Source organism: Cupressus sempervirens, chromosome 7, assembly GCF_028749045.1.
Source record: "Cupressus sempervirens isolate cs-2001-9-10 chromosome 7, ASM2874904v1, whole genome shotgun sequence".
NCBI lineage: Eukaryota > Viridiplantae > Streptophyta > Pinopsida > Cupressales > Cupressaceae > Cupressus > Cupressus sempervirens.
Window position 1 is genome coordinate 39,031,586 of NC_143124.1, and position 62,041 is coordinate 39,093,626.

The window sequence follows — 62,041 nt, forward strand, 5'->3', positions numbered from 1 at the left end:
TTTTACCTTTTCTATCTCAAACTCAAATGGGTCGATGTTATTTTGAAAATATGTACGTCTAATCAATAGGCATGCATGCATTAGATCTTGGAAAAGGAATTGAAAAAGTATAGCTTGAGAATAGTTTGTGTGAAGGGAATTAGAATTTCTTTTTAAATGATTCACAGAGGCTCGGTCTGGATGACAACGTGGCAAAGAGTGTCAGGCGTAGGATTAACTAGGTCATCACCATTACCTCCAATGGAACTTTGTAAAAATAATATTGTGATATTGTGAAAATAATAGTAAATTATGAGAATTAAAAAATTCTCTTGTGTATTAATTAAATTATTTTTGAAGGGTTAGTTGTGTCAAATTGTAGCATGCACACCCAATTTAATAGTAAAGAGAGTCAAAAGTGAATGGCTATTTATCCACATGATCTATAATGGCAACTTTTGTATAAATTTCAAATTATCTTGAATTTACTTATCTAATGAAGTTTTGAATAATAAATAATTTTGTAACACTTACCATTGTACTTAATGAGATGAAGCCATTAATTATATTAAAAATTCTATTCTTTATGTAAAATGAATTTTGTATAAATATCATCTACAAAAGTTCAAATATGAAAATTTGATAAGATTTATAAGCCATTATTATTTAAATATATACAAACCCTCATTTTATTAAATTATTAACTTGCAAAACTATATTTAATGATGCATAATTAAGACAACTTCCATGAAAAATATAAGAATATATAATGAAAATAGATTTCAACATAATGTATAGGTACACGATCCTTACAGAATAATAAAAAGAAAGTAAAATATTTCCTTTACCTGATATCACATAATTAGATAATTAAATAATGATATGTAGCTTATAATATTATTTATAGGAACTCTCAAGATTTATTTTCCTCAAGTACATTACATATAAGAACATTTTTTATATTTCTTTCACAAACAACCATAACAAATTAGCCATCTTTTATAATTTTAATTTTTTATATTTTTCTTATATGCAAATATAAATTTTCAATTAAATGTTTTATAGTAGTATTGGAAGAATGTTTCTTGTTTGACTTATTCTATAAAATGAGGTAAACCAAAACCACCCTCTCTGTGAATGAAAACACATCAAAATCAAATTAAACCTAGGTTTAAAGATTAAAAAATGTCTCTAAAATTGAGCTTACAATTCCTTTGATAGTTGTGGGTTATAATGATGGTTGTATAGATAATAAGGAAGTACAGTATTTGAAAAAGTGAAATTCTGCCCCAAACAATTCTTAAGAGAAGTACATTTATGCCAAATCGATAGTCTAAAAGATTTTGAAGCAAGTTTATAGTGATTAAATGATGTGTTACACATAGATTCTACCCTATCTACTTCATTTCCATTCCATGTGAGAATAGTAAGCACTATCGAGATTTTATGTTAGTGTAAATATCATAAAAGATAAATCAATATATTAATCTTGCTTCACATTTCATGTGGAGATCATCTCTCAATTAGATTTATGAGATATTTAAGTGTGAACTAACTCTCCACATTATTTATAAGTTTAATATATTACTTTTAATTAAAATTTATTGTAAATACTTACATCACCTTCTAATACTTAAGGTACTATAATAGGTTTTCTTATCGATATTTTATATTCTTATCTTAACCCTCATCCATAATATTAGATTTTTATATAAATGAAAAGTCAAAATAAAAAAATTTAATGAGCATATGTGATATTTTTTCCAATATTATATGTACTATAATTGAAGATTTCGGTACTAGTTTTGCTAGTAAATTATTTGTGCAATAATATATTAATCATAATCCAAAAACATCTTACAATGTATACAGAAATATACTACTGATCTTAAATTAAATAAAATCTAACTTTGGTGTTTTAAGTTACAAATATTCTTTTTGATGAGTATAATTTTCTTCTTATTGTTTTTGGATTATACCTATCAACTTTGATAACTTGAGTTTGGGAAGTTATCATGAGATTTGAAAAACTAAGTAGCATGGTGATGTTAGATTATGTTGTTGACTCTTGATTAATTATGAAATTCTTCCCTTGGTTCTTATAAATGTATTATATTAAAATCGATATTATTATATCACAAGTGGTATAAAATTTAGCTTCACAAATATCCTAAACCTTGCAATTTTAGGTAGCATGTTGCATAATATCAATCTATATTGGTAAAAGTTTTTGGAAAAAAATACTATTTTGGAATTTATTGTGATTAGCATATTGAAGTTCCAATCTATAACTTGTTAAAGCTATTAGTAAATTCTATCTACTAGTGAGTTATAAAATATGTTATATTCATATATAATAAAAATTATGATGAAATTTAGAAGAAGAAGAAAATATTGTCCTGTAATAAACTATGAATTGTAAGATTTTTCAAAAAGCATCTCCTAGAGCTCTTGTTTCAATGCTTTCCTAATAACTTAATGTAATTTACTACATCTTTTGTATAGATTAGTTTTCTACATACATAGATACAATCTTAATATGGGGTTTTTGATTTGTTTTCAAACTATCAATTTTTGCATGAATTGTGTATCTAGCGTTTAGTTGTCTATTTTGATAAAAAAAATATATATATAATGATACTATTGTGATACTATCATTTGATTTATATAATTTCTTTTTTATGGATTAAAAGTAGTATTATATCAATAAATATGTGAATAGTACATTAGAAAATACTAGAAAATGTGTGTTTGCATGTTCATGTATGATAAAGACTCAAAATTGAAAAAAATATGTTCGAATGGTTATTTTATAAAGGCGATCAATGAAACAAACTATTGTCTACAAGTAAAAAATTATCATCAATAAGTAAACAAACTATTGTCGACATCTAATTGTAAACTAATTGTCGACATCTAATTGTAAACTGCAATATTCCCTAATAAAGAATTTTGGATATGATTTTTCATACACTTAGTTCACCAATATGTTGAACTCGCATGGGAACAAATGTGCGTGGAGAGAATTTCTCAAAATCTCATGGAGAAGCATGAATGAATTTCAGTAGTTGTTTCATAGTGCAATCTCTAATCTTGTCTAGTTTTCCATCGTGTCTCATGATTCATAGTACTGCAAGTGTTTAGAATCTCAACAAGTGTAAGAATTTGACAATGGCACAAGAAAACATATCAGTTAGGTTTCTGCAACTGATCTCATCAATTAATTAGAATTTTATCAGTTTTTGGTTTCATATTATAAGGGCACAGTAAAAAATTTAATGATCACAAGGGCATGACAACATTTATAGCTCTCTATGCCCTCATTTGAACAATGGAAAGAGTTGGTAAAAACATTCATTAGTGTTACATATTCACCACAATCCCTACAACTATCTGAGAATTCAAAGTTTCAACATTGACCAGAGTTTCTAAAAATATTCAATGGTGGTACAACTCACTGAAGAAGAGCAACATTTCATAGTCCTAGAGAAAGGGGAATTTGTAATCAACCTAGGTGATAAAAAAATAGACCAGTTTAACTTGATTATGGCTTGTTTCTTTCTAAAAATATATTCTATGATATATTTTTGTAAAATTTCCTATGAACTCTACCCACTTTTTGTGGTTTGGATTATTTATATGCAAGATCTTGGGGTATGTCACTTAGCAGGGTTGAGTGAGTTTTATTGATTTAATATCTAGATTTTGGAATGTTTACCTAATTTGATGAGAGTTCTACATGAATTTGTAATCAACAACTACACAAATTTAACTGGGTTTTGGTTTGTTTCTCTCTAGAAACATCTGCTATTATATATTTTTATAAAATTTCTTGTGAACTCTACCCATTTTTCATGGTTTACAATATTTTTGTTTAGGATCTTGAGATAATTCACTTATCACAGGTTGAGTGACTTTCATTGTTTTATTATTTGGATTGTGGAATATGTATGTAGTTGGCCCTTTTTTTCTATTGTGAGATAATATGTAATAACCACCTTAAAAGAGATCCCTCTAACTATATAAACAAATACATGTTTAGAAGGAAATATAAAGACATACACGTTTACAAGGAAAAGAGAAAAAACATTTTGCATATGTACCTCTTCTCACCCCTTGAAGAAAATCACAGAGCAAGGGCATGTAGATCGCAAGGGCATGACATGACAATGAAACTGCAGAGAAAGGGCACGACACGAAAATGAAATTGCAGAGAAAGGGCAAATAATGACAATGAAATCGCAAAGAAAGGGCATGGTAATGAAATGTAAAGATCACAAGGACACAACAACAAAATGCACCAATCACAAGGGCATGACAACATTCACAACTATGCACCCTCATTTGGAGCTCTCCACCTCTTCCGCGTGCATCTCTCCATAACCAAAACAAATGGAAAATTATTTATGTCATGATTTTTTTTTTGCTTATGCTCGTAGGGGTGTCGCAAGTGCGATGCCAATATTGGTATTGCAATGTCATCGAGGAGAATTGCAAAAAAAAAGAGACATGAAAAACAACACAGATTACACCGCCATCACAAATTGTCATCGCAATTTGTCCCCAAATGTTGTAGTGATGTAGGAACTCATATCAAATGTGGGAGGCCTATCTCTCAAAGGAATGATCTAGTATAAACAATCCAGTGTTTCAAATGAGGTGGGCATGTAGAAACTCTTCTATTCTAAGGAAGCACCAATGCATATTCATGATGTTAGGTCTAAATCCATGAGGACGGAGGCTAAACCTACAAGCAAGAGGAAAATGGAAATGACACGCACTACCTATGGCTCTAAGAATAAGGGTAACCCTAGCCCTTCCCATGTTTCTAATACCTTTTAAGGGATGCCTTCCCCAGAAATGAGCTTGGGTGGTGATATCACTTACCCTATAAGGAATGCAAAGAGGGGTGGGGGGAAGGTAGAGTGTCCCCCACGTGAAAGAGATGAAATTAATGATAGGATGAATAGGCTATAGAAGTCCCTTTAGAGATTTTTGATAACCAAGAGACCCTACACAGGAAATTCAAGGCCATTTCTGAGTATACCACTAAGATGATCTATTCGATGGCCAAGAAATTGTATCTTCTATGAGTTGAAAATGAGGATAAGGACAAGAGAAAGGAAAATGATGTCACTCGCTCTCTCTATAGCTTCCTAGAGAATGGTTGGTTTAAAATCCTACTGGACTATGATCATTTTTTGTGAAGACGGATTGTTTTTATGATAATAAAAGGTATAGGATGAACTATTGGAGAAGGACTACTAGCTTGTCTCCAACCTATTGTAACCTGGGGTCAGCCGCCTTTACCTTGTCTACTTTTTAATGCACAAAAAACAATCACAAAAGTCACTCGGTGAACATGAAAGAAAATCATATAAACCAAGTGAACCTCGTGAATGAAGACACGAACACTTCACCAACCCAACTATTCAAATCACTAGTAAGAAGAACCACAAGGATTGCTGAGAAAATCTATAGAGCATTATTTTGACCAAGCCAAGATGCTCTTTCTTCAATCTTTAAACATTTACGATTCAAAATAGTTTCACCAATGATAGTCTTATTTTTGACATGGTTCACAATTTTTTCTTTAAAAACAAAAAATTCATATCAATGCAACTAGCAAAGAAAAATAATTTCCAGATATGTAGAGCAATAACCATACCCTAATAGCTCCTATTTATTTAGAAGAAGAAATAAATATTTAACAACAAATAATTATTCAATCATTTGAGAGAACTTTTCAAAAAGATGATTGTCAAACTCATGATGTCCTACTTTTAATTCAAGTGACACCCAACAAAAGAAAAATGAAGAGTTTGTTCGTAGCATTGTGTGGGAATTTTTTTTTTTAATCAAATATAGCCTGTACTTATTTTTTGTTGACACCTTTTATATCATAGAGTGCAACATACCAATCTTGGTATAAATAGATTGTCTTATTTGGAAGAAATTTAGCAATGAGATTTATTTGTAGGATCATTTTCACTCTATTCCATTTTTACCAAGCATAATATTTGAGGCCCTAGATGTTATGTGAATAAAACTAAATCAATTTTCTATAATAAATGATTTTTTTTAAGAATACAGAGAAACTATTGATACTTCTTTGAGTAATATTTGGTGTGAATAAATAGCATGTCAAAATCAATCTATATGAACCTCAATCTAATCTGTGAACACAAATTGAGCTAATCTCAATCTTTATATTGCACTTCTTATAAGGCATACTCAAGAAATACATTGAAATTCAGTGACAATCAAGATAATATAAATATAAATGTTATTGGCTTGACGTTCCACGACAATTCTTCAATTTTGAGAATAACATTACTGATATATTCAAATTTATTAAAAGATGACTCGAGACTCTCCAAAAACAAAACTAAAATAACTAACATGCCTCGCTCCGTCCTCTCATGCTTGGCAAGCTATAGAATTAAGGGATTCCTAACAATTTGTCTATAATGCATATGTTTTGGTCTAACAGCTCGAGCCCTTTCTACAGTTGAGAACACCTGAAGCTGCAGTGATTGAGCCCACAACAGATGACGGTCTTGCTGCCATACTCGAAGCCTTTGCATAGCTTGAAGATGCTCTAGCTCCTGATGCTGTAAAGAATGCCCCATTCAACATCAGATCTCCCAGTGATCTCCAATTCCCTTCTGTTGAATCTTGGTGCTTTGTCACCTGCACATTTCCCATTACCATACTTATTCTACATCCATTGAACACCAAAGAACATATATGAGACATCAGTTGCAAATGGACTTTTACCTCCTTGTGGAATCAATTGTCAGGGGCTAGGAATCTGTTTCCTTCACTGTTAATGGTGGGGTTCGCACTTCCGCCAATGGCGTACATTTCCCAGTGAGTGTAATCATTGTTCACCACATGGAAATTTCCATGTCGACACCTGCATCACAACGTATACATCTTATAGTGAAATGAAAATTAAAGAAATAAACTTGAGTGAGCTAATGTCTTGTGTTCCTCATGCAAGGATTGATACGGAATTCTATACCTGGGCATACGCTGAACAAGTCCTTCTCCAAAATGGTTGAATGCAACTGTTACTTGCATTTTGACGTCTTCGGTATGCGCGTCGCTATGTCCAAGGAGCATCACCTACAGAAAACGAATATGCCCATAAATACCAATACTCTTTATGTGTCTCCTAATAGGCTTCTAGTAACTTTTTAAAGCATGCCCATCAATATAATCATGAAACCTTTTTAAAAGCAAAGCTAAATTAATGGCAGACTAAATAAACCGGCAGTTTTGAGCACCTTGTCATGGTGAGTGAAAAAGTTGTTTGAAATTGTGATAGCAGTGGAGCCCATGATGGCATCGATCAGTCCATCTGTACATCTTGACAATGAACAGTGGTCGACCCAAATTGCGGTTGATCCAAAGATGTTAATCCCATCTCCATCACTCATAGTTCTATACCCGTAATGTGTGGGCGAGCTCCTCACATTTGTATTTCCCGTAGGTTTGCAGTCATGGATATGAATTCCATGAATAATGATGTTATTCACGTACTGTATTGTAATGCAAGCTCCATTTGCTATATGAACATTCGCTCCTCTGCCGTCAATAGTCTTGTAGCTGTTCATGATCAGCTCCTCCTTTAGCTGAATCAGCATGTCTCTTTGAAAAATAATCCAGAGAGGCTCGGTTTGGATGACAGCGTGGCGCAGAGTGCCAGGCTTAGTATTGACGGGGTCATCGTCACTGGGATCGGTAACGACATAAAACCTCCCGTTCTTACCTCCAATGGCGTTTTTGCCAAATCCAATTGCGCAGTCAGCCAGTCTCTTTCTGTTGTTAACCCAATCGGAATCACAGCGCCAACAGTCGTCAATTGGGTTCCCTGTTTCGCACGAGCTCAGCTTTCTTCTCGAACTATTTAAACTCTTAGAATTAATGTATCTGAACAAAGACAATCGTTAACAGCTAATGATATGGGGAATAGAATTTTCATCTATAGCTATTGACAGCTGCGTACCAACTACTGTCACAAGAATGGTATTATAGAAATTACGGTAAGGCAAGCACCAAGCAAGAGCATAAGAATAAGTAGAGAATGATTGACACACACAGTCATATGCATTGCATATTAATGTATTGAATGTGATGAGCTATTTAATTAAATTCTCTAAACTTTCTAGACCCTCTCAAAGACAACATGCTTATTACCTTTGCACCATTTGAACAACAAGCTCCGGCTTCTCAACATGATATTTAACGCTATTGTCAGCCTTGGTCGTGTTGAAAGGAGTTCTTATTGATTCCGTCATTGCTAACATGAATAGAAAGGAAGCAAACAAAAGAAGCAATGGCTTTAAGGCTTCACTGGAGGCCATTTTCGATAAGAAGATGAAACTCGCAATGGTTGTATGAAATGCTATGGCATTGGGCTCTCTTATATAGACAACGAGCGTCTGTGAAGTCTGTTTCTGTTTCTGTTTGCGAACCGTTGAAAATGTTGTTGTATGCACGTTAATACAGTGCGATTATTACGGTCGTAATGCACATGACTAGCAACTATTGATTTTCTTAACTAATGTGATAAAGCACTTGTTGAGTGTGTCTTCGCATGTTTATTCCAACTTTTTCCTGAGTAGATATAATTCTCAAAATCTCTTTGAAAAACACAGATATAAGAAGTGAAAGTTTCAAGGATGTACTTGAGCTGTCACCATATTTCATGATTTTCTCACACGCTCGTATTCACCACATCAATAGGTGAATGTTTGTAAAGATTTCCGACCAAACGTTTGAAAATGTTTGTCGTTTCCGTCAATTTCAGTTTCACATTCAAAAGTCACATATTTGTGTTCCGTAATTTGCACGGGGATTGAAGAATAAATATCGACTCCTGTTGTTACCAAGCTTCCCACGCTCTCACGGTTCTTTTTCTCTCGGGACAAAATAAGATACGCTGTCAACTAAGGATGCGAGGATGTCATATAGACGTCACATGCAAAGATAACTAATAAGATGTTCTAAATTGGGAACTTCATGCATGCAATGATAACTAATAAGATGTTCTATATTCGGAACTTCATATGATGTGGAAGGCGATGGCAACTTCATATGATTGATGTGGAAGGCGATGGCAATGGCTGTAATATAGGGAAAATATATGGGTAGATGATTTATTAAAATCAAACTTTATGCATGATTAGAATCATAGAATTTTCGTTGAAGTGAAATTAATTAAGAGTTTTGTTATATAAACTAGTTTATGTATATAAGTAGAGAGTTATCTATTGTAGTTAGATTATCAAAACAGGCGCTTCAAGAAGGATAACTCTCCCTTTATATATATAAGCTAGTAGCAGCACACAATTAATAACTTTATTTGTTTAAATATATACTCTCTCTTTTTTCACTTTAATTAATTATTAGAATAAATCATTTTAATTATTAATAAATATTAAAATAAAATTTTGCATAATGCATTTGGATAATTAATTTTGAACGACTTAATTAAAAAGTCAATTTTTTAAAGGGTCAGTATCAAATTTTATATTTATTGGTATAAAATTTGATGATTATGCATACAAATAGCTCAATTTTATACATTTTATTATTAGTTTTGATGATTGTGCATAGATAATATAGCATGTAACATATCAATCAATGAGAGCATAAATTTGATACATAATATTGTTGTTCACAAAGCTCAAATAGATGAAAATGAAAAATATGTGTCCATGACTTGAACAGTGAAAATAACTTATTCATGTTGTTGTTCATAAAACTTACATAGATGAAATAGGAAATATAAGCCCAAGTAGAAGTATTTAGATGGAGTATAGGAAATATGAGAAGAAACTAAAGAAAGAACATTTCTCCATGATGATGCAGCTGCATCACATATTCCTCAATGATAAGGATGGTGTTGCGACCTTTATTAGAGCAATGATCACGGTAGAGTTCTTTCATCATTTCTAGAAATGCATCCGTTTTTGCAAATGTGTCATAAATAACTTTTGCAACATCCACCATTTCCGTTATTTCTAGTTCATCAACACTATCAATTAACAATGAACCATTCTCCAAGGCTTTGATTAGGTGTGAGCACGATTTCTGGATTATTCTTTTACATTTATCTAAATCGATCTCACAGAAATTATTTGAGGTCACAGAAGCAGCACGACTCATAACAATGATATTTGATGCTCCAATAGAAAATCCATAGCTCAAATGATATGCTACAAACTTTTAAACAATTATCAACATAAATATATATAAAACCGTTATAAGATACAATCAAATATGGAACACACAAATCAAATTTAGGACTTATACTTAAATATAGACCAAATAAAGTCAATAGAAATATATTTTATTTTTAATAATATTATTATTTTATTGTACCATATTTGAAAAATTTAAGTTCACTAATTTTAAAAATATGAAACAAAAGAAAATTAATATTGGAGGATAATTAGAATAAGTAAATTATATTCATTGGTTTTTTCTTTGAAATTTTGTAATGAATATTTTAATTTAATAGTTTAAATTAAAAAAAAGTTGTCCATAATATTATCATCGAACATTAAGAAACATTGTAGCAAAAGTAAATATAAATTGTAAACATAAACTGATATTACTCAATGAATCAATCTACAATTATTACTTAAAAAATCACTACAATTAGTTAAGATATAATTATTACTTAATACATCACTACAATTAATTAAGATCTATAAAAATTAAATATCACAAAAAGAGATTGGGTTTCTCAAAATAGAATAAATTAAAATCAAGAAAGTTATTTATATCATTTTTCATTGTATAATAGAGACTTTTTTAAAACAATGAATATAGTAGGGAGTGTTACAAACAAAATACTAATGTGTCCAAAAAGACTTTTATGGACATAACATTTAAGAATAACATATCACGTCAACTATCTTCAAGGCACTTAAGTCTATTTTCTTCATCTTTGCGCTTGAAATTTTTCTACCCTTTTTCATTTTCTCATAATGATCATACGTAAAAGGAGGCATCATTCTCAAACACTAGAGATATTTTACATGTGAAACTACCACAAATGTCAATCCCTGCTCTTTCTCTTGATCCTACATCAATTGTCGCTTTGGGAAGAGTCAATCCCTGAGATTTGTGAATGGTCAATGCCCATGCCAACCTCAATGGAAATTGAACTGTTGTACCATTTTGTATTCGTGGTATTGGAATTATCTTTGGATTATGATCTTCGAATGGTAGTCCTGAATAACCATCAAACTCAACCATCACATATGCTGGAGGCTTAAGCAGAGCATTTCCTTTCTTGTAGATATTTTTTTGAATGTATCCAAGAGCCCCATTTATAGGACCTACCTCTATCCATAGATTTGAAGTTAGCATGACCCTTCAATCGTTACAGATTAACAACTCCAAATCAAGCTCATCATTTTAACAGTAATCTATTGGATTGATAGAAGCTACTTTCGATGCAACACAAGGTGCAATCCGATGCTTCAATGAATGTAGCATTTTTTTTATTACGAGCATGAACATTTTCATTTTTTGAGAACAAATGAAAAACATTATCAAATTAAACAATTGTTGCGACATCTATGTTGATAGGGACCCTTGACACCAGCAACCTCAAATCATCAATTTGTGAGTTTCCATCTCTTAGATTCATCAAAAGTTGTCAAAATCTTTGTCGCTCAATATCTTCCCCATCTTGTCTGAATATCTTATCTAGTGTGACCACAGTCTTGAATTCCTGACCTAGAAACTTTTCCTGTTTATTACTGTCATATGCTGCTCTATCATTGATAGGAGGTAGCTGGCCAAAATCTCCCACCGATATTATAGATGCACCTGAAATACAATTGAGGAAAAAATATATTTTAAAAACTATGTATTTATTCATGTATTTGATTCAAATAATGTATATTTCACATGAGTAAGATATTCATGATGTAGAAATGGAATATTTACCTCCAAAGCTTATGTGTGCAGATTGTGGGAATGCTTGTCGCAGTCATAAATCTATATTTTCCAACATTTTTTGACCAATGAATCTCATTTCATCAATCAAAATATATTTTAAATGTGGAATTTCTTCTCAAAAACTTGTGAGCCTTGCTCCTTCTAGTTGAGAACAATCTCTTACTGTTACCTTCTATTTTGAATCAATTGTAGAAGCTCTTGTATTGAATGTTGCAACTCCTATTAGGATAAGTAATAGAAGGGGAGAATGGGAGGGCATTGCCGCATTTTGAAGAGATTGACTAATGGAACCAATTAAATATGACTTTCCTGTTCTTGATGTGCCTTGAATTATCATAAACAATAGTTCTTCATTTTGATTACTGTGGTAGTGTGTCATGTCATGTTGACTGCCTTTTTTGTTTCTCACCAAAGGTCATGTAGTTTATGCATCGAGGAATTTCATCATAGACAAGGCACCCATGATTCTTCATGTTACTTATGAAATTGATTGCTCTGGTAGTGTACTCTTCTTCTTGATAATCAACAGACCAATTTGTTTGTCTATCAATGTCTCTTCTCCCGAACATGTCTATTTCTGAGCATCGTATATTTTGACCCTGGTGCAACCTAGATATAATCTCCCATTCATATTCTGTAGTATTTCTCTAAACATGTTCATTGTCTTCAATTTCAACACCAACTTGGTAGGGTCGAAGGACATGTCATTCTTCACCACCCCGTAACTGAGATCCACTGCTCCACATGATACATTATTGAGTCAACTGGAGCTATATATCTTGTGTGCAATTACATGAATTTCAAATTTTAACTCTATATCAGTAACACAACTAATCTTCATACCCCTTCCATCCCACTTGGCAAGGGTTTTCTTTTACAGTTCCACCCGATTCAGGGCATTGGTGGTTCTTGCCTTGGCCAACATCGGAAGCCCTGTGATCCGATGAATCATTTTCTTCATTATCAAGACAACTTTCTCCAGTGTAAGAAATTTTATATTTAGCCCCATCATTTTGTAGTAATTATATATATATTTTAAATATTCATTGGGATGAAATAATTACTTGCAAACCATCTTTCCCTTTCATTCGTAGGCATCCACCCTCCTTAGAAATTGTGTATCACTCCGCACAATTTAACATTTCTTCATAGTCACGGTCCAAATCCACCTTTGCAAGTTGTCTTGTGTTTTTAAGGCATATATGTTGTTGAAAATTGACGAATGCCTACAACTCAAGGTAAGAAAAAAATAAGTACATTAATTAATGTCACATTACATGAATATATATAAATATTTATTAATGTGCATGTATATTTTGTTGATGAGGATAATTTCTAGGGTTCCATACATGAACAATGGAATGAAAAATATCTTTTACGGCTTCTTCTTTCCTCCTCATTTGACCAGTCAATTTTATCCACATCAGGTGCTCCTTCGATCCATATGAATCCATGCACATGCAGGGACCCTATATTTCCGTTCATATCTACATAAAAAGTGCTTGACATTCATTCCCTTTTCTAGAACCTCTTTTCTAAACATTGAGCATCTTAAGTGCATATAGTGTACGACTATGTGAGGATAGTTCTAAGTTTTCAAAATACATTTAACCAATACGTGAAATTAGTAAAGAGTGCCAACACAATGGGGTTTTATAAAGAAAACAAAAATGATCATAAGAATTTCACTACATTTATTTTGTGTTGTTGTAGTGGACTACAATATTTTAAAAAAATTATAAATAATGCTCATTTGTATACACATAATTCGAAATGTTTTTATGTAAGAGCTTGTAAATCTTGTTCTCATGGAATGAGGGTTGTTTAAGGTCCTTTTACCTTTTCTATCTCAAACTCAAATGGGTCGATGTTATTTTGAAAATATGTACGTCTAATCAATAGGCATGCATGCATTAGATCTTGGAAAAGGAATTGAAAAAGTATAGCTTGAGAATAGTTTGTGTGAAGGGAATTAGAATTTCTTTTTAAATGATTCACAGAGGCTCGGTCTGGATGACAACGTGGCAAAGAGTGTCAGGCGTAGGATTAACTAGGTCATCACCATTACCTCCAATGGAACTTTGTAAAAATAATATTGTGATATTGTGAAAATAATAGTAAATTATGAGAATTAAAAAATTCTCTTGTGTATTAATTAAATTATTTTTGAAGGGTAAGTTGTGTCAAATTGTAGCATGCACACCCAATTTAATAGTAAAGAGAGTCAAAAGTGAATGGCTATTTATCCACATGATCTATAATGGCAACTTTTGTATAAATTTCAAATTATCTTGAATTTACTTATCTAATGAAGTTTTGAATAATAAATAATTTTGTAACACTTACCATTGTACTTAATGAGATGAAGCCATTAATTATATTAAAAATTCTATTCTTTATGTAAAATGAATTTTGTATAAATATCATCTACAAAAGTTCAAATATGAAAATTTGATAAGATTTATAAGCCATTATTATTTAAATATATACAAACCCTCATTTTATTAAATTATTAACTTGCAAAACTATATTTAATGATGCATAATTAAGACAACTTCCATGAAAAATATAAGAATATATAATGAAAATAGATTTCAACATAATGTATAGGTACACGGTCCTTACAGAATAATAAAAAGAAAGTAAAATATTTCCTTTACCTGATATCACATAATTAGATAATTATATAATGATATGTAGCTTATAATATTATTTATAGGAACTCTCAAGATTTATTTTCCTCAAGTACATTACATATAAGAACATTTTTTATATTTCTTTCACAAACAACCATAACAAATTAGGCATCTTTTATAATTTTAATTTTTTATATTTTTCTTATATGCAAATATAAATTTTCAATTAAATGTTTTATAGTAGTATTGGAAGAATGTTTCTTGTTTGACTTATTCTATAAAATGAGGTAAACCAAAACCACCCTCTCTGTGAATGAAAACACATCAAAATCAAATTAAACCTAGGTTTAAAGATTAAAAAATGTCTCTAAAATTGAGCTTACAATTCCTTTGATAGTTGTGGGTTATAATGATGGTTGTATAGATAATAAGGAAGTACAGTATTTGAAAAAGTGAAATTCTGCCCCAAACAATTCTTAAGAGAAGTACATTTATGCCAAATCGATAGTCTAAAAGATTTTGAAGCAAGTTTATAGTGATTAAATGATGTGTTACACATAGATTCTACCCTATCTACTTCATTTCCATTCCATGTGAGAATAGTAAGCACTATGGAGATTTTATGTTAGTGTAAATATCATAAAAGATAAATCAATATATTAATCTTGCTTCACATTTCATGTGGAGATCATCTCTCAATTAGATTTATGAGATATTTAAGTGTGAACTAACTCTCCACAATATTTGTAAGTATAATATATTACTTTTAATTAAAATTTATTGTAAATACTTAAATCACCTTCTAATACGTAAGGTACTATAATAGGTTTTCTTATCGATATTTTATATTCTTATCTTAACCCTCATCCATAATATTAGATTTTTATATAAATGAAAAGTCAAAATAAAAAAATTTAATGAGCATATGTGATATTTTTTCCAATATTATATGTACTATAATTGAAGATGTCGGTACTAGTTTTGCTAGTAAATTATTTGTGCAATAATATATTAATCATAATCCAAAAACATCTTACAATGTATATAGAAATATACTACTGATCTTAAATTAAATAAAATCTAACTTTGGTGTTTTAAGTTACAAATATTCTTTTTGATGAGTATAATTTTCTTCTTATTGTTTTTGGATTATACCTATCAACTTTGATAACTTGAGTTTGGGAAGTTATCATGAGATTTGAAAAACTAAGTAGCATGGTGATGTTAGATTATGTTGTTGACTCTTGATTAATTATGAAATTCTTCCCTTGGTTCTTATAAATGTATTATATTAAAATCGATATTATTATATCACAAGTGGTATAAAATTTAGCTTCACAAATATCCTAAACCTTGCAATTTTAGGTAGCATGTTGCATAATATCAATCTATATTGGTAAAAGTTTTTGGAAAAAAATACTATTTTGGAATTTATTGTGATTAGCATATTGAAGTTCCAATCTATAACTTGTTAAAGCTATTAGTAAATTCTATCTACTAGTGAGTTATAAAATATGTTATATTCATATATAATAAAAATTATGATGAAATTTAGAAGAAGAAGAAAATATTGTCCTGTAATAAACTATGAATTGTAAGATTTTTCAAAAAGCATCTCCTAGAGCTCTTGTTTCAATGCTTTCCTAATAACTTAATGTAATTTACTACATCTTTTGTATAGATTAGTTTTCTACATACATAGATACAATCTTAATATGGGGTTTTTGATTTGTTTTCAAACTATCAATTTTTGCATGAATTGTGTATCTAGCGTTTAGTTGTCTATTTTGATAAAAAAATATATATATATAATGATACTATTGTGATACTATCATTTGATTTATATAATTTCTTTTTTATGGATTAAAAGTAGTATTATATCAATAAATATGTGAATAGTACATTAGAAAATACTAGAAAATGTGTGTTTGCATGTTCATGTATGATAAAGACTCAAAATTGAAAAAAATATGTTCGAATGGTTATTTTATAAAGGCGATCAATGAAACAAACTATTGTCTACAAGTAAAAAATTATCATCAATAAGTAAATTTTTTTCTTTCATAGTTAGGAGTTCAAATTATTCATAAGCTCATTTGTAGGGTTGGTGATTTTCGATGGAGCGATAGGTGATTATCAAGTGCACATAGCACCTAATTGAATCCAATGACAGATTTTGGTGTATTAAACTATTTTTTGTTTATATTTAAAAGTTACCACAATTTATATGGCATGTTACCAACATGTAATTTGTTTGAAAAATCTTACAATTCATAGTTTATTAGAGGACAATATTTTTTTCTTCTTCTAAATTTCATCATAATTTTTATTATATATGAATATGACATATTTTATAACTCACTAGTAGATAGAATTTACTAATAGCTTTAACAATTTATAGATTGGAACTTCAATATGCTAATCACAATAAATTCCAAAATAGTGTTTTTCCCAAAAACTTTTACCAATATAGATTGATATTATGCAACATGCTACCTAAAATTGCAAGGTTTAGGATATTTGTGAAGCTAAATTTTATACCACTTGTGATATAATAATATTGATTTTAATATAATACATTTATAAGAACCAAGGGAAGAATTTCATAATTAATCAAGAGTCAACAACATAATCTAACATCACCATGCTACTTAGTTTTTCAAATCTCATGATAACTTCCCAAACTCAAGTTATCTCATGTTGTCACCTATTAGAGTGAAGATAGGCACATGCAGATACATTGAATGACACATCTATTATTTTTTCAACTTCCACTGCCATGTTTGTATTTTTCATGCTTATTTTTTCTTAAATTTTGCGCACAAAAAATGGAAAAGATTGCTGGGAAAAAAAATCATAAGCAATAAAAATTTAGAAACAAAAAAATAAAATTTAGTTAAATAGAAAAAATGCTTCAAAATATAGGATAAATGATTTTTTTTTAAGCTTGCACATTTTTCAAGATTCAACAAATAGGGAGAAAACTAATTAAAATCTATAGTCTCCTATCCTCAAGGTAGGGACTAAGAAATATATATTATGAAGATTGATGAATGTGCTCAAAAAGGGACAATTACATTGAGAGCTACCACTAAAAGAAAGATGCCCAAAAAGCATCGATATCTTGACTTGTGCCTGCTAGTTGCTCAAAAAGATTTAATGGCTTTTCATAATTATTAAATGATTTTCAACTCACATGGTTGTTGAAAATGATAAACGGTCAAACCCACAGCTCCCAAGAACCATCTACATGCAAACACCTCTTACTGGAGAGAGAGAAAAAAGGCTATGGAGGCTTGAATAGCTAGATCCGTAGATGAGACATTCTTGATGAGGAAAAAAGTAGATTGCTATAAAAAATGAATTATCTCAAGTTCATGTTTACAATGAGAGATCATCCTTATAAAGGAGATCAAAACCCAAAAAGGTAAGGTAAAACTCTTTAGGGTATTTAATAATTATTAAATACAGTAAGAGTATTTAATCTATGTATTTATTAACTTGAAAAAAGGGGAGTATTATTAATTTTCCTTTTTTCAAGATTTTAACTTAGGAAAGCAATAAATTTGTTTGACATGAAACACATGGTGCTAACAAAGTTTTCACTAAAATAGTATTTTAAATAAAAATAATATAATATTACATGTTGTGCGTGAGATGATATGTTAGGAATTTCAATGATATGTTAGGAATTTCAAATATAAGAAGTGTATCTTTTGTTCTCTCATTTTAACCCCTAATGTACATCATTGAAAAAAAAAAATTAGGAATTTCAAAGTAGATTTGAAGCCATGTATTGAATAACTTTATCATAACTATATTTAATTTCTCATCTAAGATAACTCTTTTTTAATTATTCAAAATGAAAAGAGCCCAGCTCATGTCCCCATTTGTTTCAATATTTCCATGTTCTAATGATATACTATGACATTCTATTATTTATTAGACTACATTCACATACATTCGTCCATGCTTCTTATATTCTATGTCATTTATTTTGGATCATCTCTATAATATTCAGGACAAATTTTGCATTCCTTAAATCTAACTCCAGATTCTAATTTTTACATTCAAAAGATAATTGCTTATTAATTTAAAAACTAGAGGAGTATTATTAATTTTTCATATTTTTTTAATATTTATTCATTGAAATGATATATGACATATTAAAAAAAAAAAAATATTATAGGTTGTACATTAGATGATGATATGTTATAAATGTTAAACAAACAATGAGTATTTTTTTGATGCTCATTTAAACCCTTAATATACATCGTTTGAAAAGGTAATAGTTCTTTGAAAGTAGATTTGAAGCACTATAATCTTTTCTATTGTCATGTCTTGAGTAAATTTTATCACAACACTATATATAATTTCTCATCAAAGATTATTCTCTGTTAATTATTGAAAAGGAAAAGAGCCCAGGGAAGGTCCACTTTTAGCTCCATATTTTCTTGTAATTATGATATACTGTGGCATTCCGATTATTTACTAGGCTAGGTTCACATACATTCATCCGTGATTCCTATATTCTCCATCTTTTAATTTGGATCGTGGTTATAGTATCCAAGACCAATATTTGCATTCCTTGAATCTAATTCAAAAATCAAATTTTACATTTAAAATCTAACTCCTACCTTTTTTTATTACCATTGGTAGGTTACTTTGCAATATTTATGTAATGATCTATCTAGTTGTGGTATTCTAAGACAGTAAGGTTTCAATTAATGAAAATTTAAAGAAATCATTGAATAATGCTTTACATTTATGATGAACATACAAATATTTTGATTTCACACATTATACAGAATTCAAGTATTACATTACAATCAATACTCATGCATCTTTATAACGATTAGAATACTCTTCTATTTAAAAGAGTTGGCACGATATGGTTAAAAAAATAAAAAAGAAAATGCAATTTACAATATGATAAATAAGTTATAAGGTTATCTATTAAGAGTGTATGCTATTATAAGTGAAATCTCTACATTTTATCAAAGATTATCTTAGTCATCGTCTTAAGAATTATACGATTTTATATTTGTACATTTTACATTTTTAAACAAAACTCATTTAGGCACTGCATTATTCCCAACCTTCAATTTTTTTAAATGTAAATGAATTTTTGCAGCATTAATCAAGTTTATTGATGTATTTCAGATATGAGAGGTGTATTATTCACACATTTTTTGAAGTCATGAGAAATGGGTGGAGCATCTTGACGTCAAAAGAAACTAAAATATGTGATAAGCTTTGATTCATTGTGTTGATCGTGCTTAGCAAGTTAGAGAGTTAGAACACCCACGTTAACAATGATGGAAGGCATAGAGGGATGCCCCACGCTTGAAGCTTTGGCATACTTTGACAACCCCATGCCACCTGATTCCTTGAAGACTGCCCCAATTAACATCATAACTCCGCATTGAATTATATTGTGTAGTACAAATTGTGATAGAATTATATCGACTAACACACAATAAAAACTCACGGGATCGACATCTAATTGTAAACTGCAATATTCCCTAATAAAGAATTTTGGATATGATTTTTCATACACTTAGTTCACCAATATGTTGAACTCACATGGGAACAAATGTGCGTGGAGAGAATTTCTCAAAATCTCATGGAGAAGCATGAATGAATTTTAGTAGTTGTTTCATAGTGCAATCTCTAATCTTGTCTAGTTTTCCATCGTGTCTCATGATTCATAGTACTGCAAGTGTTTAGAATCTCAACAAGTGTAAGAATTTGACAATGGCACAAGAAAACATATCAGTTAGGTTTCTGCAACTGATCTCATCAATTAATTAGAATTTTATCAGTTTTTGGTTTCATATTATAAGGGCACAGTAAAAAATTTAATGATCACAAGGGCATGACAACATTTATAGCTCTCTATGCCCTCATTTGAACAATGGAAAGAGTTGGTAAAAACATTCATTAGTGTTACATATTCACCACAATCCCTACAACTATCTGAGAATTCAAAGTTTCAACATTGACCAGAGTTTCTAAAAATATTCAATGGTGGTACAACTCACTGAAGAAGAGCAACATTTCATAGTCCTAGAGAAAGGGGAATTTGTAATCAACCTAGGTGATAAAAAAATAGACCAGTTTAACTTGATTATGGCTTGTTTCTTTCTAAAAATATATTCTATGATATATTTTTGTAAAATTTCCTATCAACTCTACCCACTTTTTGTGGTTTGGATTATTTATATGCAAGATATTGGGGTATGTCACTTAGCAGGGTTGAGTGAGTTTTATTGATTTAATATCTAGATTTTGGAATGTTTACCTAATCTGATGAGAGTTCTACATGAATTTGTAATCAACAACTACACAAATTTAACTGGGTTTTGGCTTGTTTCTCTCTAGAAACATCTGCTATTATATATTTTTATAAAATTTCTTGTGAACTCTACCCATTTTTCATGGTTTACAATATTTTTGTTTAGGATCTTGAGATAATTCACTTAGCACAGGTTGAGTGACTTTCATTGTTTTATTATTTGGATTGTGGAATATGTATGTAGTTGGCCCTTTTTTTCTATTGTGAGATAATATGTAATAACCACCTTAAAAGAGATCCCTCTAACTATATAAACAAATACATGTTTAGAAGGAAATATAAAGACATACACGTTTACAAGGAAAAGAGAAAAAACATTTTGCATATGTACCTCTTCTCACCCCTTGAAGAAAATCACAGAGCAAGGGCATGTAGATCGCAAGGGCATGACATGACAATGAAACTGCAGAGAAAGGGCATGACACGAAAATGAAATTGCAGAGAAAGGGCAAATAATGACAATGAAATCGCAAAGAAAGGGCATGGTAATGAAATGTAAAGATCACAAGGACACAACAACAAAATGCACCAATCACAAGGGCATGACAACATTCACAACTATGCACCCTCATTTGGAGCTCTCCACCTCTTTCGCGTGCATCTCTCCATAACCAAAACAAATGGAAAATTATTTATGTCATGATTTTTTTTTTGCTTATGCTCGTACGGGTGTCGCAAGTTCGATGCCAATATTGGTATTGCAATGTCATCGAGGAGAATTGCAAAAAAAAAGAGACATGAAAAACAACACAGATTACACCGCCATCACAAATTGTCATCGCAATTTGTCCCCAAATGTTGTAGTGATGTAGGAACTCATATCAAATGTGGGAGGCCTATCTCTCAAAGGAATGATCTAGTATAAACAATCCAGTGTTTCAAATGAGGTGGGCATGTAGAAACTCTTCTATTCTAAGGAAGCACCAATGCATATTCATGATGTTAGGTCTAAATCCATGAGGACGGAGGCTAAACCTACAAGCAAGAGGAAAATGGAAATGACACGCACTACCTATGGCTCTAAGAATAAGGGTAACCCTAGCCCTTCCCATGTTTCTAATACCTTTTAAGGGATGCCTTCCCCAGAAATGAGCTTGGGTGGTGATATCACTTACCCTATAAGGAATGCAAAGAGGGGTGGGGGGAAGGTAGAGCGGCCCCCACGTGAAAGAGATGAAATTAATGATAGGATGAATAGGCTATAGAAGTCCCTTTAGAGATTTTTGATAACCAAGAGACCCTACACAGGAAATTCAAGGCCATTTCTGAGTATACCACTAAGATGATCTATTCGATGGCCACAAAATTGTATCTTCTATGAGTTGAAAATGAGGATAAGGACAAGAGAAAGGAAAATGATGTCACTCGCTCTCTCTATAGCTTCCTAGAGAATGGTTGGTTTAAAACCCTACTGGACTATGATCATTTTTTGTGAAGATGGATTGTTTTTATGATAATAAAAGGTATAGGATGAACTATTGGAGAAGGACTACTAGCTTGTCTCCAACCTATTGTAACCTGGGGTCAGCCGCCTTTACCTTGTCTACTTTTTAATGCACAAAAAACAATCACAAAAGTCACTCGGTGAACATAAAAGAAAATCATATAAACCAAGTGAACCTCGTGAATGAAGACACGAACACTTCACCAACCCAACTATTCAAATCAATACTAAGAAGAACCACAAGGATTGCTGAGAAAATCTATAGAGCATTATTTTGACCAAGCCAAGATGCTCTTTCATCAATCTTTAAACATTTACGATTCAAAATAGTTTCACCAATGATAGTCTTATTTTTGAGATGGTTCACAATTTTTTCTTTAAAAACAAAAAATTCATATCAATGCAACTAGCAAAGCAAAATAATTTCCAGATATGTAGAGCAATAACCATACCCTAATAGCTCCTATTTATTTAGAAGAAGAAATAAATATTTAACAACAAATAATTATTCAATCATTTGAGTGAACTTTTCAAAAAGATGATTGTCAAACTCATGATGTCCTACTTTTAATTCAAGTGACACCCAACAAAAGAAAAATGAAGAGTTTGTTCGTAGCATTGTGTGGGAATTTTTTTTTTAATCAAATATAGCCTGTACTTATTTTTTGTTGACACCTTTTATATCATAGAGTGCAACATACCAATCTTTGTATAAATAGATTGTCTTATTTGGAAGAAATTTAGCAATGAGATTTATTTGTAGGATCATTTTCACTCTATTCCATTTTTACCAAGCATAATATTTGAGGCCCTAGATGTTATGTGAATAAAACTAAATCAATTTTCTATAATAAATGATTTTTTTTAAGAATACAGAGAAACTATTGATACTTCTTTGAGTAATATTTGGTGTGAATAAATAGCATGTCAAAATCAATCTATATGAACCTCAATCTAATCTGTGAACACAAATTGAGCTAATCTCAATCTTTATATTGCACTTCTTATAAGGCATACTCAAGAAATACATTGAAATTCAGTGACAATCAAGATAATATAAATATAAATGTTATTGGCTTGACGTTCCACGACAATTCTTCAATTTTGAGAATAACATTACTGATATATTCAAATTTATTAAAAGATGACTCGAGACTCTCCAAAAACAAAACTAAAATAACTAACATGCCTCGCTCCGTCCTCTCATGCTTGGCAAGCTATAGAATTAAGGGATTCCTAACAATTTGTCTATAATGCATATGTTTTGGTCTAACAGCTCGATCCCTTTCTACAGTTGAGAACACCTGAAGCTGCAGTGATTGAGCCCACAACAGATGACGGTCTTGCCGCCATACTCGAAGCCTTTGCATAGCTTGAAGATGCTCTAGCTCCTGATGCTGTAAAGAATGCCCCATTCAACATCAGATCTCCCAGTGATCTCCAATTCCCTTCTGTTGAATCTTGGTGCTTTGTCACCTGCACATTTCCCATTACCATACTTATTCTACATCCATTGAACACCAAAGAACATATATGAGACATCAGTTGCAAATGGACTTTTACCTCCTTGTGGAATCGATTGTCAGGGGCTAGGAATCTGTTTCCTTCACTGTTAATGGTGGGGTTCGCACTTCCGCCAATGGCGTACATTTCCCAGTGAGTGTAATCATTGTTCACCACATGGAAATTTCCATGTCGACACCTGCATCACAACGTATACATCTTATAGTGAAATGAAAATTAAAGAAATAAACTTGAGTGAGCTAATGTCTTGTGTTCCTCATGCAAGGATTGATACGGAATTCTATACCTGGGCATACGCTGAACAAGTCCTTCTCCAAAATGGTTGAATGCAACTGTTACTTGCATTTTGACGTCTTCGGTATGCGCGTCGCTATGTCCAAGGAGCATCACCTACAGAAAACGAATATGCCCATAAATACCAATACTCTTTATGTGTCTCCTAATAGGCTTCTAGTAACTTTTTAAAGCATGCCCATAAATATAATCATGAAACCTTTTTAAAAGAAAAGCTAAATTAATGGCAGACTAAATAAACCGGCAGTTTTGAGCACCTTGTCATGGTGAGTGAAAAAGTTGTTTGAAATTGTGATAGCAGTGGAGCCCATGATGGCATCGATCAGTCCATCTGTACATCTTGACAATGAACAGTGGTCGACCCAAATTGCGGTTGATCCAAAGATGTTAATCCCATCTCCATCACTCATAGTTCTATACCCATAATGTGTGGGCGAGCTCCTCACATTTGTATTTCCCGTAGGTTTGCAGTCATGGATATGAATTCCATGAATAATGATGTTATTCACGTACTGTATTGTAATGCAAGCTCCATTTGCTATATGAACATTCGCTCCTCTGCCGTCAATAGTCTTGTAGCTGTTCATGATCAGCTCCTCCTTTAGCTGAATCAGCATGTCTCTTTGAAAAATAATCCAGAGAGGCTCGGTTTGGATGACAGCGTGGCGCAGAGTGCCAGGCTTAGGATTGACGGGGTCATCGTCACTGGGATCGGTAACGACATAAAACCGCCCGTTCTTACCTCCAATGGCGTTTTTGCCAAATCCAATTGCGCAGTCAGCCAGTCTCTTTCTGTTGTTAACCCAATCGGAATCACAGCGCCAACAGTCGTCAATTGGGTTCCCTGTTCCGCACGAGCTCAGCTTTCTTCTCGAACTATTTAAACTCCTGCGCAGCAGTTCTTTAAATTGTTAAATAATCTCAACTCAACTGTATGCAACTGTCGATATATGCTGGCAATAAAACAACGCTAGAACGTCGAAGCCTTCTTAATTGAACTGATTTAGATAACCTTTCTGCAGTATCATGTTCATCTTAGAATTAATGTATCTGAACAAAGACAATCGTTAACAGCTAATGATATGGGGAATAGAATTTTCATCTATAGCTATTGACAGCTGCGTACCAACTACTGTCACAAGAATGGTATTATAGGTATTACAGTAAGGCAAGCACCAAGCAAGAGCATAAGAATAAGTAGAGAATGATTGACACACACAGTCATATGCATTGCATATCAATGTATTGAATGTGATGAGCTATTTAATTAAATTCTCTAAACTTTCTAGACCCTCTCAAAGACAACATGCTTATTACCTTTGCACCATTTGAACAACAAGCTCCGGCTTCTCAACATGATATTTAACGCTATTGTCAGCCTTGGTCGTGTTGAAAGGAGTTCTTATTGATTCCGTCATTGCTAACATGAATAGAAAGGAAGCAAACAAAAGAAGCAATGGCTTTAAGGCTTCACTGGAGGCCATTTTCGATAAGAAGATGAAACTCGCAATGGTTGTATGAAATGCTATGGCATTGGGCTCTCTTATATAGACAACGAGCGTCTGTGAAGTCTGTTTCTGTTTCTGTTTGCGAACCGTTGAAAATGTTGTTGTATGCACGTTAATACAGTGCGATTATTACGGTCGTAATGCACATGACTAGCAACTATTGATTTTCTTAACTAATGTGATAAAGCACTTGTTGAATGTGTCTTCGCATGTTTATTCCAACTTTTTCCTGAGTAGATATAATTCTCAAAATCTCTTTGAAAAACACAGATATAAGAAGTGAAAGTTTCAAGGATGTACTTGAGCTGTCACCATATTTCATGATTTTCTCACACGCTCGTATTCACCACATCAATAGGTGAATGTTTGTAAAGATTTCCGACCAAACGTTTGAAAATGTTTGTCGTTTCGGTCAATTTCAGTTTCACATTCAAAAGTCACATATTTGTGTTCCGTAATTTGCACGGGGATTGAAGAATAAATATCGACTCCTGTTGTTACCAAGCTTCCCACGCTCTCACGGTTCTTTTTCTCTCGGGACAAAATAAGATACGCTGTCAACTAAGGATGCGAGGATGTCATATAGACGTCACATGCAAAGATAACTAATAAGATGTTCTAAATTGGGAACTTCATGCATGCAATGATAACTAATAAGATGTTCTATATTCGGAACTTCATATGATGTGGAAGGCGATGGCAACTTCATATGATTGATGTGGAAGGCGATGGCAATGGCTGTAATATAGGGAAAATATATGGGTAGATGATTTATTAAAATCAAACTTTATGCATGATTAGAATCATAGAATTTTCGTTGAAGTGAAATTAATTAAGAGTTTTGTTATATAAACTAGTTTATGTATATAAGTAGAGAGTTATCTATTGTAGTTAGATTATCAAAACAGGCGCTTCAAGAAGGATAACTCTCCCTTTATATATATAAGCTAGTAGCAGCACACAATTAATAACTTTATTTGTTTAAATATATACTCTCTCTTTTTTCACTTTAATTAATTATTAGAATAAATCATTTTAATTATTAATAAATATTAAAATAAAATTTTGCATGGATAATTAATTTTGAACGACTTAATTAAAAAGTCAATTTTTTAAAGGGTCAGTATCAAATTTTATATTTATTGGTATAAAATTTGATGATTATGCATACAAATAGCTCAATTTTATACATTTTATTATTAGTTTTGATGATTGTGCATAGATAATATAGCATGTAACATATCAATCAATGAGAGCATAAATTTGATACATAATATTGTTGTTCACAAAGCTCAAATAGATGAAAATGAAAAATATGTGTCCATGACTTGAACAGTGAAAATAACTTATTCATGTTGTTGTTCATAAAACTTACATAGATGAAATAGGAAATATAAGCCCAAGTAGAAGTATTTAGATGGAGTATAGGAAATATGAGAAGAAACTAAAGAAAGAACATTTCTCCATGATGATGCAGCTGCATCACATATTCCTCAATGATAAGGATGGTGTTGCGACCTTTATTAGAGCAATGATCACGGTAGAGTTCTTTCATCATTTCTAGAAATGCATCCGTTTTTGCAAATGTGTCATAAATAACTTTTGCAACATCCACCATTTCCGTTATTTCTAGTTCATCAACACTATCAATTAACAATGAACCATTCTCCAAGGCTTTGATTAGGTGTGAGCACGATTTCTGGATTATTCTTTTACATTTATCTAAATCGATCTCACAGAAATTATTTGAGGTCACAGAAGCAGCACGACTCGTAACAATGATATTTGATGCTCCAATAGAAAATCCATAGCTCAAATGATATGCTACAAACTTTTAAACAATTATCAACATAAATATATATAAAACCGTTATAAGATACAATCAAATATGGAACACACAAATCAAATTTAGCACTTATACTTAAATATAGACCAAATAAAGTCAATAGAAATATATTTTATTTTTAATAATATTATTATTTTATTGTACCATATTTGAAAAATTTAAGTTCACTAATTTTAAAAATATGAAACAAAAGAAAATTAATATTGGAGGATAATTAGAATAAGTAAATTATATTCATTGGTTTTTTCTTTGAAATTTTGTAATGAATATTTTAATTTAATAGTTTAAATTAAAAAAAAGTTGTCCATAATATTATCATCGAACATTAAGAAACATTGTAGCAAAAGTAAATATAAATTGTAAACATAAACTGATATAACTCAATGAATCAATCTACAATTATTACTTAAAAAATCACTACAATTAGTTAAGATATAATTATTACTTAATACATCACTACAATTAATTAAGATCTATAAAAATTAAATATCACAAAAAGAGGTTGGGTTTCTCAAAATAGAATAAATTAAAATCAAGAAAGTTATTTATATCATTTTTCATTGTATAATAGAGACTTTTTTAAAACATGGAATATAGTAGGGAGTGTTACAAACAAAATACTAATGTGTCCAAAAAGACTTTTATGGACATAACATTTAAGAATAACATATCACGTCAACTATCTTCAAGGCACTTAAGTCTATTTTCTTCATCTTTGCGCTTGAAATTTGTCTACCCTTTTTCATTTTCTCATAATGATCATACGTAAAAGGAGGCATCATTCTCAAACACTAGAGATATTTTACATGTGAAACTACCACAAATGTCAATCCCTGCTCTTTCTCTTGATCCTACATCAATTGTCGCTTTGGGAAGAGTCAATCCCTGAGATTTGTGAATGGTCAATGCCCATGCCAACCTCAATGGAAATTGAACTGTTGTACCATTTTGTATTCGTGGTATTGGAATTATCTTTGGATTATGATCTTCGAATGGTAGTCCTGAATAACCATCAAACTCAACCATCACATATGCTGGAGGCTTAAGCAGAGCATTTCCTTTCTTGTAGATATTTTTTTGAATGTATCCAAGAGCCCCATTTATAGGACCTACCTCTATCCATAGATTTGAAGTTAGCATGACCCTTCAATCGTTACAGATTAACAACTCCAAATCAAGCTCATCATTTTAACAGTAATCTATTGGATTGATAGAAGCTACTTTCGATGCAACACAAGGTGCAATCGGATGCTTCAATGAATGTAGCATTTTTTTTATTACGAGCATGAACATTTTCATTTTTTGAGAACAAATGAAAAACATTATCAAATTAAACAATTGTTGCGACATCTATGTTGATAGGGACCCTTGACACCAGCAACCTCAAATCATCAATTTGTGAGTTTCCATCTCTTAGATTCATCAAAAGTTGTCAAAATCTTTGTCGCTCAATATCTTCCCCATCTTGTCTGAATATCTTATCTAGTGTGACCAGGGTCTTGAATTCCTGACCTAGAAACTTTTCCTGTTTATTACTGTCATATGCTGCTCTATCATTGATAGGAGGTAGCTGGCCAAAATCTCCCACCGATATTATAGATGCACCTGAAATACAATTGAGGAAAAAATATATTTTAAAAACTATGTATTTATTCATGTATTTGATTCAAATAATGTATATTTCACATGAGTAAGATATTCATGATGTAGAAATGGAATATTTACCTCCAAAGCTTATGTGTGCAGATTGTGGGAATGCTTGTCGCAGTCATAAATCTATATTTTCCAACATTTTTTGACCAATGAATCTCATTTCATCAATCAAAATATATTTTAAATGTGGAATTTCTTCTCAAAAACTTGTGAGCCTTGCTCCTTCTAGTTGAGAACAATCTCTTACTGTTACCTTCTATTTTGAATCAATTGTAGAAGCTCTTGTATTGAATGTTGCAACTCCTATTAGGAAAAGTAATAGAAGGGGAGAATGGGAGGGCATTGCCCCATTTTGAAGAGATTGACTAATGGAACCAATTAAATATGACTTTCCTGTTCTTGATGTGCCTTGAATTATCATAAACAATAGTTCTTCATTTTGATTACTGTGGTAGTGTGTCAGGTCATGTTGACTGCCTTTTTTGTTTCTCACCAAAGGTCATGTAGTTTATGCATCGAGGAATTTCATCATAGACAAGACACCCATGATTCTTCATGTTACTTATGAAATTGATTGCTCTGGTAGTGTACTCTTCTTCTTGATAATCAACAGACCAATTTGTTTGTCTATCAATGTCTCTTCTCCCGAACATGTCTATTTCTGAGCATCGTATATTTTGACCCTGGTGCAACCTAGATATAATCTCCCATTCATATTCTGTAGTATTTCTCTAAACATGTTCATTGTCTTCAATTTCAACACCAACTTGGTAGGGTCGAAGGACATGTCATTCTTCACCACCCCGTAACTGAGATCCACGGCTCCACATGATACATTATTGAGTCAACTGGAGCTATATATCTTGTGTGCAATTACATGAATTTCAAATTTTAACTCTATATCAGTAACACAACTAATCTTCATACCCCTTCCATCCCACTTAGCAAGGGTTTTCTTTTACAGTTCCACCCGATTCAGGGCATTGGTGGTTCTTGCCTTGGCCAACATCGGAAGCCCTGTGATCCGATGAATCATTTTCTTCATTATCAAGACAACTTTCTCCAGTGTAAGAAATTTTATATTTAGCCCCATCATTTTGTAGTAATTATATATATTTTTTAAATATTCATTGGGATGAAATAATTACTTGCAAACCATCTTTCCCTTTTATTCGTAGGCATCCACCCTCCTTAGAAATTGTGTATCACTCCGCACAATTTAACATTTCTTCATAGTCACGGTCCAAATCCACCTTTGCAAGTTGTCTTGTGTTTTTAAGGCATGTATGTTGTTGAAAATTGACGAATGCCTACAACTCAAGGTAAGAAAAAAATAAGTACATTAATTAATGTCACATTACATGAATATATATAAATATTTATTAATGTGCATGTATATTTTGTTGATGAGGATAATTTCTAGGGTTCCATACATGAACAATGGAATGAAAAATATCTTTTATGGCTTCTTCTTTCCTCCTCATTTGACCAGTCAATTTTATCCACATCAGGTGCTCCTTCGATCCATATGAATCCATGCACATGCAGGGACCCCCTATATTTCCGTTCATATCTACATGAAAAGTGCTTGACATTCATTCCCTTTTCTAGAACCTCTTTTCTAAACATTGAGCATCTTAAGTGCATATAGTGTACGACTATGTGAGGATAGTTCTAAGTTTTCAAAATACATTTAACCAATACGTGAAATTAGTAAAGAGTGCCAACACAATGGGGTTTTATAAAGAAAACAAAAATGATCATAAGAATTTCACTACATTTATTTTGTGTTGTTGTAGTGGACTACAATATTTTAAAAAATATATAAATAATGCTCATTTGTATACACATAATTCGAAATTTTTTTATGTAAGAGCTTGCAAATCTTGTTCTCATGGAATGAGGGTTGTTTAAGGTCCTTTTACCTTTTCTATCTCAAACTCAAATGGGTCGATGTTATTTTGAAAATATGTACATCTAATCAATAGGCATGCATGCATTAGATCTTGGAAAAGGAATTGAAAAAGTATAGCTTGAGAATAGTTTGTGTGAAGGGAATTAGAATTTCTTTTTAAATGATTCACAGAGGCTCGGTCTGGATGACAACGTGGCAAAGAGTGTCAGGCGTAGGATTAACTAGGTCATCACCATTACCTCCAATGGAACTTTGTAAAAATAATATTGTGATATTGTGAAAATAATAGTAAATTATGAGAATTAAAAAATTCTCTTGTGTATTAATTAAATTATTTTTGAAGGGTTAGTTGTGTCAAATTGTAGCATGCACACCCAATTTAATAGTAAAGAGAGTCAAAAGTGAATGGCTATTTATCCACATGATCTGTAATGGCAACTTTTGTATAAATTTCAAATTATCTTGAATTTACTTATCTAATGAAGTTTTGAATAATAAATAATTTTGTAACACTTACCATTGTACTTAATGAGATGAAGCCATTAATTATATTAAAAATTCTATTCTTTATGTAAAATGAATTTTGTATAAATATCATCTACAAAAGTTCAAATATGAAAATTTGATAAGATTTATAAGCCATTATTATTTAAATATATACAAACCCTCATTTTATTAAATTATTAACTTGCAAAACTATATTTAATCATGCATAATTAAGACAACTTCCATGAAAAATATAAGAATATATAATGAAAATAGATTTCAACATAATGCATAGGTACACGATCCTTACAGAATAATAAAAAGAAAGTAAAATATTTCCTTTACCTGATATCACATAATTAGATAATTATATAATGATATGTAGCTTATAATATTATTTATAGGAACTCTCAAGATTTATTTTCCTCAAGTACATTACATATAAGAACATTTTTTATATTTCTTTCACAAACAACCATAACAAATTAGGCATCTTTTATAATTTTAATTTTTTATATTTTTCTTATATGCAAATATAAATTTTCAATTAAATGTTTTATAGTAGTATTGGAAGAATGTTTCTTGTTTGACTTATTCTATAAAATGAGGTAAACCAAAACCACCCTCTCTGTGAATGAAAACACATCAAAATCAAATTAAACCTAGGTTTAAAGATTAAAAAATGTCTCTAAAATTGAGCTTACAATTCCTTTGATAGTTGTGGGTTATAATGATGGTTGTATAGATAATAAGGAAGTACAGTATTTGAAAAAGTGAAATTCTGCCCCAAACAATTCTTAAGAGAAGTACATTTATGCCAAATCGATAGTCTAAAAGATTTTGAAGCAAGTTTATAGTGATTAAATGATGTGTTACACATAGATTCTACCCTATCTACTTCATTTCCATTCCATGTGAGAATAGTAAGCACTATGGAGATTTTATGTTAGTGTAAATATCATAAAAGATAAATCAATATATTAATCTTGCTTCACATTTCATGTGGAGATCATCTCTCAATTAGATTTATGAGATATTTAAGTGTGAACTAACTCTCCACAATATTTATAAGTTTAATATATTACTTTTAATTAAAATTTATTGTAAATACTTACATCACCTTCTAATACGTAAGGTACTATAATAGGTTTTCTTATCGATATTTTATATTCTTATCTTAACCCTCATCCATAATATTAGATTTTTATATAAATGAAAAGTCAAAATAAAAAAATTTAATGAGCATATGTGATATTTTTTCCAATATTATATGTACTATAATTGAAGATGTCGGTACTAGTTTTGCTAGTAAATTATTTGTGCAATAATATATTAATCATAATCCAAAAACATCTTACAATGTATATAGAAATATACTACTGATCTTAAATTAAATAAAATCTAACTTTGGTGTTTTAAGTTACAAATATTCTTTTTGATGAGTATAATTTTCTTCTTATTGTTTTTGGATTATACCTATCAACTTTGATAACTTGAGTTTGGGAAGTTATCATGAGATTTGAAAAACTAAGTAGCATGGTGATGTTAGATTATGTTGTTGACTCTTGATTAATTATGAAATTCTTCCCTTGGTTCTTATAAATGTATTATATTAAAATCGATATTATTATATCACAAGTGGTATAAAATTTAGCTTCACAAATATCCTAAACCTTGCAATTTTAGGTAGCATGTTGCATAATATCAATCTATATTGGTAAAAGTTTTTGGAAAAAAATACTATTTTGGAATTTATTGTGATTAGCATATTGAAGTTCCAATCTATAACTTGTTAAAGCTATTAGTAAATTCTATCTACTAGTGAGTTATAAAATATGTTATATTCATATATAATAAAAATTATGATGAAATTTAGAAGAAGAAGAAAATATTGTCCTGTAATAAACTATGAATTGTAAGATTTTTCAAAAAGCATCTCCTAGAGCTCTTGTTTCAATGCTTTCCTAATAACTTAATGTAATTTACTACATCTTTTGTATAGATTAGTTTTCTACATACATAGATACAATCTTAATATGGGGTTTTTGATTTGTTTTCAAACTATCAATTTTTGCATGAATTGTGTATCTAGCGTTTAGTTGTCTATTTTGATAAAAAAAAAAAATATAATGATACTATTGTGATACTATCATTTGATTTATATAATTTCTTTTTTATGGATTAAAAGTAGTATTATATCAATAAATATGTGAATAGTACATTAGAAAATACTAGAAAATGTGTGTTTGCATGTTCATGTATGATAAAGACTCAAAATTGAAAAAAATATGTTCGAATGGTTATTTTATAAAGGCGATCAATGAAACAAACTATTGTCTACAAGTAAAAAATTATCATCAATAAGTAAATTTTTTTCTTTCATAGTTAGGAGTTCAAATTATTCATAAGCTCATTTGTAGGGTTGGTGATTTTCGATGGAGCGATAGGTGATTATCAAGTGCACATAGCACCTAATTGAATCCAATGACAGATTTTGGTGTATTAAACTATTTTTTGTTTATATTTAAAAGTTACCACAATTTATATGGCATGTTACCAACATGTAATTTGTTTGAAAAATCTTACAATTCATAGTTTATTACAGGACAATATTTTTTTCTTCTTCTAAATTTCATCATAATTTTTATTATATATGAATATGACATATTTTATAACTCACTAGTAGATAGAATTTACTAATAGCTTTAACAATTTATAGATTGGAACTTCAATATGCTAATCACAATAAATTCCAAAATAGTGTTTTTCCCAAAAACTTTTACCAATATAGATTGATATTATGCAACATGCTACCTAAAATTGCAAGGTTTAGGATATTTGTGAAGCTAAATTTTATACCACTTGTGATATAATAATATCGATTTTAATATAATACATTTATAAGAACCAAGGGAAGAATTTCATAATTAATCAAGAGTCAACAACATAATCTAACATCACCATGCTACTTAGTTTTTCAAATCTCATGATAACTTCCCAAACTCAAGTTATCTCATGTTGTCACCTATTAGAGTGAAGATAGGCACATGCAGATACATTGAATGACACATCTATTATTTTTTCAACTTCCACTGCCATGTTTGTATTTTTCATGCTTATTTTTTCTTAAATTTTGCGCACAAAAAATGGAAAAGATTGCTGGGAAAAAAAATCATAAGCAATAAAAATTTAGAAACAAAAAAATAAAATTTAGTTAAATAGAAAAAATGCTTCAAAATATAGGATAAATGATTTTTTTTTAAGCTTGCACATTTTTCAAGATTCAACAAATAGGGAGAAAACTAATTAAAATCTATAGTCTCCTATCCTCAAGGTAGGGACTAAGAAATATATATTATGAAGATTGATGAATGTGCTCAAAAAGGGACAATTACATTGAGAGCTACCACTAAAAGAAAGATGCCCAAAAAGCATCGATATCTTGACTTGTGCCTGCTAGTTGCTCAAAAAGATTTAATGGCTTTTCATAATTATTAAATGATTTTCAACTCACATGGTTGTTGAAAATGATAAACGGTCAAACCCACAGCTCCCAAGAACCATCTACATGCAAACACCTCTTACTGGAGAGAGAGAAAAAAGGCTATGGAGGCTTGAATAGCTAGATCCGTAGATGAGACATTCTTGATGAGGAAAAAAGTAGATTGCTATAAAAAATGAATTATCTCAAGTTCATGTTTACAATGAGAGATCATCCTTATAAAGGAGATCAAAACCCAAAAAGGTAAGGTAAAACTCTTTAGGGTATTTAATAATTATTAAATACAGTAAGAGTATTTAATCTATGTATTTATTAACTTGAAAAAAGGGGAGTATTATTAATTTTCCTTTTTTCAAGATTTTAACTTAGGAAAGCAATAAATTTGTTTGACATGAAACACATGGTGCTAACAAAGTTTTCACTAAAATAGTATTTTAAATAAAAATAATATAATATTACATGTTGTGCGTGAGATGATATGTTAGGAATTTCAATGATATGTTAGGAATTTCAAATATAAGAAGTGTATCTTTTGTTCTCTCATTTTAACCCCTAATGTACATCATTGAAAAAAAAAAATTAGGAATTTCAAAGTAGATTTGAAGCCATGTATTGAATAACTTTATCATAACTATATTTAATTTCTCATCTAAGATAACTCTTTTTTAATTATTCAAAATGAAAAGAGCCCAGCTCATGTCCCCATTTGTTTCAATATTTCCATGTTCTAATGATATACTATGACATTCTATTATTTATTAGACTACATTCACATACATTCGTCCATGCTTCTTATATTCTATGTCATTTATTTTGGATCATCTCTATAATATTCAGGACAAATTTTGCATTCCTTAAATCTAACTCCAGATTCTAATTTTTACATTCAAAAGATAATTGCTTATTAATTTAAAAACTAGAGGAGTATTATTAATTTTCCATATTTTTTTAATATTTATTCACTGAAATGATATATGACATATTAAAAAAAAAAAAAAATTATAGGTTGTACATTAGATGATGATATGTTATAAATGTTAAACAAACAATGAGTATTTTTTTGATGCTCATTTAAACCCTTAATATACATCGTTTGAAAAGGTAATAGTTCTTTGAAAGTAGATTTGAAGCACTATAATCTTTTCTATTGTCATGTCTTGAGTAAATTTTATCACAACACTATATATAATTTCTCATCAAAGATTATTCTCTGTTAATTATTGAAAAGGAAAAGAGCCCAGGGAAGGTCCCCTTTTAGCTCCATATTTTCTTGTAATTATGATATACTGTGGCATTCCGATTATTTACTAGGCTAGGTTCACATACATTCATCCGTGATTCCTATATTCTCCATCTTTTAATTTGGATCGTGGTTATAGTATCCAAGACCAATTTTTGCATTCCTTGAATCTAATTCAAAAATCAAATTTTACATTTAAAATCTAACTCCTACCTTTTTTTATTACCATTGGTAGGTTACTTTGCAATATTTATGTAATGATCTATCTAGTTGTGGTATTCTAAGACAGTAAGGTTTCAATTAATGAAAATTTAAAGAAATCATTGAATAATGCTTTACATTTATGATGAACATACAAATATTTTGATTTCACACATTATACAGAATTCAAGTATTACATTACAATCAATACTCATGCATCTTTATAACGATTAGAATACTCTTCTATTTAAAAGAGTTGGCACGATATGGTTAAAAAAAGAAAAAAGAAAATGCAATTTACAATATGATAAATAAGTTATAAGGTTATCTATTAAGAGTGTATGCTATTATAAGTGAAATCTCTACATTTTATCAAAGATTATCTTAGTCATCGTCTTAAGAATTATACGATTTTATATTTGTACATTTTACATTTTTAAACAAAACTCATTTAGGCACTGCATTATTCCCAACCTTCAATTTTTTTAAATGTAAATGAATTTTTGCAGCATTAATCAAGTTTATTGATGTATTTCAGATATGAGAGGTGTATTATTCACACATTTTTTGAAGTCACGAGAAATGGGTGGAGCATCTTGACGTCAAAAGAAACTAAAATATGTGATAAGCTTTGATTCATTGTGTTGATCGTGCTTAGCAAGTTAGAGAGTTAGAACACCCACGTTAACAATGATGGAAGGCATAGAGGGATGCCCCACGCTTGAAGCTTTGGCATACTTTGACAACCCCATGCCACCTGATTCCTTGAAGACTGCCCCAATTAACATCATAACTCCGCATTGAATTATATTGTGTAGTACAAATTGTGATAGAATTATATCGACTAACACACAATAAAAACTCACGGGATCGACATCTAATTGTAAACTGCAATATTCCCTAATAAAGAATTTTGGATATGATTTTTCATACACTTAGTTCACCAATATGTTGAACTCACATGGGAACAAATGTGCGTGGAGAGAATTTCTCAAAATCTCATGGAGAAGCATGAATGAATTTCAGTAGTTGTTTCATAGTGCAATCTCTAATCTTGTCTAGTTTTCCATCGTGTCTCATGATTCATAGTACTGCAAGTGTTTAGAATCTCAACAAGTGTAAGAATTTGACAATGGCACAAGAAAACATATCAGTTAGGTTTCTGCAACTGATCTCATCAATTAATTAGAATTTTATCAGTTTTTGGTTTCATATTATAAGGGCACAGTAAAAAATTTAATGATCACAAGGGCATGACAACATTTATAGCTCTCTATGCCCTCATTTGAACAAAGGAAAGAGTTGGTAAAAACATTCATTAGTGTTACATATTCACCACAATCCCTACAACTATCTGAGAATTCAAAGTTTCAACATTGACCAGAGTTTCTAAAAATATTCAATGGTGGTACAACTCACTGAAGAAGAGCAACATTTCATAGTCCTAGAGAAAGGGGAATTTGTAATCAACCTAGGTGATAAAAAAATAGACCAATTTAACTTGATTATGGCTTGTTTCTTTCTAAAAATATATTCTATGATATATTTTTGTAAAATTTCCTATCAACTCTACCCACTTTTTGTGGTTTGGATTATTTATATGCAAGATATTGGGGTATGTCACTTAGCAGGGTTGAGTGAGTTTTATTGATTTAATATCTAGATTTTGGAATGTTTACCTAATCTGATGAGAGTTCTACATGAATTTGTAATCAACAACTACACAAATTTAACTGGGTTTTGGCTTGTTTCTCTCTAGAAACATCTGCTATTATATATTTTTATAAAATTTCTTGTGAACTCTACCCATTTTTCATGGTTTACAATATTTTTGTTTAGGATCTTGAGATAATTCACTTAGCACAGGTTGAGTGACTTTCATTGTTTTATTATTTGGATTGTGGAATATGTATGTAGTTGGCCCTTTTTTTCTATTGTGAGATAATATGTAATAACCACCTTAAAAGAGATCCCTCTAACTATATAAACAAATACATGTTTAGAAGGAAATATAAAGACATACACGTTTACAAGGAAAAGAGAAAAAACATTTTGCATATGTACCTCTTCTCACCCCTTGAAGAAAATCACAGAGCAAGGGCATGTAGATCGCAAGGGCATGACATGACAATGAAACTGCAGAGAAAGGGCATGACACGAAAATGAAATTGCAGAGAAAGGGCAAATAATGACAATGAAATCGCAAAGAAAGGGCATGGTAATGAAATGTAAAGATCACAAGGACACAACAACAAAATGCACCAATCACAAGGGCATGACAACATTCACAACTATGCACCCTCATTTGGAGCTCTCCACCTCTTTCGCGTGCATCTCTCCATAACCAAAACAAATGGAAAATTATTTATGTCATGATTTTTTTTTTGCTTATGCTCGTACGGGTGTCGCAAGTTCGATGCCAATATTGGTATTGCAATGTCATCGAGGAGAATTGCAAAAAAAAAGAGACATGAAAAACAACACAGATTACACCGCCATCACAAATTGTCATCGCAATTTGTCCCCAAATGTTGTAGTGATGTAGGAACTCATATCAAATGTGGGAGGCCTATCTCTCAAAGGAATGATCTAGTATAAACAATCCAGTGTTTCAAATGAGGTGGGCATGTAGAAACTCTTCTATTCTAAGGAAGCACCAATGCATATTCATGATGTTAGGTCTAAATCCATGAGGACGGAGGCTAAACCTACAAGCAAGAGGAAAATGGAAATGACACGCACTACCTATGGCTCTAAGAATAAGGGTAACCCTAGCCCTTCCCATGTTTCTAATACCTTTTAAGGGATGCCTTCCCCAGAAATGAGCTTGGGTGGTGATATCACTTACCCTATAAGGAATGCAAAGAGGGGTGGGGGGAAGGTAGAGCGGCCCCCACGTGAAAGAGATGAAATTAATGATAGGATGAATAGGCTATAGAAGTCCCTTTAGAGATTTTTGATAACCAAGAGACCCTACACAGGAAATTCAAGGCCATTTCTGAGTATACCACTAAGATGATCTATTCGATGGCCACAAAATTGTATCTTCTATGAGTTGAAAATGAGGATAAGGACAAGAGAAAGGAAAATGATGTCACTCGCTCTCTCTATAGCTTCCTAGAGAATGGTTGGTTTAAAACCCTACTGGACTATGATCATTTTTTGTGAAGATGGATTGTTTTTATGATAATAAAAGGTATAGGATGAACTATTGGAGAAGGACTACTAGCTTGTCTCCAACCTATTGTAACCTGGGGTCAGCCGCCTTTACCTTGTCTACTTTTTAATGCACAAAAAACAATCACAAAAGTCACTCGGTGAACATAAAAGAAAATCATATAAACCAAGTGAACCTCGTGAATGAAGACACGAACACTTCACCAACCCAACTATTCAAATCAATACTAAGAAGAACCACAAGGATTGCTGAGAAAATCTATAGAGCATTATTTTGACCAAGCCAAGATGCTCTTTCATCAATCTTTAAACATTTACGATTCAAAATAGTTTCACCAATGATAGTCTTATTTTTGAGATGGTTCACAATTTTTTCTTTAAAAACAAAAAATTCATATCAATGCAACTAGCAAAGCAAAATAATTTCCAGATATGTAGAGCAATAACCATACCCTAATAGCTCCTATTTATTTAGAAGAAGAAATAAATATTTAACAACAAATAATTATTCAATCATTTGAGAGAACTTTTCAAAAAGATGATTGTCAAACTCATGATGTCCTACTTTTAATTCAAGTGACACCCAACAAAAGAAAAATGAAGAGTTTGTTCGTAGCATTGTGTGGGAATTTTTTTTTTTAGTCAAATATAGCCTGTACTTATTTTTTGTTGACACCTTTTATATCATAGAGTGCAACATACCAATCTTTGTATAAATAGATTGTCTTATTTGGAAGAAATTTAGCAATGAGATTTATTTGTAGGATCATTTTCACTCTATTCCATTTTTACCAAGCATAATATTTGAGGCCCTAGATGTTATGTGAATAAAACTAAATCAATTTTCTATAATAAATGATTTTTTTTAAGAATACAGAGAAACTATTGATACTTCTTTGAGTAATATTTGGTGTGAATAAATAGCATGTCAAAATCAATCTATATGAACCTCAATCTAATCTGTGAACACAAATTGAGCTAATCTCAATCTTTATATTGCACTTCTTATAAGGCATACTCAAGAAATACATTGAAATTCAGTGACAATCAAGATAATATAAATATAAATGTTATTGGCTTGACGTTCCACGACAATTCTTCAATTTTGAGAATAACATTACTGATATATTCAAATTTATTAAAAGATGACTCGAGACTCTCCAAAAACAAAACTAAAATAACTAACATGCCTCGCTCCGTCCTCTCATGCTTGGCAAGCTATAGAATTAAGGGATTCCTAACAATTTGTCTATAATGCATATGTTTTGGTCTAACAGCTCGAGCCCTTTCTACAGTTGAGAACACCTGAAGCTGCAGTGATTGAGCCCACAACAGATGACGGTCTTGCCGCCATACTCGAAGCCTTTGCATAGCTTGAAGATGCTCTAGCTCCTGATGCTGTAAAGAATGCCCCATTCAACATCAGATCTCCCAGTGATCTCCAATTCCCTTCTGTTGAATCTTGGTGCTTTGTCACCTGCACATTTCCCATTACCATACTTATTCTACATCCATTGAACACCAAAGAACATATATGAGACATCAGTTGCAAATGGACTTTTACCTCCTTGTGGAATCGATTGTCAGGGGCTAGGAATCTGTTTCCTTCACTGTTAATGGTGGGGTTCGCACTTCCGCCAATGGCGTACATTTCCCAGTGAGTGTAATCATTGTTCACCACATGGAAATTTCCATGTCGACACCTGCATCACAACGTATACATCTTATAGTGAAATGAAAATTAAAGAAATAAACTTGAGTGAGCTAATGTCTTGTGTTCCTCATGCAAGGATTGATACGGAATTCTATACCTGGGCATACGCTGAACAAGTCCTTCTCCAAAATGGTTGAATGCAACTGTTACTTGCATTTTGACGTCTTCGGTATGCGCGTCGCTATGTCCAAGGAGCATCACCTACAGAAAACGAATATGCCCATAAATACCAATACTCTTTATGTGTCTCCTAATAGGCTTCTAGTAACTTTTTAAAGCATGCCCATAAATATAATCATGAAACCTTTTTAAAAGAAAAGCTAAATTAATGGCAGACTAAATAAACCGGCAGTTTTGAGCACCTTGTCATGGTGAGTGAAAAAGTTGTTTGAAATTGTGATAGCAGTGGAGCCCATGATGGCATCGATCAGTCCATCTGTACATCTTGACAATGAACAGTGGTCGACCCAAATTGCGGTTGATCCAAAGATGTTAATCCCATCTCCATCACTCATAGTTCTATACCCGTAATGTGTGGGCGAGCTCCTCACATTTGTATTTCCCGTAGGTTTGCAGTCATGGATATGAATTCCATGAATAATGATGTTATTCACGTACTGTATTGTAATGCAAGCTCCATTTGCTATATGAACATTCGCTCCTCTGCCGTCAATAGTCTTGTAGCTGTTCATGATCAGCTCCTCCTTTAGCTGAATCAGCATGTCTCTTTGAAAAATAATCCAGAGAGGCTCGGTTTGGATGACAGCGTGGCGCAGAGTGCCAGGCTTAGGATTGACGGGGTCATCGTCACTGGGATCGGTAACGACATAAAACCGCCCGTTCTTACCTCCAATGGCGTTTTTGCCAAATCCAATTGCGCAGTCAGCCAGTCTCTTTCTGTTGTTAACCCAATCGGAATCACAGCGCCAACAGTCGTCAATTGGGTTCCCTGTTCCGCACGAGCTCAGCTTTCTTCTCGAACTATTTAAACTCCTGCGCAGCAGTTCTTTAAATTGTTAAATAATCTCAACTCAACTGTATGCAACTGTCGATATATGCTGGCAATAAAACAACGCTAGAACGTCGAAGCCTTCTTAATTGAACTGATTTAGATAACCTTTCTGCAGTATCATGTTCATCTTAGAATTAATGTATCTGAACAAAGACAATCGTTAACAGCTAATGATATGGGGAATAGAATTTTCATCTATAGCTATTGACAGCTGCGTACCAACTACTGTCACAAGAATGGTATTATAGGTATTACAGTAAGGCAAGCACCAAGCAAGAGCATAAGAATAAGTAGAGAATGATTGACACACACAGTCATATGCATTGCATATCAATGTATTGAATGTGATGAGCTATTTAATTAAATTCTCTAAACTTTCTAGACCCTCTCAAAGACAACATGCTTATTACCTTTGCACCATTTGAACAACAAGCTCCGGCTTCTCAACATGATATTTAACGCTATTGTCAGCCTTGGTCGTGTTGAAAGGAGTTCTTATTGATTCCGTCATTGCTAACATGAATAGAAAGGAAGCAAACAAAAGAAGCAATGGCTTTAAGGCTTCACTGGAGGCCATTTTCGATAAGAAGATGAAACTCGCAATGGTTGTATGAAATGCTATGGCATTGGGCTCTCTTATATAGACAACGAGCGTCTGTGAAGTCTGTTTCTGTTTCTGTTTGCGAACCGTTGAAAATGTTGTTGTATGCACGTTAATACAGTGCGATTATTACGGTCGTAATGCACATGACTAGCAACTATTGATTTTCTTAACTAATGTGATAAAGCACTTGTTGAATGTGTCTTCGCATGTTTATTCCAACTTTTTCCTGAGTAGATATAATTCTCAAAATCTCTTTGAAAAACACAGATATAAGAAGTGAAAGTTTCAAGGATGTACTTGAGCTGTCACCATATTTCATGATTTTCTCACACGCTCGTATTCACCACATCAATAGGTGAATGTTTGTAAAGATTTCCGACCAAACGTTTGAAAATGTTTGTCGTTTCGGTCAATTTCAGTTTCACATTCAAAAGTCACATATTTGTGTTCCGTAATTTGCACGGGGATTGAAGAATAAATATCGACTCCTGTTGTTACCAAGCTTCCCACGCTCTCACGGTTCTTTTTCTCTCGGGACAAAATAAGATACGCTGTCAACTAAGGATGCGAGGATGTCATATAGACGTCACATGCAAAGATAACTAATAAGATGTTCTAAATTGGGAACTTCATGCATGCAATGATAACTAATAAGATGTTCTATATTCGGAACTTCATATGATGTGGAAGGCGATGGCAACTTCATATGATTGATGTGGAAGGCGATGGCAATGGCTGTAATATAGGGAAAATATATGGGTAGATGATTTATTAAAATCAAACTTTATGCATGATTAGAATCATAGAATTTTCGTTGAAGTGAAATTAATTAAGAGTTTTGTTATATAAACTAGTTTATGTATATAAGTAGAGAGTTATCTATTGTAGTTAGATTATCAAAACAGGCGCTTCAAGAAGGATAACTCTCCCTTTATATATATAAGCTAGTAGCAGCACACAATTAATAACTTTATTTGTTTAAATATATACTCTCTCTTTTTTCACTTTAATTAATTATTAGAATAAATCATTTTAATTATTAATAAATATTAAAATAAAATTTTGCATGGATAATTAATTTTGAACGACTTAATTAAAAAGTCAATTTTTTAAAGGGTCAGTATCAAATTTTATATTTATTGGTATAAAATTTGATGATTATGCATACAAATAGCTCAATTTTATACATTTTATTATTAGTTTTGATGATTGTGCATAGATAATATAGCATGTAACATATCAATCAATGAGAGCATAAATTTGATACATAATATTGTTGTTCACAAAGCTCAAATAGATGAAAATGAAAAATATGTGTCCATGACTTGAACAGTGAAAATAACTTATTCATGTTGTTGTTCATAAAACTTACATAGATGAAATAGGAAATATAAGCCCAAGTAGAAGTATTTAGATGGAGTATAGGAAATATGAGAAGAAACTAAAGAAAGAACATTTCTCCATGATGATGCAGCTGCATCACATATTCCTCAATGATAAGGATGGTGTTGCGACCTTTATTAGAGCAATGATCACGGTAGAGTTCTTTCATCATTTCTAGAAATGCATCCGTTTTTGCAAATGTGTCATAAATAACTTTTGCAACATCCACCATTTCCGTTATTTCTAGTTCATCAACACTATCAATTAACAATGAACCATTCTCCAAGGCTTTGATTAGGTGTGAGCACGATTTCTGGATTATTCTTTTACATTTATCTAAATCGATCTCACAGAAATTATTTGAGGTCACAGAAGCAGCACGACTCGTAACAATGATATTTGATGCTCCAATAGAAAATCCATAGCTCAAATGATATGCTACAAACTTTTAAACAATTATCAACATAAATATATATAAAACCGTTATAAGATACAATCAAATATGGAACACACAAATCAAATTTAGCACTTATACTTAAATATAGACCAAATAAAGTCAATAGAAATATATTTTATTTTTAATAATATTATTATTTTATTGTACCATATTTGAAAAATTTAAGTTCACTAATTTTAAAAATATGAAACAAAAGAAAATTAATATTGGAGGATAATTAGAATAAGTAAATTATATTCATTGGTTTTTTCTTTGAAATTTTGTAATGAATATTTTAATTTAATAGTTTAAATTAAAAAAAAGTTGTCCATAATATTATCATCGAACATTAAGAAACATTGTAGCAAAAGTAAATATAAATTGTAAACATAAACTGATATAACTCAATGAATCAATCTACAATTATTACTTAAAAAATCACTACAATTAGTTAAGATATAATTATTACTTAATACATCACTACAATTAATTAAGATCTATAAAAATTAAATATCACAAAAAGAGGTTGGGTTTCTCAAAATAGAATAAATTAAAATCAAGAAAGTTATTTATATCATTTTTCATTGTATAATAGAGACTTTTTTAAAACATGGAATATAGTAGGGAGTGTTACAAACAAAATACTAATGTGTCCAAAAAGACTTTTATGGACATAACATTTAAGAATAACATATCACGTCAACTATCTTCAAGGCACTTAAGTCTATTTTCTTCATCTTTGCGCTTGAAATTTGTCTACCCTTTTTCATTTTCTCATAATGATCATACGTAAAAGGAGGCATCATTCTCAAACACTAGAGATATTTTACATGTGAAACTACCACAAATGTCAATCCCTGCTCTTTCTCTTGATCCTACATCAATTGTCGCTTTGGGAAGAGTCAATCCCTGAGATTTGTGAATGGTCAATGCCCATGCCAACCTCAATGGAAATTGAACTGTTGTACCATTTTGTATTCGTGGTATTGGAATTATCTTTGGATTATGATCTTCGAATGGTAGTCCTGAATAACCATCAAACTCAACCATCACATATGCTGGAGGCTTAAGCAGAGCATTTCCTTTCTTGTAGATATTTTTTTGAATGTATCCAAGAGCCCCATTTATAGGACCTACCTCTATCCATAGATTTGAAGTTAGCATGACCCTTCAATCGTTACAGATTAACAACTCCAAATCAAGCTCATCATTTTAACAGTAATCTATTGGATTGATAGAAGCTACTTTCGATGCAACACAAGGTGCAATCGGATGCTTCAATGAATGTAGCATTTTTTTTATTACGAGCATGAACATTTTCATTTTTTGAGAACAAATGAAAAACATTATCAAATTAAACAATTGTTGCGACATCTATGTTGATAGGGACCCTTGACACCAGCAACCTCAAATCATCAATTTGTGAGTTTCCATCTCTTAGATTCATCAAAAGTTGTCAAAATCTTTGTCGCTCAATATCTTCCCCATCTTGTCTGAATATCTTATCTAGTGTGACCAGGGTCTTGAATTCCTGACCTAGAAACTTTTCCTGTTTATTACTGTCATATGCTGCTCTATCATTGATAGGAGGTAGCTGGCCAAAATCTCCCACCGATATTATAGATGCACCTGAAATACAATTGAGGAAAAAATATATTTTAAAAACTATGTATTTATTCATGTATTTGATTCAAATAATGTATATTTCACATGAGTAAGATATTCATGATGTAGAAATGGAATATTTACCTCCAAAGCTTATGTGTGCAGATTGTGGGAATGCTTGTCGCAGTCATAAATCTATATTTTCCAACATTTTTTGACCAATGAATCTCATTTCATCAATCAAAATATATTTTAAATGTGGAATTTCTTCTCAAAAACTTGTGAGCCTTGCTCCTTCTAGTTGAGAACAATCTCTTACTGTTACCTTCTATTTTGAATCAATTGTAGAAGCTCTTGTATTGAATGTTGCAACTCCTATTAGGAAAAGTAATAGAAGGGGAGAATGGGAGGGCATTGCCGCATTTTGAAGAGATTGACTAATAGAACCAATTAAATATGACTTTCCTGTTCTTGATGTGCCTTGAATTATCATAAACAATAGTTCTTCATTTTGATTACTGTGGTAGTGTGTCATGTCATGTTGACTGCCTTTTTTGTTTCTCACCAAAGGTCATGTAGTTTATGCATCGAGGAATTTCATCATAGACAAGACACCCATGATTCTTCATGTTACTTATGAAATTGATTGCTCTGGTAGTGTACTCTTCTTCTTGATAATCAACAGACCAATTTGTTTGTCTATCAATGTCTCTTCTCCCGAACATGTCTATTTCTGAGCATCGTATATTTTGACCCTAGTGCAACCTAGATATAATCTCCCATTCATATTCTGTAGTATTTCTCTAAACATGTTCATTTTCTTCAATTTCAACACCAACTTGGTAGGGTCGAAGGACATGTCATTCTTCACCACCCCGTAACTGAGATCCACTGCTCCACATGATACATTATTGAGTCAACTGGAGCTATATATCTTGTGTGCAATTACATGAATTTCAAATTTTAACTCTATATCAGTAACACAACTAATCTTCATACCCCTTCCATCCCACTTAGCAAGGGTTTTCTTTTACAGTTCCACCCGATTCAGGGCATTGGTGGTTCTTGCCTTGGCCAACATCGGAAGCCCTGTGATCCGATGAATCATTTTCTTCATTATCAAGACAACTTTCTCCAGTGTAAGAAATTTTATATTTAGCCCCATCATTTTGTAGTAATTATATATATTTTTTAAATATTCATTGGGATGAAATAATTACTTGCAAACCATCTTTCCCTTTTATTCGTAGGCATCCACCCTCCTTAGAAATTGTGTATCACTCCGCACAATTTAACATTTCTTCATAGTCACGGTCCAAATCCACCTTTGCAAGTTGTCTTGTGTTTTTAAGGCATATATGTTGTTGAAAATTGACGAATGCCTACAACTCAAGGTAAGAAAAAAATAAGTACATTAATTAATGTCACATTACATGAATATATATAAATATTTATTAATGTGCATGTATATTTTGTTGATGAGGATAATTTCTAGGGTTCCATACATGAACAATGGAATGAAAAATATCTTTTACGGCTTCTTCTTTCCTCCTCATTTGACCAGTCAATTTTATCCACATCAGGTGCTCCTTCGATCCATATGAATCCATGCACATGCAGGGACCCCCTATATTTCCGTTCATATCTACATAAAAAGTGCTTGACATTCATTCCCTTTTCTAGAACCTCTTTTCTAAACATTGAGCATCTTAAGTGCATATAGTGTACGACTATGTGAGGATAGATCTAAGTTTTCAAAATACATTTAACCAATACGTGAAATTAGTAAAGAGTGCCAACACAATGGGGTTTTATAAAGAAAACAAAAATGATCATAAGAATTTCACTACATTTATTTTGTGTTGTTGTAGTGGACTACAATATTTTAAAAAAATTATAAATAATGCTCATTTGTATACACATAATTCGAAATTTTTTTATGTAAGAGCTTGCAAATCTTGTTCTCATGGAATGAGGGTTGTTTAAGGTCCTTTTACCTTTTCTATCTCAAACTCAAATGGGTCGATGTTATTTTGAAAATATGTACATCTAATCAATAGGCATGCATGCATTAGATCTTGGAAAAGGAATTGAAAAAGTATAGCTTGAGAATAGTTTGTGTGAAGGGAATTAGAATTTCTTTTTAAATGATTCACAGAGGCTCGGTCTGGATGACAACGTGGCAAAGAGTGTCAGGCGTAGGATTAACTAGGTCATCACCATTACCTCCAATGGAACTTTGTAAAAATAATATTGTGATATTGTGAAAATAATAGTAAATTATGAGAATTAAAAAATTCTCTTGTGTATTAATTAAATTATTTTTGAAGGGTTAGTTGTGTCAAATTGTAGCATGCACACCCAATTTAAGAGTAAAGAGAGTCAAAAGTGAATGGCTATTTATCCACATGATCTATAATGGCAACTTTTGTATAAATTTCAAATTATCTTGAATTTACTTATCTAATGAAGTTTTGAATAATAAATAATTTTGTAACACTTACCATTGTACTTAATGAGATGAAGCCATTAATTATATTAAAAATTCTATTCTTTATGTAAAATGAATTTTGTATAAATATCATCTACAAAAGTTCAAATATGAAAATTTGATAAGATTTATAAGCCATTATTATTTAAATATATACAAACCCTCATTTTATTAAATTATTAACTTGCAAAACTATATTTAATCATGCATAATTAAGACAACTTCCATGAAAAATATAAGAATATATAATGAAAATAGATTTCAACATAATGTATAGGTACACGATCCTTACAGAATAATAAAAAGAAAGTAAAATATTTCCTTTACCTGATATCACATAATTAGATAATTATATAATGATATGTAGCTTATAATATTATTTATAGGAACTCTCAAGATTTATTTTCCTCAAGTACATTACATATAAGAACATTTTTTATATTTCTTTCACAAACAACCATAACAAATTAGGCGTCTTTTATAATTTTAATTTTTTATATTTTTCTTATATGCAAATATAAATTTTCAATTAAATGTTTTATAGTAAGTAGTATTGGAAGAATGTTTCTTGTTTGACTTATTCTATAAAATGAGGTAAACCAAAACCACCCTCTCTGTGAATGAAAACACATCAAAATCAAATTAAACCTAGGTTTAAAGATTAAAAAATGTCTCTAAAATTGAGCTTACAATTCCTTTGATAGTTGTGGGTTATAATGATGGTTGTATAGATAATAAGGAAGTACAGTATTTGAAAAAGTGAAATTCTGCCCCAAACAATTCTTAAGAGAAGTACATTTATGCCAAATCGATAGTTTAAAAGATTTTGAAGCAAGTTTATAGTGATTAAATGATGTGTTACACATAGATTCTACCCTATCTACTTCATTTCCATTCCATGTGAGAATAGTAAGCACTATGGAGATTTTATGTTAGTGTAAATATCATAAAAGATAAATCAATATATTAATCTTGCTTCACATTTCATGTGGAGATCATCTCTCAATTAGATTTATGAGATATTTAAGTGTGAACTAACTCTCCACAATATTTACAAGTTTAATATATTACTTTTAATTAAAATTTATTGTAAATACTTACATCACCTTCTAATACGTAAGGTACTATAATAGGTTTTCTTATCGATATTTTATATTCTTATCTTAACCCTCATCCATAATATTAGATTTTTATATAAATGAAAAGTCAAAATAAAAAAATTTAATGAGCATATGTGATATTTTTTCCAATATTATATGTACTATAATTGAAGATGTCGGTACTAGTTTTGCTAGTAAATTATTTGTGCAATAATATATTAATCATAATCCAAAAACATCTTACAATGTATATAGAAATATACTACTGATCTTAAATTAAATAAAATCTAACTTTGGTGTTTTAAGTTACAAATATTCTTTTTGATGAGTATAATTTTCTTCTTATTGTTTTTGGATTATACCTATCAACTTTGATAACTTGAGTTTGGGAAGTTATCATGAGATTTGAAAAACTAAGTAGCATGGTGATGTTAGATTATGTTGTTGACTCTTGATTAATTATGAAATTCTTCCCTTGGTTCTTATAAATGTATTATATTAAAATCAATATTATTATATCACAAGTGGTATAAAATTTAGCTTCACAAATATCCTAAACCTTGCAATTTTAGGTAGCATGTTGCATAATATCAATCTATATTGGTAAAAGTTTTTGGAAAAAAATACTATTTTGGAATTTATTGTGATTAGCATATTGAAGTTCCAATCTATAACTTGTTAAAGCTATTAGTAAATTCTATCTACTAGTGAGTTATAAAATATGTTATATTCATATATAATAAAAATTATGATGAAATTTAGAAGAAGAAGAAAATATTGTCCTGTAATAAACTATGAATTGTAAGATTTTTCAAAAAGCATCTTCTAGAGCTCTTGTTTCAATGCTTTCCTAATAACTTAATGTAATTTACTACATCTTTTGTATAGATTAGTTTTCTACATACATAGATACAATCTTAATATGGGGTTTTTGATTTGTTTTCAAACTATCAATTTTTGCATGAATTGTGTATCTAGCGTTTAGTTGTCTATTTTGATAAAAAAAAAAAATATAATGATACTATTGTGATACTATCATTTGATTTATATAATTTCTTTTTTATGGATTAAAAGTAGTATTATATCAATAAATATGTGAATAGTACATTAGAAAATACTAGAAAATGTGTGTTTGCATGTTCATGTATGATAAAGACTCAAAATTGAAAAAAATATGTTCGAATGGTTATTTTATAAAGGCGATCAATGAAACAAACTATTGTCTACAAGTAAAAAATTATCATCAATAAGTAAATTTTTTTCTTTCATAGTTAGGAGTTCAAATTATTCATAAGCTCATTTGTAGGGTTGGTGATTTTCGATGGAGCGATAGGTGATTATCAAGTGCACATAGCACCTAATTGAATCCAATGACAGATTTTGGTGTATTAAACTATTTTTTGTTTATATTTAAAAGTTACCACAATTTATATGGCATGTTACCAACATGTAATTTGTTTGAAAAATCTTACAATTCATAGTTTATTACAGGACAATATTTTTTTCTTCTTCTAAATTTCATCATAATTTTTATTATATATGAATATGACATATTTTATAACTCACTAGTAGATAGAATTTACTAATAGCTTTAACAATTTATAGATTGGAACTTCAATATGCTAATCACAATAAATTCCAAAATAGTGTTTTTCCCAAAAACTTTTACCAATATAGATTGATATTATGCAACATGCTACCTAAAATTGCAAGGTTTAGGATATTTGTGAAGCTAAATTTTATACCACTTGTGATATAATAATATCGATTTTAATATAATACATTTATAAGAACCAAGGGAAGAATTTCATAATTAATCAAGAGTCAACAACATAATCTAACATCACCATGCTACTTAGTTTTTCAAATCTCATGATAACTTCCCAAACTCAAGTTATCTCATGTTGTCACCTATTAGAGTGAAGATAGGCACATGCAGATACATTGAATGACACATCTATTATTTTTTCAACTTCCACTGCCATGTTTGTATTTTTCATGCTTATTTTTTCTTAAATTTTGCGCACAAAAAATGGAAAAGATTGCTGGGAAAAAAAATCATAAGCAATAAAAATTTAGAAACAAAAAAATAAAATTTAGTTAAATAGAAAAAATGCTTCAAAATATAGGATAAATGATTTTTTTTTAAGCTTGCACATTTTTCAAGATTCAACAAATAGGGAGAAAACTAATTAAAATCTATAGTCTCCTATCCTCAAGGTAGGGACTAAGAAATATATATTATGAAGATTGATGAATGTGCTCAAAAAGGGACAATTACATTGAGAGCTACCACTAAAAGAAAGATGCCCAAAAAGCATCGATATCTTGACTTGTGCCTGCTAGTTGCTCAAAAAGATTTAATGGCTTTTCATAATTATTAAATGATTTTCAACTCACATGGTTGTTGAAAATGATAAACGGTCAAACCCACAGCTCCCAAGAACCATCTACATGCAAACACCTCTTACTGGAGAGAGAGAAAAAAGGCTATGGAGGCTTGAATAGCTAGATCCGTAGATGAGACATTCTTGATGAGGAAAAAAGTAGATTGCTATAAAAAATGAATTATCTCAAGTTCATGTTTACAATGAGAGATCATCCTTATAAAGGAGATCAAAACCCAAAAAGGTAAGGTAAAACTCTTTAGGGTATTTAATAATTATTAAATACAGTAAGAGTATTTAATCTATGTATTTATTAACTTGAAAAAAGGGGAGTATTATTAATTTTCCTTTTTTCAAGATTTTAACTTAGGAAAGCAATAAATTTGTTTGACATGAAACACATGGTGCTAACAAAGTTTTCACTAAAATAGTATTTTAAATAAAAATAATATAATATTACATGTTGTGCGTGAGATGATATGTTAGGAATTTCAATGATATGTTAGGAATTTCAAATATAAGAAGTGTATCTTTTGTTCTCTCATTTTAACCCCTAATGTACATCATTGAAAAAAAAAAATTAGGAATTTCAAAGTAGATTTGTAGCCATGTATTGAATAACTTTATCATAACTATATTTAATTTCTCATCTAAGATAACTCTTTTTTAATTATTCAAAATGAAAAGAGCCCAGCTCATGTCCCCATTTGTTTCAATATTTCCATGTTCTAATGATATACTATGACATTCTATTATTTATTAGACTACATTCACATACATTCGTCCATGCTTCTTATATTCTATGTCATTTATTTTGGATCATCTCTATAATATTCAGGACAAATTTTGCATTCCTTAAATCTAACTCCAGATTCTAATTTTTACATTCAAAAGATAATTGCTTATTAATTTAAAAACTAGAGGAGTATTATTAATTTTCCATATTTTTTTAATATTTATTCACTGAAATGATATATGACATATTAAAAAAAAAAAAAAATTATAGGTTGTACATTAGATGATGATATGTTATAAATGTTAAACAAACAATGAGTATTTTTTTGATGCTCATTTAAACCCTTAATATACATCGTTTGAAAAGGTAATAGTTCTTTGAAAGTAGATTTGAAGCACTATAATCTTTTCTATTGTCATGTCTTGAGTAAATTTTATCACAACACTATATATAATTTCTCATCAAAGATTATTCTCTGTTAATTATTGAAAAGGAAAAGAGCCCAGGGAAGGTCCCCTTTTAGCTCCATATTTTCTTGTAATTATGATATACTGTGGCATTCCGATTATTTACTAGGCTAGGTTCACATACATTCATCCGTGATTCCTATATTCTCCATCTTTTAATTTGGATCGTGGTTATAGTATCCAAGACCAATTTTTGCATTCCTTGAATCTAATTCAAAAATCAAATTTTACATTTAAAATCTAACTCCTACCTTTTTTTATTACCATTGGTAGGTTACTTTGCAATATTTATGTAATGATCTATCTAGTTGTGGTATTCTAAGACAGTAAGGTTTCAATTAATGAAAATTTAAAGAAATCATTGAATAATGCTTTACATTTATGATGAACATACAAATATTTTGATTTCACACATTATATAGAATTCAAGTATTACATTACAATCAATACTCATGCATCTTTATAACGATTAGAATACTCTTCTATTTAAAAGAGTTGGCACGATATGGTTAAAAAAAGAAAAAAGAAAATGCAATTTACAATATGATAAATAAGTTATAAGGTTATCTATTAAGAGTGTATGCTATTATAAGTGAAATCTCTACATTTTATCAAAGATTATCTTAGTCATCGTCTTAAGAATTATACGATTTTATATTTGTACATTTTACATTTTTAAACAAAACTCATTTAGGCACTGCATTATTCCCAACCTTCAATTTTTTTAAATGTAAATGAATTTTTGCAGCATTAATCAAGTTTATTGATGTATTTCAGATATGAGAGGTGTATTATTCACACATTTTTTGAAGTCACGAGAAATGGGTGGAGCATCTTGACGTCAAAAGAAACTAAAATATGTGATAAGCTTTGATTCATTGCGTTGATCGTGCTTAGCAAGTTAGAGAGTTAGAACACCCACGTTAACAATGATGGAAGGCATAGAGGGATGCCCCACGCTTGAAGCTTTGGCATACTTTGACAACCCCATGCCACCTGATTCCTTGAAGACTGCCCCAATTAACATCATAACTCCGCATTGAATTATATTGTGTAGTACAAATTGTGATAGAATTATATCGACTAACACACAATAAAAACTCACGGGATCGACATCTAATTGTAAACTGCAATATTCCCTAATAAAGAATTTTGGATATGATTTTTCATACACTTAGTTCACCAATATGTTGAACTCGCATGGGAACAAATGTGCGTGGAGAGAATTTCTCAAAATCTCATGGAGAAGCATGAATGAATTTCAGTAGTTGTTTCATAGTGCAATCTCTAATCTTGTCTAGTTTTCCATCGTGTCTCATGATTCATAGTACTGCAAGTGTTTAGAATCTCAACAAGTGTAAGAATTTGACAATGGCACAAGAAAACATATCAGTTAGGTTTCTGCAACTGATCTCATCAATTAATTAGAATTTTATCAGTTTTTGGTTTCATATTATAAGGGCACAGTAAAAAATTTAATGATCACAAGGGCATGACAACATTTATAGCTCTCTATGCCCTCATTTGAACAAAGGAAAGAGTTGGTAAAAACATTCATTAGTGTTACATATTCACCACAATCCCTACAACTATCTGAGAATTCAAAGTTTCAACATTGACCAGAGTTTCTAAAAATATTCAATGGTGGTACAACTCACTGAAGAAGAGCAACATTTCATAGTCCTAGAGAAAGGGGAATTTGTAATCAACCTAGGTGATAAAAAAATAGACCAATTTAACTTGATTATGGCTTGTTTCTTTCTAAAAATATATTCTATGATATATTTTTGTAAAATTTCCTATCAACTCTACCCACTTTTTATGGTTTGGATTATTTATATGCAAGATATTGGGGTATGTCACTTAGCAGGGTTGAGTGAGTTTTATTGATTTAATATCTAGATTTTGGAATGTTTACCTAATCTGATGAGAGTTCTACATGAATTTGTAATCAACAACTACACAAATTTAACTGGGTTTTGGCTTGTTTCTCTCTAGAAACATCTGCTATTATATATTTTTATAAAATTTCTTGTGAACTCTACCCATTTTTCATGGTTTACAATATTTTTGTTTAGGATCTTGAGATAATTCACTTAGCACAGGTTGAGTGACTTTCATTGTTTTATTATTTGGATTGTGGAATATGTATGTAGTTGGCCCTTTTTTTCTATTGTGAGATAATATGTAATAACCACCTTAAAAGAGATCCCTCTAACTATATAAACAAATACATGTTTAGAAGGAAATATAAAGACATACACGTTTACAAGGAAAAGAGAAAAAACATTTTGCATATGTACCTCTTCTCACCCCTTGAAGAAAATCACAGAGCAAGGGCATGTAGATCGCAAGGGCATGACATGACAATGAAACTGCAGAGAAAGGGCATGACACGAAAATGAAATTGCAGAGAAAGGGCAAATAATGACAATGAAATCGCAAAGAAAGGGCATGGTAATGAAATGTAAAGATCACAAGGACACAACAACAAAATGCACCAATCACAAGGGCATGACAACATTCACAACTATGCACCCTCATTTGGAGCTCTCCACCTCTTTCGCGTGCATCTCTCCATAACCAAAACAAATGGAAAATTATTTATGTCATGATTTTTTTTTTGCTTATGCTCGTAGGGGTGTCGCAAGTTCGATGCCAATATTGGTATTGCAATGTCATCGAGGAGAATTGCAAAAAAAAAGAGACATGAAAAACAACACAGATTACACCGCCATCACAAATTGTCATCGCAATTTGTCCCCAAATGTTGTAGTGATGTAGGAACTCATATCAAATGTGGGAGGCCTATCTCTCAAAGGAATGATCTAGTATAAACAATCCAGTGTTTCAAATGAGGTGGGCATGTAGAAACTCTTCTATTCTAAGGAAGCACCAATGCATATTCATGATGTTAGGTCTAAATCCATGAGGACGGAGGCTAAACCTACAAGCAAGAGGAAAATGGAAATGACACGCACTACCTATGGCTCTAAGAATAAGGGTAACCCTAGCCCTTCCCATGTTTCTAATACCTTTTAAGGGATGCCTTCCCCAGAAATGAGCTTGGGTGGTGATATCACTTACCCTATAAGGAATGCAAAGAGGGGTGGGGGGAAGGTAGAGCGGCCCCCACGTGAAAGAGATGAAATTAATGATAGGATGAATAGGCTATAGAAGTCCCTTTAGAGATTTTTGATAACCAAGAGACCCTACACAGGAAATTCAAGGCCATTTCTGAGTATACCACTAAGATGATCTATTCGATGGCCACAAAATTGTATCTTCTATGAGTTGAAAATGAGGATAAGGACAAGAGAAAGGAAAATGATGTCACTCGCTCTCTCTATAGCTTCCTAGAGAATGGTTGGTTTAAAACCCTACTGGACTATGATCATTTTTTGTGAAGATGGATTGTTTTTATGATAATAAAAGGTATAGGATGAACTATTGGAGAAGGACTACTAGCTTGTCTCCAACCTATTGTAACCTGGGGTCAGCCGCCTTTACCTTGTCTACTTTTTAATGCACAAAAAACAATCACAAAAGTCACTCGGTGAACATAAAAGAAAATCATATAAACCAAGTGAACCTCGTGAATGAAGACACGAACACTTCACCAACCCAACTATTCAAATCAATACTAAGAAGAACCACAAGGATTGCTGAGAAAATCTATAGAGCATTATTTTGACCAAGCCAAGATGCTCTTTCATCAATCTTTAAACATTTACGATTCAAAATAGTTTCACCAATGATAGTCTTATTTTTGAGATGGTTCACAATTTTTTCTTTAAAAACAAAAAATTCATATCAATGCAACTAGCAAAGCAAAATAATTTCCAGATATGTAGAGCAATAACCATACCCTAATAGCTCCTATTTATTTAGAAGAAGAAATAAATATTTAACAACAAATAATTATTCAATCATTTGAGAGAACTTTTCAAAAAGATGATTGTCAAACTCATGATGTCCTACTTTTAATTCAAGTGACACCCAACAAAAGAAAAATGAAGAGTTTGTTCGTAGCATTGTGTGGGAATTTTTTTTTTTAATCAAATATAGCCTGTACTTATTTTTTGTTGACACCTTTTATATCATAGAGTGCAACATACCAATCTTTGTATAAATAGATTGTCTTATTTGGAAGAAATTTAGCAATGAGATTTATTTGTAGGATCATTTTCACTCTATTCCATTTTTACCAAGCATAATATTTGAGGCCCTAGATGTTATGTGAATAAAACTAAATCAATTTTCTATAATAAATGATTTTTTTTAAGAATACAGAGAAACTATTGATACTTCTTTGAGTAATATTTGGTGTGAATAAATAGCATGTCAAAATCAATCTATATGAACCTCAATCTAATCTGTGAACACAAATTGAGCTAATCTCAATCTTTATATTGCACTTCTTATAAGGCATACTCAAGAAATACATTGAAATTCAGTGACAATCAAGATAATATAAATATAAATGTTATTGGCTTGACGTTCCACGACAATTCTTCAATTTTGAGAATAACATTACTGATATATTCAAATTTATTAAAAGATGACTCGAGACTCTCCAAAAACAAAACTAAAATAACTAACATGCCTCGCTCCGTCCTCTCATGCTTGGCAAGCTATAGAATTAAGGGATTCCTAACAATTTGTCTATAATGCATATGTTTTGGTCTAACAGCTCGAGCCCTTTCTACAGTTGAGAACACCTGAAGCTGCAGTGATTGAGCCCACAACAGATGACGGTCTTGCCGCCATACTCGAAGCCTTTGCATAGCTTGAAGATGCTCTAGCTCCTGATGCTGTAAAGAATGCCCCATTCAACATCAGATCTCCCAGTGATCTCCAATTCCCTTCTGTTGAATCTTGGTGCTTTGTCACCTGCACATTTCCCATTACCATACTTATTCTACATCCATTGAACACCAAAGAACATATATGAGACATCAGTTGCAAATGGACTTTTACCTCCTTGTGGAATCGATTGTCAGGGGCTAGGAATCTGTTTCCTTCACTGTTAATGGTGGGGTTCGCACTTCCGCCAATGGCGTACATTTCCCAGTGAGTGTAATCATTGTTCACCACATGGAAATTTCCATGTCGACACCTGCATCACAACGTATACATCTTATAGTGAAATGAAAATTAAAGAAATAAACTTGAGTGAGCTAATGTCTTGTGTTCCTCATGCAAGGATTGATACGGAATTCTATACCTGGGCATACGCTGAACAAGTCCTTCTCCAAAATGGTTGAATGCAACTGTTACTTGCATTTTGACGTCTTCGGTATGCGCGTCGCTATGTCCAAGGAGCATCACCTACAGAAAACGAATATGCCCATAAATACCAATACTCTTTATGTGTCTCCTAATAGGCTTCTAGTAACTTTTTAAAGCATGCCCATAAATATAATCATGAAACCTTTTTAAAAGAAAAGCTAAATTAATGGCAGACTAAATAAACCGGCAGTTTTGAGCACCTTGTCATGGTGAGTGAAAAAGTTGTTTGAAATTGTGATAGCAGTGGAGCCCATGATGGCATCGATCAGTCCATCTGTACATCTTGACAATGAACAGTGGTCGACCCAAATTGCGGTTGATCCAAAGATGTTAATCCCATCTCCATCACTCATAGTTCTATACCCATAATGTGTGGGCGAGCTCCTCACATTTGTATTTCCCGTAGGTTTGCAGTCATGGATATGAATTCCATGAATAATGATGTTATTCACGTACTGTATTGTAATGCAAGCTCCATTTGCTATATCAACATTCGCTCCTCTGCCGTCAATAGTCTTGTAGCTGTTCATGATCAGCTCCTCCTTTAGCTGAATCAGCATGTCTCTTTGAAAAATAATCCAGAGAGGCTCGGTTTGGATGACAGCGTGGCGCAGAGTGCCAGGCTTAGGATTGACGGGGTCATCGTCACTGGGATCGGTAACGACATAAAACCGCCCGTTCTTACCTCCAATGGCGTTTTTGCCAAATCCAATTGCGCAGTCAGCCAGTCTCTTTCTGTTGTTAACCCAATCGGAATCACAGCGCCAACAGTCGTCAATTGGGTTCCCTGTTCCGCACGAGCTCAGCTTTCTTCTCGAACTATTTAAACTCCTGCGCAGCAGTTCTTTAAATTGTTAAATAATCTCAACTCAATTGTATGCAACTGTCGATATATGCTGGCAATAAAACAACGCTAGAACGTCGAAGCCTTCTTAATTGAACTGATTTAGATAACCTTTCTGCAGTATCATGTTCATCTTAGAATTAATGTATCTGAACAAAGACAATCGTTAACAGCTAATGATATGGGGAATAGAATTTTCATCTATAGCTATTGACAGCTGCGTACCAACTACTGTCACAAGAATGGTATTATAGGTATTACGGTAAGGCAAGCACCAAGCAAGAGCATAAGAATAAGTAGAGAATGATTGACACACACAGTCATATGCATTGCATATCAATGTATTGAATGTGATGAGCTATTTAATTAAATTCTCTAAACTTTCTAGACCCTCTCAAAGACAACATGCTTATTACCTTTGCACCATTTGAACAACAAGCTCCGGCTTCTCAACATGATATTTAACGCTATTGTCAGCCTTGGTCGTGTTGAAAGGAGTTCTTATTGATTCCGTCATTGCTAACATGAATAGAAAGGAAGCAAACAAAAGAAGCAATGGCTTTAAGGCTTCACTGGAGGCCATTTTCGATAAGAAGATGAAACTCGCAATGGTTGTATGAAATGCTATGGCATTGGGCTCTCTTATATAGACAACGAGCGTCTGTGAAGTCTGTTTCTGTTTCTGTTTGCGAACCGTTGAAAATGTTGTTGTATGCACGTTAATACAGTGCGATTATTACGGTCGTAATGCACATGACTAGCAACTATTGATTTTCTTAACTAATGTGATAAAGCACTTGTTGAATGTGTCTTCGCATGTTTATTCCAACTTTTTCCTGAGTAGATATAATTCTCAAAATCTCTTTGAAAAACACAGATATAAGAAGTGAAAGTTTCAAGGATGTACTTGAGCTGTCACCATATTTCATGATTTTCTCACACGCTCGTATTCACCACATCAATAGGTGAATGTTTGTAAAGATTTCCGACCAAACGTTTGAAAATGTTTGTCGTTTCGGTCAATTTCAGTTTCACATTCAAAAGTCACATATTTGTGTTCCGTAATTTGCACGGGGATTGAAGAATAAATATCGACTCCTGTTGTTACCAAGCTTCCCACGCTCTCACGGTTCTTTTTCTCTCGGGACAAAATAAGATACGCTGTCAACTAAGGATGCGAGGATGTCATATAGACGTCACATGCAAAGATAACTAATAAGATGTTCTAAATTGGGAACTTCATGCATGCAATGATAACTAATAAGATGTTCTATATTCGGAACTTCATATGATGTGGAAGGCGATGGCAACTTCATATGATTGATGTGGAAGGCGATGGCAATGGCTGTAATATAGGGAAAATATATGGGTAGATGATTTATTAAAATCAAACTTTATGCATGATTAGAATCATAGAATTTTCGTTGAAGTGAAATTAATTAAGAGTTTTGTTATATAAACTAGTTTATGTATATAAGTAGAGAGTTATCTATTGTAGTTAGATTATCAAAACAGGCGCTTCAAGAAGGATAACTCTCCCTTTATATATATAAGCTAGTAGCAGCACACAATTAATAACTTTATTTGTTTAAATATATACTCTCTCTTTTTTCACTTTAATTAATTATTAGAATAAATCATTTTAATTATTAATAAATATTAAAATAAAATTTTGCATGGATAATTAATTTTGAACGACTTAATTAAAAAGTCAATTTTTTAAAGGGTCAGTATCAAATTTTATATTTATTGGTATAAAATTTGATGATTATGCATACAAATAGCTCAATTTTATACATTTTATTATTAGTTTTGATGATTGTGCATAGATAATATAGCATGTAACATATCAATCAATGAGAGCATAAATTTGATACATAATATTGTTGTTCACAAAGCTCAAATAGATGAAAATGAAAAATATGTGTCCATGACTTGAACAGTGAAAATAACTTATTCATGTTGTTGTTCATAAAACTTACATAGATGAAATAGGAAATATAAGCCCAAGTAGAAGTATTTAGATGGAGTATAGGAAATATGAGAAGAAACTAAAGAAAGAACATTTCTCCATGATGATGCAGCTGCATCACATATTCCTCAATGATAAGGATGGTGTTGCGACCTTTATTAGAGCAATGATCACAGTAGAGTTCTTTCATCATTTCTAGAAATGCATCCGTTTTTGCAAATGTGTCATAAATAACTTTTGCAACATC

General features: G+C 31.4%; 3 protein-coding genes and 1 pseudogene across 5 annotated transcripts; all 4 read right to left on the reverse strand.

Moving 5' to 3' along the window:
- Positions 1 to 6,465: 6,465 nt before the first annotated feature.
- On the reverse strand, positions 6,466 to 8,690 carry LOC149545323 (putative pectate lyase 18; annotated as a pseudogene).
- Positions 8,691 to 23,674: 14,984 nt separating this feature from the next.
- Positions 23,675 to 25,707, reverse strand: LOC149545324 (putative pectate lyase 18). Of its 2 annotated transcripts, none has more exons than XM_089793929.1 (5): positions 25,541 to 25,707; positions 24,481 to 25,111; positions 24,216 to 24,319; positions 23,969 to 24,107; positions 23,675 to 23,881 (listed from the first exon to the last, which is right to left on the reverse strand). In XM_089793929.1, exons 1-5 carry the CDS (start codon positions 25,705 to 25,707, stop codon positions 23,675 to 23,677), a joined length of 1,248 nt encoding a protein of 415 aa, XP_089650055.1. The 2 variants fall into 2 exon arrangements, with proteins under 2 accessions (XP_089650055.1, XP_089650056.1); XM_089793930.1 differs by having other exon boundaries at positions 23,675 to 23,853; positions 23,914 to 24,107; positions 25,541 to 25,581.
- Positions 25,708 to 41,021: 15,314 nt separating this feature from the next.
- LOC149545325 (putative pectate lyase 18) lies at positions 41,022 to 43,088 on the reverse strand. Of its 2 annotated transcripts, none has more exons than XM_089793931.1 (5): positions 42,888 to 43,088; positions 41,828 to 42,458; positions 41,563 to 41,666; positions 41,316 to 41,454; positions 41,022 to 41,228 (listed from the first exon to the last, which is right to left on the reverse strand). In XM_089793931.1, the coding sequence occupies exons 1-5, from the start codon at positions 43,052 to 43,054 to the stop codon at positions 41,022 to 41,024; spliced, it is 1,248 nt and encodes a 415-aa protein (XP_089650057.1). In that variant the 5' UTR covers positions 43,055 to 43,088. The 2 variants fall into 2 exon arrangements, with proteins under 2 accessions (XP_089650057.1, XP_089650058.1); XM_089793932.1 differs by having other exon boundaries at positions 41,022 to 41,200; positions 41,261 to 41,454; positions 42,888 to 42,919.
- Positions 43,089 to 58,372: 15,284 nt separating this feature from the next.
- Positions 58,373 to 60,405, reverse strand: LOC149545326 (putative pectate lyase 18). The gene is made up of 5 exons (XM_089793933.1): positions 60,239 to 60,405; positions 59,179 to 59,809; positions 58,914 to 59,017; positions 58,667 to 58,805; positions 58,373 to 58,579 (listed from the first exon to the last, which is right to left on the reverse strand). Exons 1-5 carry the CDS (start codon positions 60,403 to 60,405, stop codon positions 58,373 to 58,375), a joined length of 1,248 nt encoding a protein of 415 aa, XP_089650059.1.
- Between the last annotated feature and the right edge of the window lie 1,636 nt (positions 60,406 to 62,041).

Excerpts from the sequence above, each read along its gene's own strand:
- LOC149545326 (XM_089793933.1), bottom strand. The coding sequence starts at position 60,405 with ATGGCCTCCAGTGAAGCCTTAAAGCCATTGCTTCTTTTGTTTGCTTCC. Across the intron at positions 59,810-60,238 it reads GTTGTTCAAATGGTGCAAAG|GAGTTTAAATAGTTCGAGAA; the intron begins GTAATAAGCATG and ends ACTGCTGCGCAG. Across the intron at positions 59,018-59,178 it reads TTTTCACTCACCATGACAAG|GTGATGCTCCTTGGACATAG; the intron begins GTGCTCAAAACT and ends CGTTTTCTGTAG.
- LOC149545324 (XM_089793929.1), bottom strand. The coding sequence starts at position 25,707 with ATGGCCTCCAGTGAAGCCTTAAAGCCATTGCTTCTTTTGTTTGCTTCC. Across the intron at positions 24,108-24,215 it reads CTTGTTCAGCGTATGCCCAG|GTGTCGACATGGAAATTTCC; the intron begins GTATAGAATTCC and ends GTTGTGATGCAG. Across the intron at positions 23,882-23,968 it reads ACAATCGATTCCACAAGGAG|GTGACAAAGCACCAAGATTC; the intron begins GTAAAAGTCCAT and ends GGAAATGTGCAG.
- LOC149545325 (XM_089793931.1), bottom strand. The coding sequence starts at position 43,054 with ATGGCCTCCAGTGAAGCCTTAAAGCCATTGCTTCTTTTGTTTGCTTCC. Across the intron at positions 42,459-42,887 it reads GTTGTTCAAATGGTGCAAAG|GAGTTTAAATAGTTCGAGAA; the intron begins GTAATAAGCATG and ends ACTGCTGCGCAG. Across the intron at positions 41,229-41,315 it reads ACAATCGATTCCACAAGGAG|GTGACAAAGCACCAAGATTC; the intron begins GTAAAAGTCCAT and ends GGAAATGTGCAG.